Consider the following 71,052-nt stretch of genomic DNA (forward strand, 5'->3'; position numbering starts at 1 on the left):
TGTACACTTCTGACTTCAGCTACAACTATGAGTCACGTTACTTCCTGAGGAGGCTGCGGTCATTCAATGTCTGCAGTAAGCTCCTCTGAATATTTTACCAGTCTGTCATTGCCAGTGTCCTCTTTTATGCTGTGGTGTGCTGGGGAGGCAGCATTAAGAAGAGGGACGCTGGGCGATTGAACAGGCTGGTAAGGAAAGCTGGCTCTGTTGTTGGCATTGAGCTGGAGTCACTCACAACAACTGCAGAGAAACGGACCATGAGTTGAATGCTGGCGATCATAGACAATGACCGCCACCCACTACACAGCACGCTCAATAAACAGAGGAGCATGTTCAGTGGCAGGTTGAGGAGGTCCTTTGTCCCCAGGGCAATCCAACTTTTCAATGCCAGACAAAAGGGGAGGAGAGAAATAGACTTTTCAACATGAGCCTGTCTCTCTCTGCCCTACCATCATATCACTTGTCTGCTGTCCTTATAACTTATTCCCTGTTATATTGTTCTTAAAGTTTATTATTTTTTGTTTGTTAATCAATTATATTATATTTACATTCTTGTCTTTTCATAGTCATAGTTAATATTTAATAACAACTGTTCAATCACTGCACTGTTCACTTTTGCCCTATCACCATTGCACACACTCTACCATAGCACCTTATCATGGTCAATGCATCACATAGTCAGTCCATATCAGACCTTTGTAATCACTTCACATGCTCTTTAATTAACATTTATGTGAGTGATTTTTTATGCATATGAGATATATGTGTGTATGTGTTTGTTGTGTTATGGTATCTACTTATCTATCTATCTACTTATCTATCTTTCTATCTATCTATCTATCTATCAATGTATCTAAATATCACAAAACAGGCTAGAGGATAGCCTAGCTAAAGGTTATAGGACTATAGGGACTTTGATGTCCACAGTAGCCTAAATAGCTTAATGTTAATATGAGAAACTTGAGACCTTTGTTTTATCATACAGGACGTTCTGGAGCATTTAGTGCAGACATTGATGTAAGCTTTGAATGCCTAGGTAGTAGCCTATAAATAATGATCAGATAGACCATGATTTTTTTTTTCAAAGCGTGCTTTTTTTACATATAGGCCTACGGACAAAACTCGTTCAATGGGTGCTGGAGGCAACTTGTTGCTCTACACAAAAAATATACTCTTTCAGATGATTGACACACTTGATTTATTAAAAGAATGCCCTGTTTTACCGCATCCCTACACCAGGGGTCGCTTAAACACCAAATATATCAAGTCATTCCAATCGGAGTATAATGCCACAATGTTACCATATTTATAATACCTAAACTGATCGGGCTGTCTGGTGCATCGTTTATTCCAATTACGTAGCACCGAACTTTTTCATCCATGCATCTCTAGATATGTGGTGTTTTATCAGTTATGCCAAGGCGGAGAAATTCGCAACTCTTCAGTGATTTTACGCAGTGATTTTTAACCCCTCCCATCATTCCCATTATTAGCCATATCCACATTTTCCGCCATCTGACTCTAGAAAGTTAATCTGTGCTTTGTTTATAAAGCGATTCAAAGCAAGGAAAGGAACAGCGAAGATATCGCACTCAAAGGCGAGCACGACCAGTTTGAAAATACATTTCGTTTCAGATTGAGCTGTGATGAACGACGATGAATATTCAAGACAAATGTCCTTTGATTTTAAATTAAGCGATATAGCTAAACTAGTGCATCAGAGATGAGACGTTATAGCCTACGATTCTCTCTACGTGTCCATATTCTAAAGCATAGCCCAATTAATGTGTGTCCATAATACAAAGACCGCTTAAATTTTTGTGCTTGATAGAAGGAGGGGAAACGAGGAGGGAGCAACCACACGGAGGGGAAAAGAAGGAGGAGAATTGGAGACACTGTAGAGAGGAAATCGTGCTCCTTACTAGCCGACACACGCCGCCAGAACACATCGAACAGATTGGGGAGAAAGGAGGCGATAAGAAAGGAGAGAAGGTGAAATTCTAACGAGGGATTTACACAGGTTGGGATACAGACACTGATTATCACGAAGAAAGGACTAACGTCATTTTGTTATTCACGTGCATTTTAAAGACTAACGTTAGCCATTTTCTTCTGGACAAGGTATTGTAATATAACCCTTGTGAGGTAGCGGAATGTGTACGCTAGCGATAGCTAATTAGCTAGCTTAGAATTCAGGACTTTGTGCGGGTTTGTTATCTGGCTGAAACACGTTATATGCACTTACAATCTTGTTCTTCAGCATATGATAGCGCACGTAACGTCAGCTGTTGGTGGTGAGGTTTTTATAGGATGTTCCTGACCATGCTGCTCTTTCCATGATTAAACAATAACACTAGCTGAGCTAGCATAAATAATTATTTTATAGATCAAAGACTTAACGTTAACGTTACCCAAATGGATAGCTAGCTGAGGCAAAAGAAAGGTCAGTAACTTAATATCTCCCCACTTTTACTTGAGCTTTGGCTCAGAAAAACAGCGACGTTTGGACTACCCACGGACATAACGCTATTTAAGGTTACGTTCAGATTCCTTTAACAACGCCTTCAGACAATTGCAGCATTCCTTGCACGTTGTTTTTATTGCAAGTCCCACCTTGATTACGCCAGGGCCTAGCTAACTATATCGCTAATTTACCAGGCCTAAAACCAATCTGTGATACTGTCAACCATCAACATTAGTGCAATCTCTGACCCCCCCTCTATTATTTTTACCAGTTGGCTTATATATTTTTTTCTCGATTTTGTCCGTGTCTTGGTATTGTCAGGCGGCACAGATTTACCTTCTTAACCATCTAAAATGTACATTTATATGACATTATTGTTTGCCTGACAGTAAAGTGTAACCAATCTTTAGCTCCCTATTTAGCCAATAGTGCACGTTTGGGGAGCAGTCACTAAATTTAACCAGGCTCCGTAAAACAGGAGTTTTGATCTTTCTGAGCAGAGGAAACTAAGGTTACTCACATTCTAGGCATAGCGCGAGACCCTATCCTAGAACAGGGTACAACCAAGGGAAGGAGGCAAAGGTATAAATAGATAGCTAACGGAGACAGAGCTGTTCAATGTTAATGTCGACTGACGTAGCATCAATAATGTTACCCGTTAATCGGGGAATGATGGACCGAGAAAGGGACATTGACTCCACGACTGGACCCCTCGCAAACTCTGCCGGAGCTTCAGCAGTGGTCCGAGGAATGAAACGTGGAGATCCAGAGCCCGACGCACAGACAGCTGCAGCTTTGACCGAACTGGCCGGGGCGGAATGCAAGCGGCCGAGGATAGACGGGACCGGGGGTGTCGGTGACATTGGGCAGGTAAGGAATAAGACCTTCAGTATTGCACCTTCTTGCGCTAGAGGTATCTCATAAATGTGGGTTCTTTCAGCTCATTGCTTACTTCACATTAAACGTTGTTTGCGTTGGAACAAAGAATATTCATCATTAATATAGATAAAGATAAGTGAAACTATGCTACCACCGAGAGAATCTCTGCAGGTAGAAGTAGTTTTGTCTTTCTAAATTAATGTTGTTTGCGATGTTGTCATAGCCAGACAATGGTTATCATAAAGGCTCGGTGCAGTATGCTAACGGTAGCTGGAGGAGATATAACGAGGATGTCCTTTTCCTGCCTTCGTTAATAACATACATAGTAAGCATTTCGTTTTTGCATCGTTCTAGGGCTCCAGTTTAATTTGTGGATATCAATACACCTCTTTGGCAATTATGTTTGGTGCATAAACCCCGTCTGTTTTTTGGAGAATTGCGTGCGACACAGACCTTGTCAACAACGCCCGCATGCAAGCAGCATTGGTGTCGATGTTGTCGGTGGTGGAGTTCTGGGGTGTGCGAGCCTGGTAGCTGGCTAATTCATTTAAGGGGGGAGGGTCGTTACATAGACACAAAGAACAGGCCGTATAACACTCCTTCGGGGCCAAATTGGCCACGGGTCGGTTTGGCGTGTCCTTAGTACTCTCTTCACCATCCCCTGTCTTGGCTATAGCATTGTTTACCCACACCAAATTATTAGACGAGTAGCGAGATGCAAGCAATGGTTAAAACTGTAACGCATGCGGTAAATAAAACATAATTGTGTCACATACTACTGCTCATAACCAAATTCTGTCTCTGTTCGAACTAAACCAGTGAGGGAGGAGAGTAGGCATGGGGCGCGAGGTGTGATGGAGAAGGGTCACGGCTGGAGGTTACGCGCACACGAGGAGGTTCATATCAGAAGCTCTCTGCCAATCAGCATTATCGATCACCTCTCGCACAAGAGGTCACGCTGGAAATTCGCCTCGAGGCATGTGTGGGAGAGAACAAGAGGGAGGGGACTTGAGGACAGAGGAAAGGACACATGGGAGACAAATAGAGGGTGTTTGTGGGAAATGCTGTGGCCGCACTTTAGAGAGTCAATGTCACCCGGAAGGAACTCATATTTTCATTTTTTTTTTACCTTAATTCACCGTTACATTGGCAAAGACAAGGGCAAATCAACACAAATAATATTGTATAATGAAACAAACCAAAGCTAGCCAAAAGGCCTCATCAAAGAACCTCAGACAGTGATGCTAATGGATTGGAAAGAGATATTTGGTGACAGTTAAGGGGAGTGGGGACAGTCCCTATCCCTCTCCACACAGCCCCAATAGTCTTGTCCTTTGTTCTCTGCTTGCCTTTTCTATTGCCCCCCCCCGGGCCTACCTCCTTTGAATCTCCCCCTTCACTCCCCCTCTTGCCCAGGGGCACATATACTGATTGTTGATTGACTCCTGTATCACCAATTTTTTTTCATGTACAAGTGACAAATAGGACCCCCGCCCTTTCAGACCCCCGGTGACATCTCTCTTACACGCGCACACACACACACACACACACACACACACACATACATACACACACACACACACACACATACATACACACACATAGAGGCTTACAGTTTCTCTTAGCCCTTTCACTTTTTCACTGTGCTGTTGTATGTTGTTGATGCTCTGGGTGTGCATTGCTGTAAGGGCATTGGGAGTCACTGAAGTGCTGTTTGTGATATCGCTGTCCCTCTCAGTCCTGGAGAGCCGATTTGTCCTATCGTTGGCAGCAAAGAGGCTTTGTGTTGTGCTAACGAGATCAAAGCTCATTTAAAAGAGGGCATTAGGCTGACTGATCGCTTTAAGGCAGGAAAGTAGTTGTGTGTGTGTGTGTGTGGCTTAGAGTAAGTGGTGCCAATCAAATGGGCACTCTGGATTTTGACACGGGTAGGCCTACTATATAGCTTGCCGGGTTAACCTGCTCTTAGTACACGATAAACTCTGACTTTCAAACCATGACATTCTCTTGACAACAACTAGCTCTCTGTCTAGTATCTTGTTTAAACTCTGTCAGCTCTCTCTCTCTCTCTCTCGCTCTCGCTCTCGCTCTCTCTCTCTCTCTCTCTCTGGTTTAATGATTGTCACTGAACTTTGGAGTGCAAGGCAGCGCAGTCACCCTAGCCCTCAACTTGTCTTGATAAGATTGAGGTCCCCACCTAAGTGTTGCTCAATATTTGTTCTTGTCGCCCCTCTCCTCACACCAACATACAAATCTACACCATAGCGGTGTCACTGTCCAGCCCCACCCCCACTTTTAATCAAACACACACACACACATTCAAACACACACACACATTCATAAACATACAAACACACTCCCCTCTCTGCCCCCAAACTGTCATTTGCTCTCCCATCTCCTGCTCTGGATGTCCCTCCGAGTCAACTTCCGCTGGATCGTCCAGTCTAGTCTAGTCCCTCTGACTTTTGCTTCCCCTGCCCCCTCCCCCCTCCCACCCCCATCCTTACATCCGTCTGTACATCCATTCATTCTTGCCCTCTTTCCCATCCCCCCCTTTCACTCACCATCTGTTGACCTCATGTCATTTTTGCTTCCCTTCTGCCCCTATTTTATCTATCTCTCCCTCTCTCTTCTCCCTCCCCCCTCTCCCCCTCTCTCTCTCTCTCTCTCTCTGTCTCTCTCTCGCTCTCTCTCATTTCATTCATGTGTTCGTTCTGTGCTCACATTCTTCTTTACTTTTCCTGAAATAGAAAGTGGGGGAGAGGGGAAAAAAAATAAACAGAGCAACGCCCTTTTTTTGCCGAGCGCTCAGAGTAACCCTGTGTATGTTTGTAGTTGAGAGTCAGCCGCCTCTGCCCAGGGGCTGAGTTACTGCGTGTGGCCCTGATGGCAATAAGGTTGACACCCTGGCACGCGTGTGTGTGTGTGTGTGTGTGTGTGTGTGTGTGTGTTGTGTGTTTGTGTGTGTGTTTGCGCGTGTGTGTGTGCGCGCATGTGTAAGGAGAGAAGCCATGCTTTTTTCTGCTGTTGAAAATGAATTTGTGGGGGGAGGGACAGCAGGAGAACCCCAAGTAATGTATACCTGATCCAAGGGAGCCATATGGTCCGCAGCCGTGTGTGTGTGGAGGGAGGGAGGGAGGGAGGGGGGGCAGGGGTTATATCTGTCTGGATGTGTAAGTACATGTTAACTCTGTACTGTACTGGTGTGCTGTGTAAATGTCTGTAATGCTAATGTGTTTTTGTAACTGCATGCTTCAGAGTGTGCGTCTTCAAGGGGTTGGTGTGTCTTCTGTTTGTTGGAGGGGTTGCCTGTGTGCGCCTATGTGTTTGCAGACAGGGTGTCAGGTTCAGACCCCGATTAGCCCACCCCTTAAGGAAATATAAGTCACATGACATTCTTCGAGAGTGACTCATTGTCTCCATTTCTAAGTCTCGTTTTTTCTCTCTCTTCCTCCTCCTAAAACTGTAAGTTAACTTCTCTGCTTTGTCTTCTCTCTATCCTTTTCTCTCTCACCCTTCCCCTGTCACACCTCCTTTTTCTTTTCGTTGTCTCGCTCTGTTTTTCTTTCTTCTGCTTCCATCCCCCATTCCCTCACCCAACCCAACCCCCTCCCCTTGACAGATTGATTCCAGATGTTCCCAAATTCTTTCAGTTGGCCTCCTGGTCTCAGACGCACAGAATCCTCCACTCTCTTCCCGCTCTCCTCTTTGCCTGTTTTTTTTTTTTTTTTTTTTCTTCTTTGTCTGTACCTGTTTCTTAGTCTTTTCTCATTCTTTTTCGCCTTCTTCATTTATGCTTCTTCTCTTTCGTCTACAGCAGAGCGGACATTATTTTGTTCCCTGTGTGCTGCTGTATGTACTAGGCTTAGTTTAGAATGGTCCCACTCATGCAGCATTCATTGGAGAGGTTATTGATGTTCTGCTGCCATGCGATTTGGCCTTGAGGCTTTTTATGGAGTTACGGCCTCCTTTTCAGCATGGATACAGTGTGTCTCATCTCCTGCATAGGGCACCCATTAACTGGCCTGTGTGTGAGTGAAGGAGTGTAGCTTGTGTCCTGCTGGTTGCTGAATTTTTTTTCAGGGTCTACTCGCCGGCTTCGCTGCTTTTCATGGGGCGCTCCGAGGAGAGCGTTCCCCCCAGGGGACGAGGCACGAGGGGGAAATTGGTTCCAGATGAAACAGGAAGTGTGGAGGGGGAGACAAAGAGAGGGCTGTTTGGGACTGGAGGAGAGAGAGAGAGAGAGAGAAAGTGATTGAGAGAGAAGGAGAGGAGAGGAGAGCAGAGCAGAGTCGAGCAGAGGGAGCTGAGGGTAAGTAATGGATATAGAGTGGAGTGCAGTGTCTCTCCGTCTCTTTTCTCCTCTTGCGGTCATCACCCCCCACTCTCTGGGCTGATTTAAAACATGCGCCGGGCGTCCAAACGCCTCCACTGCCGTCCTCTCAGAGAGAGAGCGCGGACTCCTTCACCCTCAGAACCAGAACCAGTCCCAAACCTCAACGGGTCTCTGCAGCCATTGGGTTGAGGTGCAAGAGGGTTGTGAATTGGAAAGCAGCAAGCTTGTGTGTCTTAGTTGCACAACACTGGCCAGTAAAACGCTGAGCACATTGCCTGAGAATGATGAATGACGTTTTCCACACTCTTTAAGTCCTGGTGGTTGTTATTTCCAAGGACCAGTGTCTGAAACTGTGTTCCATAAAACCGATTTTAAAAGGACCTCGTTTGCAATTTTACCATCAGAGAGGCCCTTTTAATGTGGGCTGCAGTGTCACTTTGGAAAGTAATATCCGAAGGTCCTAGATGACTTAAGCTCATGTTCTGATAAGGCATGAATGCGCAACTTCTGTAGAGCCTGGGAGAGCCGGGTCAATTGAGCGCCATTGCAAGGCAGGTTCTGATGAAGCATAAACCCTCCATTACTCTTCTGATGCCTCCTGCTCTCAGTGATCTCATTCCCTCCCTCTCTCCTTCATCTCCCTTCTACTGAGCCTTGGAATCCATTTCTCTCTCTCTCTCTCTCGCGCGCGCGTCACCCCTCCCCCTTTAGGCTGTCTCTCTCTTCAGCTCTGGATCATGCGGTCGGTCAGTCCGGGGAGGATGCAGCGTGTCCATTTCATACGGTTAGTGCAGCAGTTTTGCCTCTCCGGCAGACTGCCTACAGCCGCTGCGGCTCTACCCTGCTTGTCGCCATGGCAGCCGTCTCATAGCTGTCATGATTGGCTGGTGGAAAAAAATATTGCGCGACTAGGCTGTTTGCCAGTCCAAATCAAATAAGTGGAGGGGACTGTGTCATATGGAATGTTCCTCTTACAGCAGCCATGTTGGTGGAGTCAAATCTCTTCAAGATTGAGATGAAAAGGCAGTTATGTTTTCACATGCATTCCAAATACATGTAATAAAGTGTTACATAGTCTGCATACCTTTTTCACTGTATTATTATAAAGCCTACCGGATACACAGAATTATGTTGGCTTTAGTAGTAATGTAAGCCTGAGGTATGATTAAGGGAAAGCGAGTAGTCGGGCAGCTTTTCTCTCCCGAGTTCTCCTGATGTTGTCCTAATGACAGCTCTGCTCATGAGCTGGAGACGGGTATGCTGCCAGAAGAAGAGGAAAAAAAGGGCTGTTGTAATCCCCTCCCAAATATGGCTGGTTCTTTTTCCGCTTTGACTTCTCCACCTAGTGAAGAGAGACGCAGAGGCAGTTGGGGAAGGGAGGGTGGGGGGATCTGGCTGCTCCGCAACATCTGTACATTTAATTTATTTTCCTGCATTGAGTTTGAAATGATTCTAGCAGAGTCTAGAATCATAGCATTCTAGCATTCTGCCTCTCTTTCTTTCTGCCTCTCTCTCTTTTCTTTCTTTCTTTCTTTTCTTTCTTTCTTTCTTTCTTTCTGCCTCTCTCTTTTTTTTTTCTTTCTTTCTTTCTTTCTTTCTTTTTTTCTCTCTCTCCATCTCTCTCTCTCTCTCTCTCTCTCTCTCTCTCTCTCTCTCTCTCTCACTCTCACTCTCACTCTCCCTCTCACTCTGTCTCCCTGTATCTATCCTTCTCTGTCTCTCATGCAGAAGTAAAATGGAGGCAAAGTTTAGCCGCCCTGCCTTGTAATCGCGCTGTCTCCTGAGCCTTAGGAAGTGCTGTTTTTCATTTTGATTGGAAAGGCCTGAGCTTCATTTGTGAGCCCAGTTTTAATTTTAAATTCTTTTTTGCCAGCAGACTCTACAAAGGGTCCATGTGTTGGCAGTGGATGGGTTGTGGATCGATTGCTTTCTTTGTATCATAACACCAGCGTTGTGGGGACAAATGTGTGCGTCACCCCCACGCTGCTTAATGTCTCCTCCGTGTTCTTTTTGCACCCAGCACAAAGCCTGGAGAAATGATAGGGGGTGATGATAATTTAATTTAAAGTAATTACAGACCAATTACCAACACAATTTCCCGGCCACAGAACAGCACCGTTTCCCTTTCACCTCAGCTGGTGGGCTTGAGAGAGCGGTTATCTTTTGCTCTGCCAATGACCTATTTTACCAGCTACTCGGTGTGCCTGAAACCAGAATGAGGGAGAGGGCACAGTTTTTGTTAACCCACACTTGGACTTGGTGGTGGAGGTGCTCGTGTGTATCACACACCAACTCCTGCTTGTGTGAAAGCCCCCTGTCTAGCTCACTGGGAGTCTCTGGGAGTGTTGGAAAGTTTTTGCTTCCCCTCATGGCCCAGTCCTTTGATGTGCTCTGATGCTCGCGCTGGGGCAAGGGGGGCCAGTTTTGTTTTTCTTCTTCTTCCCCAAGACATTTGAGGCGATGTCATTGTCAAGGGGGAGGGTTGAGGAGGTGGCAAGCGATTTCAAGGTGGTTGTCATCGGCAAAACAAACATAATTTATCACAAGCATCATTTAAACACACCAGACTACTCCCTATAACCCCACACACACACACACACACACCCCTGCTCTCTGTGAATAATGAGAATTTGACCTATGGTTTCCATGATTAAACCCCCTCTGGTCCAGGTAGGCTGACGTGCTTACCCATGCAGTGCGTGTGTTGTGTTACACACAGATCTCGTCGCTCGTACTCGGGGACAGCAGAGTGCTGACTAGGAGCTCTTTTCCACCAGAGGTGTTCTGTACCTCCTGATACCCCCGCTTCCGTCTTTATCCCTTTCCCTTCGCCTCTCCGCCAGTCCAAGCACTGAGCTTAAATCATAACTCTCCAGATCCCCAGACCCCCCTCTGCTTGCCTCTGCACCCTGCCCCCCAACCCAGACTCCTCTCCCTGCTTCTCCACAGAATGTCTTTTGTAATAAGCGCTCAGGGGATGAGAGAAGGCACAGCTACTGTCAGTCTTATCTCTAGCTCTGCACACACAAACACACACACACACTCTCTCTCTCTCTCTCTCTCTCTCTCTCTCTCTCTCTCTCTCTCTCTCTCTCTCTCTCTCCCTCTCTCTCCTCTCTCTCTCCCTCTCCCTCTCCCTCCTCTCTCCCTCCCTCCCTCCCTCTCTCTCTCTCTCTCTCTCTCTCTCTCTCTCTCTCTCCCTCCCTCCCTCTCCTGAAAGACACATATTCGCTTTCTCTCTCTCTCACAGACATACACATACATGCACACTGTGCGTGTGTGTGGTGTTATCTCCACGTGGAGGCTCGGAGTGTGCAGCAGTGCAGGAGTGCCACAGGAGGGGGGTGTTGGACCGCAGACGACCACTCACTCTTCGACATGATTGATTTCAAGAACTTTATCTCCGTCCTCAACCCCCCGCCTGCCTCCCCCAACCCCCCCCGTCTACCTCTCCCGCCCCTCCACTCTTCCATCTCCTTTCTTGGGAATGTAACTCGCTGCAGAGAAAGGGGGGAGAAGGGATGAGGCGAGAGGGGGAGGGGTGGGTGGGAGGATAAGAGGAAAGAGAAGCTGAGGAAGAGGGAAGGAAAAAGGGGAAAAAATCAGACGTGTCCGGTAGGGAAATGCTTCACAGAAAGTGTACATACTGTGGTTGTTTGCAAAAATACAATCTCTTACTAGTACCATGTATGACTCCGTGTTCATGCACAATCTCTTAACACATTATGCATCAAAAGCTTTTTTTTTTTTGTTGTTATGGGTGCTAGCAGTTTAATTCCAATATTTTAAGTGTGAGTGGAGTGTTACTCAGTGTTTTGCTGTAATGGGTGACCAATCACAATGGCTCATGTGGAGTCTGTGTGTTTGTCTAACTAACAGGGTCATCATTTGTGTGCGTGTTTCTCTGTGTGCGCGCGCGTGTGCTTGCCTGCCTGCACTTATCTGCACAGCGCTCGCAAGCCTTCGGGGCTAAAATATTCCAAGTTGCAGCTTGCTGCAGACACATTTCACCATAGATTTATTCCTCCAAAACCAAATAGATGTGTCTGTAGGTAAGTTAGAAATAAACTCTGTAGATTGACAATACAGCCTTCCTTTGCAATGTGTATGTACATATATCGTGTATATATATGTATCCCTCGCAAATGTCTACGTACGTATATCATATTGCATAGCTTGCAAAGTGAGAATAATATCTGTTTTTTTTTAGGGTTGATTTTTATCCAACTAGTTTAGTATTTCCCATTTTTGGACAGCTGCCACACATTCCTTATGTCTCACAGAAACCAGTTAATACAATTGCAAACTAGGTTGCGTTCAAAGGTATGTGAGGTGGACATGTGGGTGTGCGTCCCTGGGGCTGGTTGAGAGCGCCTAACCGTGCAAGTGGCTTGTGTTAATCAGTGCGACTGGGTAAAAAGCAGAGTTTAGAGTTTGACCCTTGTTTTTATCTGTGTGTGTGTCTGTGTGCGCACATGTGTCATCGCCAGAGGTGGTCTTTGTTTAGTATGAGCATATGTGTTTTAATGGCAGGACAGTAAATGTGTGTGTATCTATCTTCAGCTTGTGTTGATAATCCACAGATCATCCTCTATTCATCCACTCATCCCTCCTTGCTTACATACTAATCCCCCCCCACCCTTTATCCCTTTATCTCCATACCCGTTATCTCTGGGCTGCATCCATGCTGGGGGTTGACTGGCCAGTTCATCCCTCTGCCGTTGTAGAGGGGGGCTCTTAGTTACCACTGTGGGTGAAACATAGGGCTGGGTAAAGCAGGGCTGCAGTCCTAATCTCCTCTTCTCTCTGCATAACGTTGGGCCTTTGGCTCTCTCTCTCTCTCTCTCTCTCTGTCTGTCTGTGCACACCGCCCCAACTCTGTCACAATATCTCATCTCTCTCTCTCTCTCTATCCTACCTCGCGCCTGTCACATCCTGATGTGATGGCTTTTCATATTCTTGCCTGTCTTTGCCACTCATACTCACCTCTATCTATCTCTCTCTCTCTTTCCCCATTGGCTCTGGTTTATTACAGAGAGTTTTGAAGGTGCATTGCAAAGCAGCAAGCATGTAAAGTTGCACCTTTTGGAAGAGGACCTGACTGTGTGACGGTGGGAAAGATGTGAAGCATAAGAACAGAGAAGATGCAGAGATGGTTTGTGAGGGGGAGTGATAAGTGTGAGAGAGAGAGATGAGGAGCGAGCGAGAGATGGAGGGAGAGAGAATAAAAATGGGAGGAGAGAGAAAGATGGTGAAAGTGTGTGTGTGGTGGGGAGCTGAGGGGCTTCCAGAGTGAGCAGGGCCCCGATGAGCTGCTGCCATCCAATAAATAAATGATCAAAAAAAGCTGCAATGCAGAGGGTTGTGTTACCGCCAGCAGCGAGCCAAGCATCCTCTCTCCCAAGACTACTGCACAGCCCCTCAATCCTCTTTCTCTCCCTCACACACATGCAGAGCGAGAGAGAGAGTGTTATGGAGAGAGGTATGCAGAGAGAATATGTTGTGAAGAGAGAGGAAAGGAGAGAGTGATCGAAATGGGGAGAAACTGTGTTTAGTACAGCAAATCAAGAAGTTGTTCTGTTGAGAGAGAGAGAAAGAGAGGCGGAGAGAGGGAAGACAAGAAAAGGGGAGAGAGAAGGGTAGACCATGGCGGCTCACTGAGGGAGGAAGAGAGGTGTGGTGAAGCGGAGGGAGGAAGGATTAAAGGTGGGCCGGCAAATTTGGAGGTGGGTAGAGAAACGTAGAGCAAAGGGGGGAAAAAAGGCAGCAGGACTGGAGTTGTACAGAAACCGAGGAGTTGACTGAGTCTGGAAGAAAGAGGGACAAGGACACAGAATGTGGAAGGGAGGGAGGGGAAGTCTATGGTGACTGCCATCTAAACAAGTGTACTCTCTGAGGGAAATGAGGGGAACCCCAGCTTGACAGGGCAAATTTGAGGGAAGGAGAGTGAAAGAAGGAGCTTGAATTTGAATTTGCCACCACTAGAAGGTGGACTCCATTGAACACAAGCACATCCAACTTGCAGGGGAGAAGACAAGGGCAATATTGTGTGGACCTCTGGCTTATGGTAGACAATGATGGGACTGTACTATCCTTCACTGTTGTCGGTGAGTTTGAATCTTTTTCCCATGTGAGCACAACGCTTAGGTTTCCATCTCAATTTGATGATGACCAATGACAGGAGCCATTTTTGTTGTCAGAGAGTTAAACTGCTTCCAGACCACAAGTTTTTCCATAATTTGACATTGTCTATTTTTAGGTTTATTTGAGACCACCATATATCTGCCACCTCACTATTAGGCTGGATTATTATTGTGAGTCTGGAAGACATGCTATCATTAGCAAAAATGATCAATTGCACCAAAAATAGTTTTTCAAGATTGCACAATCTAGCTTTGATGTAGAGATGGTAGTGTTGAGTTGTATGCAAATTAAGCTGTTCAAGACACAAGCCAGCTGCATTTCGTGCACCAGGCCTTTAGCTCTGAAGCTGTGTTTCAGTTGGCCTTGATTGCTTTCTTCTTATGAAAACATGAACATAGCCTCATTGGTCTTTTGCGTCTGAAACCCTGCTTTAATCATTACGCTATCTACTTGTGCACTATTTGTTTTACTTTAGCTGCAGCTTGTGGAGTGTAGAAGCTAAATGCGTGCACCTCCAGCGATGGGGAGACGATGGTCTGTAATAACCATCCATGTCCTGACTTGTTCTGAAGGCCACAAAAAGCTTTTGGAGCCCTGAAGGGCCCACCATTGCCCTTGATTTCTTCTATCCTTTTCCCTCCCTTTGTATTCTCTGAAAGTGCTGTTGGCCCCCACGTAGACAGTCTGTGCTGGCTGCAGTGTGTGTGTGTGTGTGTGTGTGGTGGGGGTGGCTGGTACGTAAAGATATTCTTTGTTGTTGCCCCAGCTGTCTTTTAGCAGTCTGTTGCCCCTCCTTTCTGCCCCTGAATGAGAGGGACAGGTGCCCAGAAACAGTTGTTCATCTTTTCCCCCCCACCTCACACATTGGTGAATTGACCCATGGGAAATGGTGGGTGGGCGGGTTTGTAAGGGTGAGGAGGACAAGTCAATAATGTGATTTCAGACGTTCAGCCTATTTTATTTTTGCAGTCTGCAATATTTTTGCCGTTGAATGTCAGTACTGTTGTTTTTTTCTTCAGCTTTTATTTGTATTCTCTTCTGAGGAGATGGGGCGCTCTGACTATGAAGCCTTCCTGCTCTGTCTGTGCCCCTGCGCCAGTTGCCTCTCCACTCTCCCCTTCCTCAAGCAGCTGTTATCTAAACGAGTGTGTGTGTGTTTGTCTCTGTAAGCCCCCTCTTTTTTTAAGTGCAGCAGCAAATGGCTGTGGGGGTTGAAAAGAGAGGAGAGATTGGAAAGCGTGAATGTATTTTAAAGGTGACCCCTCCCCATCACCCCACCCATACATACTCACTGCCACACACACACACACACACACACACACACACACACACACACACACACACACACACATACCCCATTACCTGAGTGTGAGATAGAAAGTGCAAAGGGGGAAGGGTTCAGGGAGGGTCAAGAAGGGCCCTCCTTATCTGTGTGTGTGTGGAGGGGTTTAAGGGTTGCAAGATACGTATATGTATTTAGCGGTCAAAAGAAGACTCTCTAGGGGGGAAAACAATGTTGTATCATAACAGTTGTTAATAATCAACCACAAGATGAGATGAATTTTCCATACTTGTCCTCTTAAAGAAACCCAAGTAGAGGCTTAACTGAGCTCTGGTCGTACATTCGTGGCACAGCCCCACCCAAGTGCATGCCTTCAGGTGTGGGAGCGACTACTAGCTGCATGGTCTTCTTTTCAGCAGGCCAGAACACACACACACACAAAGAGATAGAAGAGTTTGTCTGCTGTAGGCTCAGGTGGGGCTGCCTGTGCGTGTTTTCTGAGCCAGTGTGCACTTATTCAGATTTTCCCCTCTACCCACAAAGTTAAAATGCACAGATCACTGGTCAGTGTGATGCATTAACGTGCACAACGAGATGAACTTTCATTTGAGTTTGTTGGCCTGAATGCATCTGTATCTGTGCCCATTTCAATATCTCGGTCAACATTTTCCCTTTTTCTTTTTGAATTATTCATAATGCAATTCTGTCTACCATTGCCTGTGGGGTGAGTAGTTGTATTGGACACTTGTGTTTGTTGCTGATGTTAAAAACTCTATTTACAGTTAACACTCTTGAATACAGAAAATGTCCTAAGAATAACAAACTCTTGTATGCAGCTGTTTGAAGAGGGGCAATGCAAGCTTGTTTCAAATAGCAATGACAGAGCATGCCTTTTGAGAATTAACCAATTCCCGTAGTTCTTTACTCTGATGTACGGGGTTAAGAGTATCCTGTCGAGAGTCTGATTGGTTGGTTGTCTTAAGAGGAGTGGCGTGGAATCGGTGCTGGAGCTCCTGGGAGACCTTACAAGGGGATGGGAGGCGGATATCATTACGCTTGACTGGCAGTTAGGGTTCACGTTTCCTAGCGGCGGCCACTTTGATTGGCGTAGGGGGCGGGGTAAATGTGAATATTCGTCTGGATTCTATCAAGCAACAAGGCGAGGAAGGAAGGGAGAAAAGGGGGAGGGCGGAGAATTGTAAGGAACACAGGACGTCCACAAGAAGAGGAAAGCAAACGAGTGCACTATACAACTGCACGAGAGAACGAGCCGAAAAGGTTTGGCCATTCCTGTATAATTATTAGCGCAGTTGTAACCAGACCTTATAAAACGAAATTATGTTTTTGTCATGATAGTGTGAAGTCGGCAGATAATTTACTGTAGCCTCCAGTATCGGTGACTGAGGCTTCATCAGCCGGTGAAGTGCGCACAACGTGCAAGCGTCATCTCCGGATGCAAACAAAAACAAAGCTTGTTCATCTAGTGAACGCTACACGTGCGGGGCTTCTCGGCACGCGGGCGTTGGAGGAAAGCTTGCAGCGGGTTGTGACGGTCCCGCATATATTTTCTTCACTCTCCTGGTGCATGGAAAAACATATGGTGTCCCAGGTAATTGTCCTAATTTCTTGCGTCTGTTTTTTTTTTGTTTTTTTTCGTGTGTAGAATTAGAAGAACGTTGTCAGGTCATTATGTACCCTCCATATGTGGGCATGGAGGTGATACAGTTGCAGGTGTAACTGTTGACGGCTAGCTTTACATGTATTAGGTTTCTATAATGCTGACTGAAACTAAAATACCACTATGCTGCCTGTATTTAGTTTAAGATATCCTTTTGTTAGTGTGAACATGAAATTTGACACTACACTGAGCATACTGCACTTCTGAGTGTTGGTGTCATGTGGCCTGTGTTTGTCACTTGAGGTGGGATGTGGGCCTACATACCATGATTAATGTTTAAATTAGAAGAGCCTCTCTGATGGCTTTTGTCTTCTTTTTTTCTTTCAGTAATTTTGCTATGATTCATTTTTATGTATATTAAAAATGTGCAGTGTGAATAGCACAAATTACATCATAATGATGTTGCGCATAGAGATGTGCTGTTTATGCAAACTCATTGCTTTGGGTTGTTTAAATGCCCCTTACCCTCTCGCATGCACACCCACGCTCTCACACACACACACACACACACACACACACACACACACACACACACACACACACACACACACACTCCGCTTGCCTCTGTGACTGAGATACTACCATTTTAGGACTCTTTCCCCACTCAGTCACTGTGTGAGGCATGCCTGGCAGCTGACTGCTTCCCTCTAGTTTCTTGCGTACACAAACACACACACACAGCACCTGAACCCGCTCTGTCCCCTCATTGGAATGGCAGATGGGTACAGCTAGATCATGTCCAACTCATGAGCTGTGAAGATCGTTAGCTGTCCCATCCCCCCTCCATTTATTTCTCTCTGTCTCTCTCTCTCACACACACACACACACACACACACACACACACACACACACACACACACACACACACACGCTGGTACACACACATTTTATGAGTCAGAGTGACTCACTGGACATGGGATGCACCCTTTAGTAGCTGGCCACATGTGATCGTGTGTGTGTGTGTGTGTGTGTGTGTGTGTGTGTGGTGTTCCCCTCTGCGTTTAGTGGGTGTCAGGATGCAAAAAAACCTCCCGGAGCCACAGAAATCGCCGCAACTGCCAGAGTCCATCGCTCAGTGCAAGCATCTCCCTCACACTAGGCTGTTGCGTGATGATTGTGATGAGGATGATGTATTTTGGGTGTTGCGTTGCTAAGTGTGTGCTAGGGCTGTCATAGCCTGCATGTCTCATTATATAACGGGACTCATTTTTCCATGGGACGTCACCAGAGCCCTCCCAAGTGAGCCGTTAAGAGTTACCCTGTTTTCATTTTTTATTTATTTTTCCTTTAGCTTTTTTTTTTTTTTTACCGCACACTAGTCCCCCAGTGGTTCTGCTGTCACTGAATACTGATCAGTGTAGTTATGTTTAGTGTGAGCTCTCCCCAAATTGCAGGTTTGCTCTGAGTTGGAGGTTGCCCTACCGTGTCTTGAAATCTGCGTCGGGGCAACAATTAAAATCTCAGCGTGGAGACGTCCAGACGCCACGTTCGCTGCTGCCTGCCCACTTGCCTGCACTGCATGGCATTGTGGGTACTGCCACCCCTCCTTGAACCTCCTTGAAAATGGCGTGCCACTCTACCCACAGTGTGCTGTGTTTTTTTTTTTTTTTTTTTTTTGGTGTTTAATTTAACAAACAGCGGTGCCCATCCTCCCTGTTTCAGTGTCTTACCAGATAATTCTGCGTTTTAAGCTAGGAAGAAGATGGCCAACTCCTACTGGCGTCCCCTGTGCAGGGAGATGAGACCAGGGTGTGCGGTGACACCTTTTAAAAATGTAATTAGGTGGCACTACGCTCCATCTTCCTTATCGTGAAGGGGGCAAAGAGTTCAAACCCAAGGGTTCGCTTGCTTCTCGCTCGGGCTGTGCCTGCAGCTCCTCACAACGACTGGTCTTGTCATACTGTCCTCTGAGAGAGTGGACCGGTGATTAAAGTGGATTTGGAAGCAGCCAGACGGCAGTGCTGCGACGGTGTTAAATGTTTACGTGCCAGTGCCGCAGTCTCTGCAGGTGGAGTGCATCGTTGTGTAGCCGTGTGTGTGTGTATCAAATTTTCAGACCCTCAATAATAGATGTGGTGGCAGTGAATATTTCATGGTAGACTGACTGAAACCCACTGGCAGTGTGTGCCGTGGTGAGCGAAGGATGGAAGAAAAGAAAGAGAGCATTGGGGAGGAGGGAGAGTGAAATTGAATAGCTATGTGTTTTAACCCCCTGTCAGCTTGGTAGCCTATATGTGAATCATATTAACCCATCTCCCTCCCTCTTTATCTCTTTCTCTCTCTTTTTTCTGTTCCTTCCACAGGGAGCTCCAGAGTCTACAGTAGGCCAGGAGGGTCTTGTGCCCCCACCCTTCACTGCCTTCCCCCCACCGCCCCCGCCTCAGAATGGCCTGGCCCCAGAGTTCGGAGGGGCCCTGTACACCGCCGGACCCTCCGAGCCCGTAGCCGGCACCAACGGCCCTGCCTCGGCACCCAACAATGTGAGCGCTCCAGTGAGTATTGACTGGTGCCTTAAACTAGTGGTGCAGTGGGCTAAGCTCATCTTTTATGGAGTATCCCATCCTCACACTTTGTCTTCACTTTCTTTTTTTGTCTGTATTCCTCCATCTGTCTTTGGAATTTTGTTTTGAGGATTTAATACATGTGAATGTTTGTGGTAATATAAAGATTTGAATACTGGTTCAATGAGAGTGTTGAACCTTATTCTCTCTCTCTCACGCGCGCGCACGCTCTTGCTCTTTGCAGCAGACAGAGGGCTCTTCTCAGGTAGAGGGGGTGGGCCAGTGTGGAGCGGCGAGTGGACCTGGTGTGGTGGCCGGCGTGTCAGGGGCCGACTCATCCGAGGCCAAGGGAACCCCGAAGCGCCTCCACGTCTCCAACATCCCCTTCCGCTTCCGCGACCCCGACCTCAGGCAGATGTTTGGGGTGAGAACAGACCCTCTCTTCTTTCTGCTCATATCTCCCTTTATCTGTCTCCGAGTACCTTGACTGCCCTTACGTTCTCTCTTGGGCCCCTCACTCTCTCTCTTTCTCTTTTAGTAGGCAGCAGCACACCCAGGGCCTGTCCCTTTATCTTATCTGTGTTGCATGATTTAACTAAGAGGCAATAGTCTGTAAGGCAGGGGAAGAAAGGAAAGAGAGAGAGACAGGCCTAGTAGCACAAAGCCAAGCAATATATGGGGGAATGTTCACTTGGCAAACACTGCCCCCTTGTGTGCGATTCTAGTACATGTTGAGGGTTTTATATAACGCTCACACGTGTGCTGTGCTGTGCTGTGCTAAGGATTTCATCATTTTTTTTTTTTTTTTTTCCATGCAGCAATTTGGGAAGATCCTTGACGTTGAGATCATTTTCAACGAGAGAGGCTCAAAGGTAAGTGCTGTTACTGTACCCTCGATTAATTTCAAATTTGTGTTATGGAAGTGTTCTTGACATGGACCTCTACAAAGTTTGCATCTGATGAAACAAACGGTCCAACACACATGTAATGGCTTGATGCATGCTTTTGTAAATAAACACTTGCTTAAATCAACACTTGCTTTTGTAAATCAACACTTGCTTTTGTAAATCAATATATTGTGTTTTGTCATCTGAATCCAGACATCTCTCTTATTGACTCATACATACATACATACATACATACATACATACATACATACATACATACATACATGCATACACAAACACACAAATTCAGGAATTGTCATTGGGTGATACACACTCCCTCTTGTTAAATAATTATGATCTGTCCTACCCATTTAATTATGCACGGTCTTACATTTTGACATTTTTCATCTCTTTCTTTCTCTCTTTCTTTCTCTCTTGCTTTCTCTCTTGCTTTCTTTCTTTCTCTCTTGCTCTCAGGGCTTTGGGTTTGTGACATTCGAGACGAGCGCAGATGCTGAAAAGGCTCGTGAAAAGCTTCATGGCACACTAGTGGAAGGCCGCAAGATCGAGGTAAATTTTACTCCCACAATTTTTTTTTTTTTTTTTTTATTTCTGTATTTCTCCTTTTTTTCATTTCTGTTTTGCGCCAGTTCCTCTCTGCTGCCATGGCTCCTCTGCTTGTCCACTGATTTTTGATATGTCCCCTGCCACCATCCCCTTTTACACACTGACATGTCCCCTGTAAGTGCCTTTGCTGGTGTACCAGTTGGTCTGCGGCCATTTTTGTTTTCCTTTTGTGTTTGTTTGTGTTTGTTAGGTCTGTTCCCTTTTTTTCAGTTGGTCTTGGATTCTTGTTTCCTATCCAGGGGCAGAAAATTTGGGTGCAAAGACAAAAAAAAATGGCATGACTACCTTTAGCAAATTTTTGTTTTCTTTTCTCCTTCTTGCATTGGTTGTTTACATTTCTGAAATGTCTTTAAAACACACACAAATCCACCCTATGTGTTTCCTTTGTATTCCTGGTAATTACATCTAGTCTGGAGCATGACCACTGAAACAATGACACAGCGATGCATGGCCAAATTCCATTCAAATTTCCTGATTTTTATTTTATTTTCCTTTTTCTTGATCTTTTTGTGTTTTGTAGAGCCAAACTCTTTTGGCCGTCGTCTTTTGACCTATGGCTGAATGGTGGATATGCTTGTAGTCTTGTGGCCACAGCATGCTTCAACAGATCTGCAATATGCATGGGGTCAGTCAGTCCTACTCTTAACACACCCACCCCCTCTGAGCTTCAGCTCGTGACTGGCTAGCTCCTGACTAGATTCTGGACGGGTGGAAGAGACTGGGAAGCATGCATGCTCATCAGAATGTTGTTGGTTTTGTTAGTCTCTCGGGGGGTTTAGTGAAGCCCAGTAAAGCATTGGGTTTAGACCTGGCCCATCTCATTTCAAATCAAGATGCATTGCAAATGACAGTTGTGCATGGGCTTACCAATATTGATTTTTATCATGGTGAATATGATGCACGTGTGTGTGAGAGAGAGAGGGGGAGAGAGAGAGTGTGAGTGAGTGTGAGACAGAGAGAAAGAGAGCGAGAGACCCTGTTGTTGCATGGATGTGGCTACTGCTGTATGTTTCTTTTATGTGATTTTATTTTGTCTTATTTCCTGCTTTTATGTCCTTTAACACTGTTCAGTCAATCAGCAAGTGGAATGGATACTGACGAAGCATGAGTTAGAGGCCAACAGAACCTGGCTGTAGTTGAATGGCATTCTCATAGGACTGGCATTACAATCCGGCAACCTGTACTGCCCTAAAGGGTTCTGTCATTTGTGTCTCTGTAGCCCCCTGTCTTTAATTTCAGATGTTTGATTTCTTTGACTTTTTTTTTTTTTTTGCATGGTTGTACCACTTGGAGGCCCCTCCTCCATTCCATACTAACTCTGTAGCCCTGCCGCATGTGAGACTTCAGTAGCTCTAGCACTGTACATGTGCTGTGTATCTGTATTGCATGGGTAGGAACGTCAGGGCTTTGTGGTCAGTTGTGCATGGGTTACGAATGGACTCTTGGGAAGGTCCATGTCTTTTCGAGAAGTTAAGTTGTCTGTCGTTTTTAATTTAGCCGTGTTGTGGTTCTGCTATTTCAGAGTTTTGTGAATCATGCCCCATCACGTTATAAAAAGGTTTATGGTCCATTTAATATTTGCATGGTTCAAGTGAGCCTAATTGTTGAAAGCCATTTGTTTCAGTTGATGGTCATACTCTACATTTTGTAGAGGTTTTGCTGTGTAGTTCCCCAAGTCACATCTTTCACAAACTCTGAAAATAGAGATATTTTCCATTCTTAACAACGTTGTCATTCTTTGACAGCCATGAATTAGTACTGCTGGTGCTGGGAGTGATATTTATGATTTATTAATGGCCCCATAAATAGTGCCTTGTTGCACACAGATTTGATCCCAAAAGCACATATTTCTTAAAGCTTTGCTGTCCTTTTGCATGGAGTTAGAGTTCTGTCACTGATAATGCATGCGATTGTGGCACTCCGGTGCAAGCAGTGTTAAGTAGTGTGGCTAGTGTTTCGAAAATGCATGTGTTACTTTTATGTCCTATATACATTATGAGTAGAAGAAAATGAAGTAAGGATATATTGATATATTTATATGTACATAAAGAGAATATTCATACATTTAGATATTTTAGTAAAAATGTAATTCTAGACAACTATTTCTTGTCGTAATTATGAATTATTTGTTGATTTTTAAATTGCTTGCAGTTAGTTTTTACAAAACTATTGTGACCTTCATTAGATTATGCAGTTGTTTTGCAAATGTAACTGGTCCAATGCTTACAAATAATCTTTATTGATATTATTCGCTGTTCTCTTCACTTTTGACATAGGTGAAAAATTTGCATGTCGATGTTCATTTATCTAGATTTATCTCTGTGCCCTTGTAATCTTCCAGACAGCGAATGCATGGGGACATTTATGTTGTTAATGTTGGTGTGTGTGTGTGTGTGTGTGTGCTGCGCGTGTGTGTGTGTGTGTGTGTGTGTGTGTGTGTATGCATAGAATAGAGATACTCCATAGTATGTGACCTATTCTGTTACATCTAAGCTGAGTCCTTAATGTCTGGGAGCCAAAAAAACTCTGCGTTGTGAAGAGGTCAGTTTCCTGTGCGCCTCAAATGTGTTCATGTAAGTGGTCAACTTCGTTAGTCCTCTTGATCCTCCTCCTCCTCCTTGTGACCCCGCCCCCCTCACTGTATGTGTTTGATGCGTTTGCAGCCAGTTTGCATCATATACTTTCAGGCCTTTAGGTGTTTGGTGTGTGGGTGCATGTTCCTCTGTCACCCAAGGGGTATTCCACTGTAAAAACCTGTGCCACCCTGTTCCCCTTCCTCCCTGCCCTCGTCTGCCACCACAAACACAACAAACTCCCAAAATCCATAGTTCTGAATGTCCACCTCCATGCCCCAATCTGTCACTGCCTAGGTGCAACGCTCTGTGGAATACCCTGTATAAACTCTATATGACATGCGTAAAGCTATGAGTCCAGAAGTGTCATCAACACCCTCCCACCCCCCACCCTCCCAACCATCATATTCCATAGCAACTCCCCTTCATCATCCCACAGTCTCAAGTCTGGTGTGTGTTCCTGCGTGCGTTGTTATTGTTGTTCTTGTTGTTGTTTATTGTTGACGTTTGTCATTTGAAGGCATGCACGCTCTACGTGGTGGGAAGTGATGGCTCCATGGCGCAGAGTTTTAGCCAGGACAGGGGCGGGGGTGAGCTGGATGAGGCTGAGCCGGCAGGCATTGTCTGACAGGCTGGCGGGGGGGGCTCAGCATGTGCCCCAGTGGTGTCTTCCTTTGTTTTGAGATGTTTACTTTGGGGTGGTTGGCGGGAGGAGGAGGGGAGACTCTGGCAAGGAACACCCCTAGTGTAGACCTCTCACTGCATGGCTGTCTCTCCAGTCCTGTTGTTTATTTATTTCTACAAAGAGCTGCGGTGTTCTGCGACACTGACCTCCTCGTTCTTGTATGTCTCTGGTTTTGTGCATGGCTGATCAGTGTGGCAGAGGTTTGAGAACCATTCTGCCTGTGTTCCAAGGTAGGTCCAGCAGCCTTTATTTCTAATGCATTTAACCATAGACGTCATTCACGCTGATCACAAAAGGACACTATTTTGGTCCAGATTTGGTTATTAGACCTCAGTGAAAAATGTAGTAAAATAAAATGATGGGCCGTGGAATGATGAAAGGCTGTGAAATGAAGGCTGCATGTTCCTATTACCTTATGGGCACAGTTTCTCACTTCCTGGGCTGTTGGTACTAATCTGGGCTTAGCTTTAGAATTGGCTTTGTCTTTGGTCAGAGTGTTGTCAAAAAGCCAGTTTGCATGCCCAATGGTGAGGGGGTTGAAATATGTGGTTGGCTTTGGTGGATGTGGACGTGGGAAGGTGTGTGTGTGTGTGTGTGCGCGTGTTCCTGTGTGTTGACTGTCTGTGTACTGTTCCTTTCCATTCTCTCTCTCTCTCTCTCTCTCTCTCTCTCTCTCTCTCTCTCTCTCTCTCTCTCTCTCTTCTCCATTCTCTTTTGTCTTGTTTTCTCTTTCTGTCTCTCTACTCTGGCACTCGTCCCTTCTTCCCTCCTCAGTCGAGTGTTTCATCTCTCTTCCTCTCCCCATGTGTCCCGTCTGGTGGATGGGTATCTCTGGTTGACCCCCACCCCCTCACCATGACTGTTTCTGTGTGTCTTTTTTTGCTGTCCTGTTATTTAATCAGATTTTCTTTATTTGTTTCACTAGAAAAAAAGGTCTGTTAGTAGTCCATTAGTTATTATTTTGTTTTAAATGACCAAATTGATAATGAAAGAAAAAAGACACTCCAATGAATTCCCATTTATGTCTCATAATTTGCCATTAAGAAACCAATCAACCAGCCATCACCGATCAGTACTATTTTTTTATGCTTAAAATCTCCTGCCATGCTGGTTAAAGCCTCCCACAGTAAGAGGCCAGCAAGGGTCTCATTGAGTTTGTGTGATGAGAGGGAGGTCTGCTTATAGTCATAAGGCACCTGTATAGCTGCTAATTCAGTTAGCTACTGTTTGAGCTGTACGAGTGGCCATCTCAATGTAGGGTCAGCATCACTCTCTGCCTGTCTATCTATATATCTATATATCACTCCTCTCCATCTATATTTATCTCCTCTCCCCCTTCTCCTGTATGTCTGAGTCTCCTCCCTTTTTTGTGTCCTCCTACTATCTGTTGTGAAAAGGAGGACCTTTTTTAACATGTATTCAGACTTTAAGCCTCATTTTATTTTATTTTGGGGGGTGGTTTTGATTTTCCTTTGTCGACTGTTTGTTGGTTTATTTGTTTATTATATTTTTCTGTTTCCCTGATGACTTCTATGTGTGTTGTTGTCAGTCTCCACGGTAACCACTCGCGTGTCCTCACGCTGTTTCTTCGGCAACGGTAAGTTGTGTACATATGACATCATCACTGACTGACCCCTCCCCACCCTCCTAAAATAAGATGAAACGCTTTAACAGATTAAAATTGTAATATACATAAGTAAACCGTTAATTTTGTAATTCACTAATTTGCTCTCATTTGGATTAATCTAAAGGAAATGATTATTGTACTCACAAAAATAAAAAAAAATTAAAAAAACAAACAAATATTTGTAATCGTTCGATCACTGAATGCCAAATCCTTTGTCATTTTTGAGAGAGCGTACAGCGAATGTGCAGCATTTGCTGGCTGTTATACAGTACTTACAGATCAATAATTAACAATCTAACGATGGACAGCATGATATGTTTGTTTGTGTGTATGCTAGCCTCAACGTCCTAGTCTTTTTCCTCATAGAGAAGTCGGCTCAGGGTGGGGAGATGGGTTGGGAGTAGTGGCAGCAGCAGCCGCCTCAGCTGTAATGTGAGATGGAGACAGGAACATGCACTAGTTTAACTGAGGGCATCAGTGTGGTGCTAATGGTTACTGCACCCCTCCATTCACCTCTCCACCCACCGTTCACGACCTCCTCCCTCCCTCCACCCACTCTCCTTCTTATTTATTTCCTCTTGCAGAATGTCTGTAATCACTCAATCCTCCCCAGAAATTACATAGCTGAGCTGACCCAAAGCCATTCAATTAATTCCTCATTGTCTTCATTTAATTTCATCCTCCCCTCACTCAATTAATTGTTACTATAAATTGAGAAAATTACTAAAGAATGTATAAAGAAAGAATATATATTTTTGTAAACAAAAAAAATTGCATTTATGAATGCAAGCTAACAAATTGAGAGGGGAAATTGGTGGTGGGGGACTTTTTTGGTTGTTTTGTGACTCATGCCGGATGAGTGGAATGGGATTAACTGAGGCCCCTCCACCCACCTCCCATGATATCTAGTCTATTCTGTATGTGGGTTTTGGTGCAATAGAGAGCCGACCTCATGGCTGGCTTCCCACTGGTCCAGAGAGAGACCTGACCCAGGCCCAAAACACAAGAGTCTTCAGAGAGGAAAGGGGAGGAAAGAAAAGGTTCCTTTATCGGAGGTTCAGAGATTCATTTAAAATCCCTTTATCTGAGGTTGAGATTAATTTAAGAGTCCTTTATCTGAGGTTAATTTAATCTAGTCGGCAGTATATTTTGCTCTGTTAAGACTGCACAGCCATAACATACGAGAGCTAGCTAATCAGTAAAAAACGGAAAAACTTTCCTGTTTTTCAAAACAATTTTAGATGTTGACATTAGTGGTCACAACACCACCAACAAAATACAGTGTTTTTTTTAAGTAGATTTGATTTCCCAGACTTCCCATTGGATTTTGGAATTCTTGTGACTGGTTGGACTGTTTTTTGGGGGGATTTTTCCCCCTATCTTCTCTTTGATATTTCCTTTGGTCTATCTCGATCTCTCTTTATTTCTTTTCTAGTGTGTGTGTAGTGTGTTTCTGGTTTCAGTTTCAGTTTGTGACACAGAGCAGTATTGCCTGGCAGTGTTTTTAGCATATATCATATATAGTTTGGTTGCTGTTGTTTCTCTTTTGTTTTGGAAATGAAGATTGCTCTCTTTTCTTCCTCCATGCTCTGGTACCCTGTCTCTCTGTTCCCCACATGTAGTGAAATCTGTAGGCGAATGGTCACTGATTCTTTGAATGATGCACCATGGTATAATTTTTTATTTTATTTCATTTTATTTAGTTTTTGAAAAATAAAAAAACTTTTTTTGTTGTTGTTTTCTTTGATTTTTGGTGTTGCTTCTAGAGAAGGTGTTCCTGTTTCTGTCTCATCCAATCATCATCTTTTGTGTTCTCCTTCCTGTTCTTTCTGTGGACTGGCTCTGAATCCTCCTATTTCTGTCCTCCTCCCTCCCCCCACCTGCATCCCTCTCTCTCTGCCTTTGACATCACTCTTCTCGGTCTGTCACTGTCTGTTTCCTGTCTTCCTTACGATCACACCTCCTGTCTCTGTCTCTTTCTGTCTGTATGTGTTGATATGGGAGTGCTGCGATTGTTTTGATTGGTCTCTATGCTGCATCCAAAGCTTGCTGATTGGCTGAGTATTTATTTATTTTTTTCTTTCATATCCTCTTTTTTTGTTGGTCCTGTACTGGCACTGTTGGTCATGTGATGCGCCCATATTTGGCTGCGTGTAATTTTATGTTATTAAACTTGTTAATTTTGTTGAAACAAATGTTTTTGCACCCCTCTTTCTCTCCCCTCTACTGTATTCAATGGTTTATTTGTTAACATGACAGAGCCTAACAGGATGGTGTGTTTTTTTTTTTTTTTTTTTTTTCTTTCTTTGCTTCCCTGATCTGTATGGGTAGGCAGTCTCACTGCTGGGAGAAGGTCGGGTGGGAGAGCAGAACTTGTTCATTTCCCTTAAACTGTCCACAGACTTTTATTTTATTTTTCCTCCCTTATTTAAACCCCCCACCCCCAACAGACACACACACACACACTCTTTTTTTGCTCTTGTCTGATCTTCTGATTTGCATGTCCTCTCCCTCAGAGCTATCGACCCAATCACATTAAAACCAGTCCCAGACCCCTGGCACCCACACACACACCACACACACACACACACACTCCTAGCCAAGTCTCAGCTGAGACGGGCCGCTTCTTATAAAGGGTAGCAGAGAGCCACAGGAAGCCGGCCATTAAGCGGCTGAGACCGGCCTGTGGAGACGCGGCAACATGCAAACGAGGATAGCTAGGGGATATAAAAAGGACATGGGGATTGATCCCGTCCATTAGGCCCAATTTATTTAAACTCCTCTTTTTATGCTTTACAGCCCCTTCACCCCCTCCTCTATCCTCTCCAACGCACTCAGCAGGACGATGGCATCAGCTAATTGAATCATGCGGGGCTAACCTTGTCATAAGCAATCTTATTGGCGAGGTGGGGTGGTGTGTGTGTATGGCGGGGGTTGGAGCTCATTTAGCTTCTCATGCAAGTGCGATGACGTCTGCGAAGCTCTGGCTGACGTTACCCCAGGGAGTTGTGTGGCACAGCCGTAATGAATGCCATCCCTCTAAAGTAGCAGCTGATATGGAGGCCCACTCTCAGATTTAAATGAGCATTCTGTTTGATTATCAAGCTTGCGCAATGACATAGCCATGTCAACCCAGGCATGCATGATGCCTTCTCTTCCAGTTTAGATTGGCTTGCTCTTACGCCTGCTTTGCCTCAATGTTAATATCAAAGCCCCCCCCCCCCTTCTATTTCTCTCACGCATTTCCCCTGTCCGACCCCTTTGTCTGCAAGGCACACACAGTGGCATGAAGAGTAGTCATCTTGGATATATTAATCATCAATCCTTTCAAGTGGCCATCTCTGTTCAAGTTGCATGACTAAGATGCCCCACTAACGGTCCACACACACACACACAACTCCATGGTCAGGGAGAGCAGTGTGTCGTCCCTATGCAGCTCTGAGGGCTGGACTATAGAGGAATGCAGTGGTAGTGGATGGGCTGCATCTAAACACCCACTGGCGCGATCTGATGGATCGAGCCTGACAAAAGAATGAATAAGAGCAGTTTTTAGTGCTCCCCCCACTCGCTGTGCTTAATCTCCCTGACTCCCGTGTCCAGCAGCAGGTTATCCATCTCTGGGCTTCGCTCTCAGTGGCTCTGCAGGGTGGGCTTGGAGCCCAGAGACCAGCAGCACACACTACCGCACCATCCCCCATTTTGAAACGGCAGAGATCTAAGAATGACTTTTCTGGCGTGTGTGTATATATATATATATATATATATATATATATATATATATATATATATATATATATATATATAATGGTCTGATTGTTGCCTGTTGTTTTTTTTTTTGTCCCCCGTGGTCTTGGCCTAGCACCCTTGGTGTTCTCACTCTCTTCTCTCCCCTTTCTCCACACAGGTTAACAATGCCACAGCCAGGGTGATGACCAACAAAAAGGTTGTCACCCCTTACCCCAACGGAGAGGCACTCGCAACGCTGCCCTATGGTAACCACCCAAGCCAATGGCAACTCCACCACCCCAAACACTCTCACTCACACTTACATTCATTTAACCCCTTTCTGTCTGCACGCACTTCAGTTACCAAAGATATTTGTAAATAGGACTTTTGTTGTGCTTGGACATAAGACATTGTGAGTAGTACTTATTGCTCCATCAACATGTCCACATGTAACAAGGTAGTTGCACTGTACCTTGATTGTTCCCTTTTTTTGTAAGTTGCTTTGGATGAAAGCATTAGCTAAATGACTAGATGTAAGTGTAAAGACTACACGGTGCCATTTGTACACATTGCAACCTTTGAAGACAACACTAGCACTCTCACTGCTTCCACCATGCATCTTGACACAAGTGATGCCTCACTCCTCCCAGCTTATTTCTCAAAGCCCTAATTTGCCTCGCTAGAGACAGGCCCCTTGCAAGCTACAGTATGACACCAGCAGCCTAATACCACACAGCGCCCTGCCATCATCAGCACCACCCACACAACACGCACATATACTGCCCTCCGAGTAGCGTGCCCCCGCTGCCTGTGCCTGGATACCTCCAAGCCCAGCGTGTTCTTTCCTGGTGTGACATGAACATGGTGCAGGCTGACTGACGCTGAGGTTGGGGGACTGGCGTGAAGGTCACAAGTGCTGGCGTGAAGGTCACGTGTGCCTGTTTTGTTTCTCTTCTCTAGCTGCTGGCTGGAAGCTGAGCCCCATGGTGGCAGGGGGGATCTACGGACCAGAGCTCTATGCAGGTACCTATCATCCCTGATGCTGCTTCTTTTCTTTTTAATGACTATGATGGTGGTGATGAAAATAAAGATGATTATTATAATAATAATAATAATAATAATAATAATAATAATAATAATAAAGTGTGCGTCTGATCTCTGGATGCTCCAGTTTTGGTTGTGATGTCCTAATTGTCCGCATCCCCACTGTTGTTCTTGTCCTGTTATTTACCCTGACTCTTTGTCCCCCCCCCCACTGGCTCCATCTCGATGCCTGGTTTCCCATACTCCTCAGCAGCTGCGGCCGCCACCACGGCCGCAGCGTTCCGGGGAGCTCACCTGAGGGGACGTGGTCGACCGGTCTATAGTGCCGTCCGTGCCGCTGTCCCCCAGCCAGCCATCCCCGCCTACCCTGGGTAAGCCCCTGCACCACCCACAACACCGGTCACAGTCATTTATATGCGCACGGCGAGGTGCTTTGCGGTCTGTATAATAACTGAAACTTCTGCTAGTCTACACGGCTGATTCTGTCTTAGTTTAAAGTTCTTACTTTGTGCAGCAGGCGCTTTAACCTTTAAGACTTGGATAAATTGTTCATCATTGGCTCGTTCACCATGTATAGACACACACACACACACACACACACACACACACACACACTGTTAACTGTACTGAGTGTACCAGCCTTAAGGCAACCTTAAAACACTCCCATTGAACTCTGTAATAGTCCCTAAAAGTGCTCAGGTGTGGGCATTAGCATGCAGACACAACTGGAGCGCTTGAACACGAGCAGGTGGCCACCTAAGCCGGGCCGAGTGCGAGTGCTCCAGCTACGCACCATTAGCTCTAATGGAGATCAGGACGTGTGTTTTTGTTGTGCGCATTACTGTTGCTGTGTGTGAGGTTGGCACTGGGTTGCTGTGGTGTTAATACTGAATGGAAACGGAAATGGTGACCGCAATAATGCGTCTTCCATACCTGTGTGCCGCTGCGGGAGAGCGGGGAACAAAAAGCCCTCTGTGTGTGTCAGACGGCCCTCCTGCTGTAGTAATGCCCATTCAGTGCTCTCCATCTCTCTCTCTCTCTCTCTCTCTCTCTCTCTCTCTCTCTCTCTCTCTCTCTCTCTCTCTCTCTCTCTCTCCCCATCATCTCTTTCTCCCTCCCTCTCTTTCTCTCCCTCCCTCCATCTCTTTCTCCCTCCCTCTCTTTCTCTCTCTCTCTCTCTCTCTCAACTTCTCAAAGTATATCTCTCTCTTCAGCAACTTCCCAAAATCTCGTTCTGTTTCTCTCTGTCTCCCTCCATCAAGTTCTCAATCTTTCTTTCTTTTGGAGTGCTAAGTCTGATATGCTACGGAGGGCATGTTGCACCCAGAGCAGCGTAACAGCCCACAGGGATGGAATCCGTATTAGTGCCGCATGCTGCATGCGTGTGAAATAACTTGTCTATCTCTCTCTCTCTGGTGCGTTCACACTCCCCACCCCTTCACACCCCCTCCTTGTCACTGTCGTCTACTCCTTCCCTGCCTCTCGCTGTGTGACCCCCTACCCCACCCTCCTCTCTCTCTCTCTCTCTCCTCTTCTCCCATGTCTGTGCATCTCTCCTACTCCTCCCTTTCTTCCATCCCCTCTTCCTCCGATGGTTCCTGGACACGGCTTTCACTCCTCCACCCACACCCACCCCTCTTGTCTCCTCATCCACCTCCTGCTGCTGTCCTGCCGTCTCTTCTTAGTGTGGTGTATCAGGATGGGTTTTATGGAGCTGCTGACTTATACGTAAGTAACCTGTCCCTCCTCCACCCCCCCCCCCCTCCCCACCCCTCACTTCTACATCCATTGCCTTTTCTTTTGGCTCGTTCTTTCTCTTTTTCCTCTGCGTCCCTGCATGGGTGTGTGTTGGTGCTTGCAGAGTGCTGCCCAAATCTGAAGGGGGGAAAAAAAAAAAAAAAAAAAACAACAACAATTGCACACAAAGACACGCAATGAAAATCACAAAATTGTGTTGCATGTTAAATGTTTCCACACACTAAAAAACCATGCCACCAAAAGGGCAAAGCCTTCTCAAATACCTTGAGTCTTGCCTGGCTGTTGCAGCACATTGTGTAATGCTCAGATACGGGCCGCTCTGTATCCATACGTGTGTGTGTGTGTGTGTGTGTATGTGTGTGTGTATATATGAGTTGGTCAGGATGTGTGAATGTGTGTGTCAAGGTTGACACCAGCTGTCTTTTGTTGTTGTTCTCTCTATAGAATAGTGTTTCAGGACTCAGTCATTAGTAGCAGATTGCCTCAGGTAGGGTCAAAACAAACCCAAGTGTGCATTTCTCTCCTCTTAGCTGATCTTTGCTGTGAAATTTGTTTTTTTAGTCTTTGTTTTTCTTTGTTCTCTGTTTGCTCTTGCCTTTTAACAAACTCACTTGAATCTCCTCACTCTGATCAGGGGGAAGGGCTGTACTAATCAGCATTTACCTTCACGTTTGTGTTTGGCATGCAGTGTTAAGGGCACCTTTAATATAGTAGAACTGATCTTGAACGATGTATCTTATAACTTGTTGGTGTTCAGTAATACACTGTTGAGGTAAAGGCTCTGATGTCCAGTCTCAAATAGAGTTAGTTACTTGCTATTTTATACATGGGCCAAGTCTTTAGCAACCTACATTCACTTACTACGCTCCATCTAGTTCTTGTTCACTCCCTTATCTGCCACGATGGCCTTGTCTGTTACTGGAGGGGCCTAGAGGCTTGTCTCCCTAATGTCTAATGCACTCTCCTTTAAGCCTCCATTTCAAATATTACACCTCAATTCTATGTTAAGTAAATAGCAATAAGGAGTAGAAAAAACTAAAGCTGGACTTTTAAATTAATAACATTTCATACAAACCTTTTTAAAGCAACGATGAGGTTAACCCCGGGTGTCCTCATACCTCTAGTTATCCAGTCATATGCTTTGAAAGATGCAGCCAGAGAAGGACAATAGTGGACCCATCCCCCAGCCTCTCCTCACTCTGTATGCAATCCTCTTACAGCATGCCAATCAATACATGCATGCACTTAAAACACCCTGCTCTGATGATCAGCCTCTTTCCCTCTCTCTCACTCTCCCTCTCCCACTCTCTTCCGTCTTTGTTTCTGTATCTCTCCACCAATCTGGCCTTCATTTCCCATATCTGCTGTTGTTACCGAAACCCTTTACTGACTCGTTCAGTCCACTTTACATGCACACTAGTGTCTTTCTTTTTCTCCTCTTCATGGTTAGAACTGAATGATGGGAGATGTAGTTTATCAGGGCACTAAATGAAACTGGGTGCTGGGGTCAGCGATGCATTTAAAAAGGGGATGCATGCAATGTATTTAATCAAGGCAGTTTTTTGTATGTGTGTGTATGTGCGCGTGTGTGTGTGTGTGTGTGTGTGTGCTGGCGCGTGTGAGCCTCTGTGTGTGAACGCTTGTCACCTTCCTCTGTTCTTTACACCTCACTCTATATAATGTATATCTGTACTATAGTCTGTCCTATTGTGGGTTTATGCCCTTGTTTTGTCTCTGAGGTCAAACCATGTCCAGGCCGTTAAACACATTATTCCCTACAAAAAGAACAGGTTTGGAAAAGTCTGCTTAGATTAATGACTGCAATTTAGTAGTATACTTAGTTAGAAATCGGGGACCGCTACCTAATCCATTCATACTATGGACAAACCGTCATTTTTCATTAAGATGTAATGCTGTACACTACATATTTATATTTTTTTTATATATATATATATAAATTAGATCCTATTTGCCTGTGAATTTTGTCATCTTAACGATGCATACTAGCTTAATTTTTCAAGCAGATCTATTCCCCTCTAAAATGGACTGCTTCAGACAGCTAAACACTTTCAAATACTTTAACATATTGCCTCTTTTTGGTCATTTTTATGTGACGTGGATTGGCCTCAAAAATATTTGTCTCATTTCCTTCTCTCTCTCTCTCTCTTTCTTTCTCTCTCTCTTTCTTTCTTTCTTTCTTTCTTTCTTTCTTTCTTTCTTTCTTTCCTCTCTCTCTCCTCTTGTTCTTCACTCTTTCTCTTTCTCTCTCTTGCTCCCTCTCTCTCCCTCTCCCCTCCTCTCTGTAATCCCCTTAGTCATGCTGTTTCTGACCTCCCTCTTTCTACGCGTCTCTCCAACAGGGAGGCTATGCAGCCTATCGCTACGCTCAGCCTGCTGCTGTAACCGGGGCAACTGCTGCTGCGGCTGCAGCTGCCTACAGTGACAGGTGAGGTTCAGGTGGTGACGCTGCGTGACAACTGACTCAGAAACACTTCTTTTTTCTTGTGTCTAGACGAGTTGGAATCACTTCTGTTGACCAAGGGTCAGGTCTTTAGCTGTGGAACACAAAGAACTAGTTCTACATAAGGCACTGTAATCTCTGAACCAGCGACAGAACTGCCTCGGTGGCTGCTTTGGGTATGATGCCCCATTTGATTAGTGCCTAATCTCAAACCAGTTCTTTGCATTTCGACAGCCAAAGAAATGTCTCTTGGCCATGGAAACTGGTTCAAGAGTGGCACCAGCACTTTACTTTTGTTGAGACCAACCATCCTAAAATGCTGTCTTGCCATTTTTTCAGCTGTTTAGCAAACTACTAATTTCTCACTTCAATGACGACTGGCTAGCTAGAGGTGAAACATTTCTAGATATTTCTGCTATTGTTGTGCTTAGTAAGCAGAGACGTATACATACATACGGTACATAGTTGCGCAATGTTGCATTCTAGCCTGTGAAAAGTAAACTGGTTCATAGAAAATTAGAAAGTTGAATCAAACCAGCGCTATTACCATTCCAGAAGTACCGTCTAGTTGACGTTTGTGGAAAGGGGATATAAGGCCAGCCCGCTGGTCCAGAGAAGATTAATGACCCCTAGAGATGCACATTAAACAGCAACCACTTAAAATCAGCCAATCAGAGTGGATGTTCAAGCTGACATCTCAAGAATATCTGAAGCACAGGCTGCTTTTTCTTTCTATTAAAGCATTACTGCCTGTGTGTGCTTTCATGAGTATTTGGGTGCAGTTTATATTTGGGTGGGATATTTACCTCCGTTCATGCTGTTGACAGACGATTGTGTTTGTTTTTTTTCTCCATAGTTATGGTCGGGTATATACCACAGACCCCTACCACGCCTTGGCCCCTGCTGCTGCTGCCTATGGAGTCGGTGCCATGGTAAGACTCTACACCTCACCACACTTCAGCCCAAACAAATCACACCCAGAGGGCCGGCTGCTGTCGTCCTCCCTGGGCTTAGCTGACCATTAAATTAATGTCCCAGTGCACGTCTAGATTTCAGATCCAGATAGGTAGACACTAGCTACTGTATTTCAGTGGTAATCACAGAACAGCTCTTTGTACTTTTCATGTTTGACCTTCATGTTTATACAGCACTGCTACTACTGAGTGTCTTTTTCATGTTTTTTCATTTCTTTTTTTTTGTCTTTCTCTCCCTGGTTTTTTCAGTCTCTTGCTCACGCGTCCTCTCTGTCTGCTGTCACACAGGCTAGTTTATACCGGGGTGGATACAGCAGGTTTGCGCCATACTAAGAAGATTGCCCCCACCCCACCCCACCCTTCTCCCCCTGGATTTCCCTCCACCCTTCCGTTTTCCAGAGCCCCCTTTTTCTTTTCTCTTTCTCTCGCTTCCCTCCTGTGTTGGGCTCCCAAAGGTCCGCAGCCGCTAAAAAGACATGTACAGAAGCCTCACAACACAACCACAGTTTGTCTGTCCACCCCGCAACACAACAGGAGACAACCAGGACCAGTGAGGGACAGTGGCCGCAACATTTGCAATGACTGTGGAGCACCAACGGACACAAAGACAGACAGACAGAGGGAGGACTGAGAAATCACTGCTTGATTATTGTTAGGTTTTTTTTTTTTACACTACAGCTTTGCAATCACTATTTTTATTTTGTCAAAACAGTCTGTGGTTACGCCCTCTATTATCATTTTTACAGGAGAACCTTTGTATTACAGCTGACACTAGTATTATGTTTAGTGAGTCATTGTGAACCTTGTCTTTATATTCTGTTCAGTACCCACACACAGAGTGTCAGCTCCACATACTATTTGGCTTTCAAGCGTGTACTATCAACTCACTATTTGTGATAAATGTTAAATACTATAAGGGAGCGCATCTCCCTCAACTACATTTAAAAGGGCACAGCCGTTTTGTAAAGAGGAGCGTTGTCGAGGATCAGCTCTCACAACAGAAATGAGAGCAGTGGGACATTTATAGCAAAAACGGCATCTTTACATAAACGTCATGGGCGAAACCAAATTACCCATCATTTCACAATCAACTCAAAAGCGGAGGAGAAAAAGAACTTTTAAGAATGACAAGGAAAGGAAAACAAAACCTCTTGTTTTTGTTCTGCATTACCTCATGTGTTTCCTTTGGTTCTGGAAAATGTTAATGATGATAATAATGATGGTGGTGGTGGTGATTTATAATCATGTAAGTGATGCTAAAGAACAGCAATTCAACTACTCAGCAACATTTATTGTTATTATTATCAATATTTTCTAGTTTTGATTTATTTCAGGTCTGCTAGTATTATAACTATTATAAAGTTGTCATTTCTGTGATTTATAGTCCTGCAAGCATTTCAGTCTGTATCATGTATCCATATTATCTCATCTATCTATAACGTCTGCAATATTTGCCGGAGGACTCGTGGAGCAAAAAAAAAAAAAAAAAAAGATGTAAAAGGAGAGGGCATGTAAGAGAGACGGTTTATTCTTCAGAAGCAAACTGACCAGTTCTGAGACTCATGTGAGACTACTAGACTACACAGCATTCCATAAGCGCCACCCTTTCACGTCTGGAGTCACTGGCCATCCAGAGTCCATTCAGTGTAGAGCCCATCCCAGTGAGTAGGAGCCGGACTGGTTCACGGACGAGAACGGAATTCTCAGGGCTTGGGAACAGGCGACACACCAGCGGAGCACGGCGGGAACACTTTGTGTGCCACCACAATTTTAAGCCAGTGGTGCTCTTCTGCTGACGAAAATTAGATTTTTTTTTTTTTATTATTATTATTATTATTCCACCCATCAGCTTTTACAAACTGCACCCCTTTTTGCTGAAGACTGGGACCGTGAGAATCATGTTCCTATGTTTCCTTTTTGGTGTGTTGGTCGGTTTGGGAATGCTGTAGTCCAGTCCAGTACGTACCAGAGCTACTGCCTCACCGCTCCCGAAAGCAGGATGGGACAAACCTGTATAAACGTTGTCTCGCTCCTGTTCTGTATATCTCCATATACTCAGACTATGTTATTATTGTTGCTACTATTATTGTTATTATATTATTGCTATTGATTCTTCTTTTTTTGGTTCCAAAGATTCTCTAAAAGCACATTTTTTTTTTTTTTTTTTTGTTGACTGTATACACGTATGATTATCCTTTTAATGGTTGATGTTGCAGTTATTTTAGCTTTTTTTAAGAGAAAAAAAAATGTCTTGCATGTCTATTAAAATGACATTGTTGCATCAGAGTGCTTCAGAAGCACCTTGTCTTGGAGGGAGACACCCAACAGCTTCAGAGAGAGAGAGAGAGAGAGAGAGAGAGAGAGAGAGCCGGAGGCTGAGACAGGGTGGTAATTTATTTAGACAGTTTTTAATCATTCGTAGCAACCACTCCCTCAAGGCCTGACCCCTCCCCCCCACACACACACACTACAGAACAAGTGTTAAAATGTTAAAGAAACAGACGAGGTCGTCCTTTTTGAGAAGCAAAATACCTCGCGGAGTCATTATGCGAAGTGACGAGGGTTGGCGAATTAGGAGGTGGTGAGCTGCAGTCTCGAGGGAAGGTGCAAGATCGATAGCAGCAGTTTTAATGTAAGATCTCCCCTCAGACACACAGAAGACCATATCGAAAAGGCCAGTGTGACGGGCCAAAGGAGCGTGATACCAGCGTGACATTTTTAAAGACCCCAACCTCGTAAATGTCACTGAGGCCGAGAGAGGGGAGGGAGAGCGAGAAGGGGGTAGACAGTCAGAGGAACGTGCAAAGCCGTACTCTTATGATTATAATCCAAGCTGTGGCTACAGCTGAGTACCCCATAGAGTTGGACAATTTTGCTCTAGCCATGATGAGCCCATTGTGGGGATGTAGTGGGGTGAGGGAACAGTCCACTCAGGAGGAGGAGGAGGACTGGAGATGTATGTCTATAGGCAGCTGGAGCTGAGGGGTTATGCTATGTTATTTGAACCCACTCAGACTCTATAGTGTTAAACAGCACCAGTGGGATTCGAGAGGGAGGTGGACCGAATTGGTGAACATTTCACACGTTCTCCTTTGGCCTGTGCAAGAGGAGGAGCAGAAAAAAAGGTCTACAAATTTCAAAATGATAAACACTTGTTCAAGCCAAACCTGTATATTATTTGGGGGGGGGGGTGTCCTTTTTTTACTAGTAATTGTCAATGCTGTCTCAGCTGTGTTACTCTGTCCTCTTGTGTTGTCATGGAATTCTCAGAATCCTTTTTTTTTTTTTTTTTTTTTTTTTTTTTTTTTTTTTTTTTAAGTGTAGTGGAATGCTTGGTCTGGGATGTTCATTTTTACTCCAAAGAGCCCCTGTGAGCCTGTGTCTGTCCAGTTCTGCTCTGTAGGCACATGGCACCAAATTGCTGAGAGCGAGGGTCGAAGGGTCAGATTTTCAATGCTGTGATGCCCCCTACTCCAAAGCACCCCTCTAGCAGACTCTTGTCACCATTCTCCCCCCTGAACCCAGATCCCCCTGAAGTAGAATCTGGAGAAACCCATCAGCCTCTGGGGCTGATGATGACATCATCTCAGCCAGAACCAGTGCTCTGACGCCTGCGCAGCACTGCTGTGGATGCACAGGAAATGACCCGTGGGGTTTCAACTTTGACCTTGCCCCATCCCCCATCCCTGCTTGCCTCCCTCCCTCCCTCCCTTAGCTTCCCCACCCTTCCCATGGTCCCTTTCAGTTTACGGTTAAAACAAGTGACTTGTGTATTTTTGTTTTTGTTTTTCAAGATTTACACCACGTTCATGCCTGCCTTTTTCTGTTATTGTTTTTGAATGTACATATAAACAGTTTGTTTGGTTTTTATAATGGTGTCATGTCCTCTTATTCACTCTAAATATTTTGCAGTATGATTTTAAACAACAAAAAAGCTAAACTATATATATATATATAGCTAGCCTACATTCCTCATTACAGAATAGCATGCTATTACATACTGCATTGTTTAATCGTCTTGAGGTACTCCGCTGATGATTAACAGATCTGGGTTCCTGGAAGATTATTACATAAAATGATCAGTATTAGTGTAAACAGAACAGTTTCTCCGTGTTCATAATTCTAGGAAAGAACTTGTAAAATGAATAGGCCTCCAAAACAAACACCTTCACCCGAATGTGTTTCTGACAGATGGCCTGTCTAGTTTTCAGCCCTTTGCAGAAACCTCTATCTATTCTAAACTGTTAAAGCTCATGTCCTATATCAGATCATTTTCATATGGTTCTACATTTTCTTCAAGAGGGTTCAATTGATGAATGTAATTTGTAATAATGGTCTTTAATTAGTTGAATTCTGTTGGAACCAAACTGCATGGCTGACTTTCCAAAAGCCACAAGGTTAACTGCCTCTCTGGTGTGGTGTCCTATCATATTGAAATTGAAGTGGAGCTTAATTGAAGAAGTCAAATTCAGGGCGGTTTAATGATGGAGACTAATTAAAAATGATGGATTTTGAGCATGCAAGTATGAAGATGGTGGGAGGCAAATATCCGAATGGATAGCAGTGAGGCCAAGAGGAACACCTGGCCTTTATAGAACATGAAGTGTCAACGGAGAAGTATTCCATTTGCAGGTCAACTGTGAGAAACAGATAGGTCAAGGCATTATTGCCCCGGATGATTCATAGGCCTACATGAATAGGCCACAATGCTTGCCAATTTGTATGACTAGTGCCCCCCACAGTTCAGTTCTTAGGCATGTCTGGGACTGCATGAGATAAAACACACAAGATATTTACAAAGGACACATATTTCTGAGTCACGTCTTATGGGCAAATTTAGAACACTTAGTCAGAAACCTTTGAAGTCAGTATGAATCATGACACTGCCTGGCCTACTCCATGTCACACATGGTCATGTTTAATTGTGTGAAATATGAGCTTAATTTCTCAATCTCAATACTATGAAGGAATGACATCCAGAATCCACTTGCAGGAGTGCTCTACGGATAATACGTGCTGTCAACTTTACTTCAGCGATTTTGGACGAATAATCACTATAGCCTATAGCAGTGGTTTTTAAAGTGGGGGCCGCGAGGGGGTGCCAGGGTGGCCGCAGCAGGTTGGAAGGAAAAATAAAAGCAAAATATACCTACTATGAGGGTTGTTCTACAATACCATTATAATAATTTGTTGCATATCTGGACTTTATATTTTCCATAATGACAGGGAATAATAGTAGTGATAGCTCTCATATAGCAGAAAGCGTGTGCAATTTTTACACACTGTATGCTCCATTGCGAAGTGATTGTGGCTAAAATAATTATTAGGATTAGCTTAATGTATTTTTACATTTACCGTAGTATTGTCGATGGGTATAATAACACATCAAGGGGGTCCTTGGCCAGAACCTAGTGGTATTTGGGGGGCCTTGTCGTGGAAAAGTTTGGGAACCCCTGGCCTAGGCTACAATAACATTTGTATAGCCTAGTATTTCTATGGTAGTGTAGGCATATAGCCTAGTAGTTCTATGGTAGTGTATAGCCTAATACTCCTATGATGTTCTGTAATAGCTACCTCTAATATCCAGGTTACTCTCTATAGTGTAGGCCTACAGCACAGTAGGCTATGTCCAAGAATACTAGCCTATTGATTCCTATAGCCTAATAATATTGTCTGATTAAATTTCCTTTAACATTATCCCTTAGACACAGGAGACATGTTTAGAGTGTTTCTTCGATGCGGTAAATTATTCGAATTCTGACAATAATACGTCGTATGTTCTCTTGCCCTTAATGTAGCCTACTATGTTCATGCGCTGGACGCAATGTTGTAGGCTAATGGTTTTAACAGAGCTCACAGTATATGGTTCTATGTACACTTACCACAGTGCCACCTCGTGGGCTAATTTCAGAACACAAGCCGTATTTAGCCTTCCACAGCCACAATGCCATTGACGTTACAAAGACTCACTCACATATGGCCTAGAGGCGGTTTTATAAGATACAATTTATAAGATACAATTTTAATTTCGAACAAAGTGCAAACTGTACAAAATAATAATCAACAGAGATCAAGTCTATACAAACAGATCTGGTCACGAACATGTCATGGTTTTCCTGGGGAAAGACTCCTGTATTCCATTAAACAGAAAAGTATAGCCTAGACCTACAGACATCTGCTACATAAACGTGTAATTAAACAGAACTACATCATCCTCAGAGTTCGTGTTCAGTCCGAGCGAATCTTTGGAGAAAGTGTCCATAGGCTATTTATTTGAGTTTTCAAGGCTATCAGGGTGTCAATACGTTAGGTTGCTGCTGAGCAGGTGTCTCTGTCGGTCCGTCGTGTCTGTTCGGTATGTAGGCTATTTAGGCTACACAGAGAAATGTGTGTAAGAAAATCAGAAGTGTATGATGAGTCATAAAATCCTTCCTGTAATGAAGTGATGAACTTGATGGTAGACTGATAGTGCAGAAGTCGCAGTCTGACTGAATGACTGACTGACTCTATTTGTGTAGGATGGGACTAATGTATGCATGTCAATTAGACGTAAGCATGTCAATTAAGACTGCCTGGGTCCATAGTATTCATCGTAGGGTTCATTTATGTTTGTGGTCTGAGGCCTAGGAATGGAATAGTCTTTATCTGGGTCAATTTCCTGGAAGTAAGAGCAGAAAGGTCAGCTGCTGTGATGGTTTGCTTTATATAATCGTAACAAAATGTTATTGCATAAACCGGCTATTGATTTTGCTACTGAGCTCACTATTGAATTTCTTTTTCACATCTTTTTAAACATTGCTCAGTAGGTTGTCTCAATGAATTTATCAAAGTGCACTTACTGTCATGGAAAATCCTGATTCATATGGAGATCTCAACACTGGTTCACTTCTCTTACCTGAAAAGGCACCAGTAATGTGCAAGGTCAAACCACAGTCAAACAGAAATGAGTTATAAATTATAGAATGGTTTGCTAGCTTCACCCTTTCCATTTTGATTTAGTAATCAAATACAACTTGTGTTATTGCTTGACCATTTGCAACATAAGCTTGAGTTCATAACTTTTTAAGCCTAATGCTCCTCTCTTATAAGTTTAGATTTTCCGCGTCATTCCATGCCACACCATTCCATCTACCTTGTCTTTGTACTGTATGTCTATCTCCATCATTCTTTATTTTTCTTTATGTGCCCCTCACCTCTCCTGTCATCAGCGTCATTCTCAAAACTTCCGTTGTCCCTCCCGCCCTTCGGGCTCGCCAGGCTGCCAATCCCGGGCGAGGGGCTGGTCCAGCTGGTGAAGTCCAGCGGGCTGCCTTTGGTCCGGGCCTCGCCGCGGCACAGGAAGACCAGCTGGCAGAGCCCGTGGCCGAGCAGCAGCACCCAGCCACTGGACACCAGCGCCACACTCAGCACCGGGTCGTCCCAGCTTGGCCGCCGGTTCATCTCGGGGTTGCCGCGAGTCAGCAAGGCAATCCACACCACCCAGATGGCCACGGCCAGGAGCACGGTGAGGAGCAGCAGTACTGCCTGCGTGTGACCGGCGCGGCTCCAGGTGGTCGTGTGCCGGTAGCTGTAGCCGTAGGTGCGGCGTGTGCGCCACACCAGTCGGCCGGCGACCACGATCGCCGCCGCCAGCAGACACAGAACGTAGATGACCAGCATGGCGAAGTCGTCCTGCTCGTAGCTGCACGGCAGATCGTGGCGCACCAACACCATCAGCAGCCACTCAGCAGCGATGATCACCTGGACGGTGGTCAGCACCAGGACAACCACGGGCTCGGCCCAGCCGCGCGCCACCCCGAAGCCCAGCAGCGCCAGGCCGCGTGCCAGCAGTGCCGAGAAGCACAGCGCCGACAGCACGCCGAACAGGAAGAGGCGCGTCGGGCATGTCTGTGGCGTCAGGCGCACCACGAAGGCAAAGGTCAGTATGAAGAGCCCTGCCGTGCCCAGCAGGAAAAGCAGCAGGGAGACCACGCTGCCACCCGAACCCCCGCAGCGAGAGCTCTGCCGCCGGCAGCACCCTCCTCCACCACAGCAGCAGCAGCGCCACAGACTCCAGAGCAGCAGTCCCAGCAGCAGGCCGGCGCTCAGCACAAAGCCCAGCGAGGCCAGGCTCTCCACCACGATGCCCCATGCCGCCTGCATGTCGCACAGGTATGAGTAGATGGGGTCCAGGCCCGGCCCGCAGCCCGGTGCCGGGGCCGTCAGCGCAGGGGTTGTTGGGGCCAGGGTGCTGCCTGAGCCCAGGCTGGAGTTAGAGGGGGAGGTGGACGAGGTCTGCAGTGGAGGGGCTGTTAAGGTGACGGCTCTGGTTGGGGTGGTTGGGCCAGGGAGGGTGGTTGTGAAGGTGGCAGTGATGGTTGGGGTTGGAGAACTTAGGGGGGTGGAGCTGGTGCTTACCACATCAGTAGTGTTGGAGGCTACGGTGGAGGTTTGGCATGGTGCGAACGGTAGGGAAGTGAGAAACAGCAGGAGGAGAAATGGGAGGTGTGGGGATATGGCACCCATTGTCTGAACCAGTAAAGTCATGTTGTTGGCTTTTACGTAGTGCTGGCTCTTTTTTCCAGACTTTTCTCTTGTGCTGTTTATGGTTCCGCTGTGGGAGCTGGGTATAAGTTACCTAAAAAGGAGACAATATAGATAAAAGAAGACCTGAGTGATCTATCCCCTCACAGTTATCTATGAAAGAAGACCTAAATGATTTATCTCCCCACACAGTGATCCATTAAAGTAGACCTTAATGATCTATCCCCACTCACAGTGATCTATGAAAATAGACCTGAGTGATCTATCCCCACACAAACCTGTAGTAAATGCTAAAGCTGCATTAAGTCAAATGGTGTCACATCAGTTTGATTCATTTCATATTCATCTGAATGTATGTTAATGTAGTGACATGAATCTCCTTTTTATATCAGTCGCTATATCACAAGGGAAGTTTTATCGGCAGGAAGTGGACTTTTAAAAGAGGACAAAAATACCTGTAAATTAAAAGGACTAGAGGAAAAAAAACGTAGTTCATTAAACTAGAGGCTGACTGGAAGAATGAGATGATGTGGAGCAAACAAGTCAAAACATGGTGGTTGTGGAGCAGCCAAGTCAGGTCAGGGCAGAGGAGGGAGAAGTGAAAGACCTTTACATCAGATCACTCTCCACAGTGGAGAGGAAGAGCAGAGAGATGATCAAAACCAAAACCAACTGAAACAAGGAAAGAGAGTGGCAGAGAGAGAGAGAGAGAGAGTTGATTGGGGGAAGCTTTTTGAAACAACAGAGATTGTGCGGACGCGAGAGAGCGTCCAGAGATATACAGTCCTGATAGAGGCCCGGTCACTTCCTGCAGCTCATAAAAGAGCCCTTGTTGGAGTGTCACTGATTCAAAGATGACATTTACTGAGCTTATCGCCATAGGGGGGTAAAAAGCGGCCCTCCATCTTTGCCTGCCACTGGACTAGATTAAGCTGCACAGCCAGATAGATAGAGAGCCCCAGCCCTTTCGAAAGTCACACTGACTCATACGGCTAAACACCTTATCTCAACATTTACCCACTTCAGATTGTTTTAGATTATTTAAGATGGGGCTGCTTGGGCCATTGTGGATGCATAGATGGGCTTTGGCTGACATGAAGTAGGCCTTAGGAGATAAAATTATGATCTGTCAGATATGTCAAAGGAACTCATAGGATGGTCCAACAAACTGTTGAGATGAAACCAAATTAAAAAATCAACTACCTCTTTAAAATGTGAGAAAGAAAGAGAGAAATGTAAGAAAATTATAGCAAAAGATAGCAAGAGGTCAAATAAGAAAAGCATAGAAAGTGACAAACTACTTGCATGTTGGTTCTTGGTCCATTGTCCATTTCGACTATTTAAAAACATCTCAAAACATTCTAACCTTGAAACAGTGCATAATATAAAAATCTAAAATAATTTTCCTACATGGTTTGTTCTGAACAGAAGTCAGAGTGTTTGTACATACCTAAAATCCAGTGTTTATTAGCGTCATTAAATCCAGTTGGGAAGATTTAGGTTGTTGTTCGTGTTGAGTGTACAAGGGCGATTATCTTCATAGCAGTAGTTGTTCCATAGTGTCTTTCAAGAGTCCATGTCTGTTGGTTTCGGGAGAAGCTTTTCTCACAGCTCAGGGTGAGGTGGTGAACGACAGGAAGCGAGGGAGTAGAGGAACAAGGGAGAGAAGAGAGACAGAGGGGTGTGGGGGAAGGAGTGCATGGGGTGTCAAAAGGAAAGAAGTGGATTGTTTTCACTCTTACAGAATTTACATTGACAGCATGCTAGGTGGAAGGGGAGTAACCTATGCACACCTGCACAGCACACACACTCTTTCTCTCTCTATCTCTCTCTCTCTCACACACACACACACACATACACATACACACACTCTTCCCTGTCTTTGATTCAATCTCTCTTTGCCTGAGAACGCTTGGTGGGTAGGTGGGGCATGAAAATAGCTAAGGGCTATGGAACAGATTCAAAAAACCCACATACATACACACACACACACACACACACACACACACACACACACACACACACTCACACACATATATATTCATACCTTAATGAAAATGTATTTAGACAACCATTTGTGTAGCTGAAGTTTAGTCATCTCTATATGTATCTTGGTATCATGGTATATTTGTTATTGTTAGTATAATGGTTTAATATTGCATGATTGTTGGGCATCACACACATGGTTGCTAGGGTGGATTGTTATGAGTAATTTGGTTGACTCATTTGCACTTGGATTTATTGTAACCAATACAACACATTCAGTTTATGTGCTTGACAACAGGAGGATCAGTGTCTGTGTGTGTGTGTGAGTGTGAGTGTATGTGTGTGTGTGTGTGTGTGTGTGTGTGTGTGTGTGTGTGTGTGTGTGTGTGTGTGTGTGTAAGTGAGCTTTTAAGCCTGCTTCATACATTCTTTGCACAAGTTCCTACAGGTCTAGGTTTGCATGCACTTAGCAAGGAGGGAGAAGTGAAATCCATTACATTACATTACATTACATTTGGCTGACGCATTTTTAGCCAAAGCGACTAACAACATGGTAAACAGTTTTAAAGCAATTCTCAACAATTTTTGGACAATTTAAAAAAATGCTAGAGTACAAATCCATAAAACATATCCCCATGTTTTCCTCCACAGCCATGAAAAACATTCCTGTGCTTGGCAAAAAGCAACAATTACCAGACAGTGGTCATATATCTGAACAATAAATGTTAGAAGATTCAACACGGTATGTAATGTAGTAACACTTCTTCACAATCCTCCTAATGGTGTGTAATGGGGAAAAATGGGATGTTGCGAAACCAAGTGATGCATCACACTGGTGTCATGCTGTGACGGAAAGTTTTCTACACATCAGGAAACATAACAGATCCATTACACTATCAGAGGATCATTGGCTCTGTTGTGATTAGAACACTATGGTAACAGTGGTTTAGAGCGCAATGCTAAAATGGAGAAAAGAGGCTTAGAGGAGACAGGTGAACTACTTAGTTAGAGTAGGGGAGCCAAAACATATTTATGAATGTAAGAATGTAGATTCAAGAGCACCTGATACTAAACTCATAAACTCACAATGTAGAGTTCTAAGGGGCTGTGATTTTTGTTTTATTTTAGCTAGGGCTGGGACAACGCGTCGACGTAATCGATGACGTCGACGCAAAAAAAACGTCGACGCAAAATATGAGCGTCGATTCGTCAAGCATAACGTGTGCTGCCATATATTTTTAATTTTACACCTTCAGTGTTTTCCATACGTTGACTAATCTGTGGCTGGACACCACGAAATCAAAACCGGCCACCACACATTGATGTTCTATGTTGTAGGCCTAGGCATACTATTTAAATTAAAGATAAGATAAAATAATTTCATTGAGCTGCACTTTTTACTCACACAGCCTTTCCTCGCCACGCCTGCTTTCTCTCGTAACGAGCCCGCTGCTCCTCCTCTGCATGTGCATTTAACAAAATATTCACGATTGTTAAAGGATTGTTGTTGCCACATAGAAGCACTGCATAGAACACAGTGGGCTAAATTGCTATTAAATCCGCTTAGCATCGTGACCATGCTGCGCAAATTTGATCAAAACTGCTGCATTAAAGTTAAAGTAAACTCTGCTAAGGTCTTATCACAACATAGTACATTGAGGAGACTAAACTAAGTTAAATTACAGTATGCAATCAAGCAGTATCTCAAAGCTAACGTTAGAATACTGTTTGGATGTGAAGTTTAGCATGCTTACTTGCAGCTGCTTGTATTCGTTACTCATGCAGGGCTCATTTTATTGACTCTAAATGTTTGCAAAATCCCGATGTAAATGGTTTTCCAAAACTCAAAAGTGCTTGTCCAAAGGAGAAGTACGAACCGTTATTTGAACTAACTACGTTATGAATTGCATCCACACATCAGCAGCCTTTTAACTGTGTTAATGTTAATTGCAAGGATTCCCACACGAATGTAAAATGACAGGCACTCAATTAGACATACATAACTTTATTGAATGCTACCTCTGACTAAGAATGCATTACTTTGCACTTGTATAGTCTTTTATTTTGGAATCTTAAGTCAAAGTCAAAGTCAGCTTTATTGTCAATTTCTTCACATGTTCCAGACATACAAAGAGATCGAAATTACGTTTCTCACTATCCCACGGTGAAGACAAGACATATTTTGCCAATTTAGGTCCACAGACAAACATAACATTCAAGTAAACAAAAAAGTAAGTAAATAAGTAAATAAGAGGGCACATATAATAATGAAAAAATAGTCGTTTATCCCAGCCCTAATTTTAGCCCTTTTTTGGCAATTTGATGGTGTTGGAACTTCACTTTGAATAATGCAATCTTGCCATAAGTAGTTGTCATTGAAGTGTTGAGAGGCATTAGTGAAGGTGTGTATCTGATGTGATATATCCCATTGGTCAGGTGCCCCCAGTGATTCTAAATGACCAAGCAAAGACAGGGTGTACTGAAAATATAAAGTTTTAATGATTCTAACCGCATATACAATGGACCTTCACATTTAACAAAACAAATGTGTCGCATTTTATTGCCAGCTGAGTAGGATGAACGACTGACGGGAGGGGGAGGCAGGACAGGTGCTGGGCGGCCGGGCAGTTGGGTGGTTGGGCGGGCGGTGAGCAAACAAAAAAACTGCAAAGGGTTCTGCTGCTGCATTGTAGTTTTCTTTCCCAAAGCATTGCAGACCCTCGTTGTAAAAACACCACTTATGTTCAAAACACAATGCAAAAGCTACAAGATAATGAAGTATGAAAAGAGCAGGACCACAGAGGGAGGAGAGGGAAGGGGTAGAGGTGAGTGAGGGAGAGAAGGAGAGAGGGAAGGAGGGAAGGAGAGAGGGAAGTAGGGAGGGAAGGACATATTGCCTTTTGGTATAAGGGTCACACTTATGGGTTACATCCTCCTACTCCTAGAAGCACATACATCCCAGTTATGAGATATTTGTTTTAGACTTGACTAATATATTTATATACATCGCTTTGTGTCTAGAGAGAGTGGAGGGTGGAAGTCGAGGTAGACTATCTTATGGAGTGCTGATTTCAGAGAGAGGGGGTGATCACATAGTCATTATGTCTCAAGTCCATCAAATATAAAGTATTATTATATAATAATAATAAAAAAAATAATGCCATTTATATGTGTGTGCTCTTAAAAAGCCACTGCTCAGCAGGCCCGGGTCTTCAGGCTGGGAGGCATGACTGCGGCAGCAGCACACATGATGCAAAGATCGCGAGAGAGGAGGGTGTGGGGAGGTGGAGGGGAGGGGAAGGGGAGGTGGAGGGGAGGGCAGAGGACCAAGCTATACATGGGGGTGTGGTCAAAGGCGGAGAGCGGGTGGAAGGCGGGGCAGGCAGGTTTAGATGATGCCGTATTTGGCCAAGTCGCTGAGCTCCATGTCCCCGAAAGCCTCCCATGGGCAGACCACTGTGAAGTCTGTACAAAAAGAGAGAGAAAGAAGGGGCAAGAGTGAGATGTGCATTAGTCATTGGTGTACCGCTAACGCTACTTCAGGCTACTGTGTGTGTATCGTTGATTGATGTCAACTCTGTTTATGCAGGTCTGTGTGTGCATGCAAGGGTGAGTGGCTACACAGTGCTTTCACTACATTCTCAATGGTTCAGGGAGCTTTAAGGGAGTACATACCTGTGCCAAGACCCTCCATTCCGGGGATGTCATCACCAAATCTGTTAAAGAGGAGACAACAACATGATTTCCATGCCTTCTGTGAGTGTAGCATTGTCTGTTACTATTTATCTGTGCTGTTACTGTTTATCTCTTGGAGTGACTGAAGGATGTGTGTTTGTGTGTGTGTGTGTGTGTGTGTGTGTCAGGGTGTGTTGAGTGTCTGTGTGTGTGTGTAAGTGTGTGTTGTGTATGTGTGTGTGTGTCAGTGTGTGTCTGAGAGCCGTACCCCTTCTGTCCAGGCTTGGGGGCCTTGCTCTTGAAGGTACGGGTTGCCCTCTGCTTGAACTTGGGTGGTCCCTTCTTGGGTGTTGTGGGGCCGTTGGCTCCAGCAGGGGTGGACAGGGCGCTTCCTGCAGGTGCACTCATCTCTGCTGTTGTTTTCTGGGACAGACAAAAGGCACACCACTGAATACACTGATACACAAACTCCTGCTACAGTCTCTGGTGCTTTATTGGGATCTCCTCTCCTCTCCCCCTCTCTTATCCTTTTAGCTGAATAGCCACTCCTCTGATCATTCCCTCACTGTCCACCTATTTCTTTGATCCTTCCATCCGGTGTCTCCTTCTCTCTGTCCTCTCGGCGTTGTCCTCTTTGTGTTAATCCCAAGCCAGGCTTTCTTTCCTCTCTGCTAATCAGGATTAAGGCAGCTTTGGCTAATCACAGAGATTAGTGCTGATTTCACCCAGTAGCCGCTTTGATTAATTGCCCTTTCGAATTCCAAAGATTGACAGTGTGTCAGCAGGGATTGCACGGACAGGACTGGCCAGTGCACCACTTCTATGTCCTTCCTGAGGGACACTGTTGTCCTTGTGTATTTTCTCTTTTGAGTTTTTTTCTCCAGGCTTATGTCAAATGGAGAAACAGTCCTCAGAGAAATGTTCCCCTTATTCCATCCATCCACCTCCATATCATTTCTCTCAGAAACTGCCATTCACCTAATAAGTCTTTTAGACCTTGGCTGAAATAGCAAATTGACCACACCTTAATCGTCAAGCCCTTCATACGTTTTAGATTATTCCACAAAGTTCTAAAAAGGGGTACAGTAAGAGGATTGTTTACAGCATGGCATTGTCGAGTGTTGGCAAGCACAAATCAAAGACCTCTGGCACGGTTCAGGGATTGAGGCAGATGTCAATTAGCGTATTGAGAACAGCAGGGGCACGCCTCTTAATGCGATTAGTCTCTTCCCAGACTTCCAAACAAGCGCCTGTACTCACTGTCTCTGTCTTCCTCTATTTCCCTGAGACGTTGATGTCTTCTAATCCTCTCCCCCCACCCACTTCCCTGAAATATGTCATCTCATTAAAGTAATGGTGCATCAGAGAAAGCAGGCCTGTTATGCAACCTCACACTCAAACTTGTTTTTGCTTCCTTCCCTAGCACAGGCCTACATGTCAGTTGACTGCATTGCATTCTAGAAGGTGTTGGAGACATGCATGAACAGCATAAACAGGGTGATCTGTCTAGTATAAAGCTAGACTGGCTAAAGCTGGCTTGGCTGCTTGACATCTGTTGCCTGCAGTGATCCTAGAGGAGAGCGCTGTACTGCCCTGTAAGTGACCTGATTGGAACATATGCCGTGGTTGCACTTTGACATCTGACCACTTGAGGCTTACTCACACTGTGAATGTTTGTCCTGCACAGTAGTTTGGCTTGATTGATTGATCTGAACCTCATTGCTGTTTGCTGTCTGTTTTATGCCAGGCTACACTGGCATTTTCTATTACTTTCAGGTGCTTTCTAGGCCATTTAGCTCAGATGCTGATAGACTATGCTTGCACAGTTTGAAAGGTTTACATTGCTCCTACCTGTTATTCCACCAGTTTTTATCACTTATTTTACTATTTCACTATTCAATGCAACTAGCAATGTTCTCAAGCTTAACAGTCAGTTCACAGGTGCACAAGTCTTTCTCAAGTGCAAATTGAAGTGCAATTGCAATGTTTTACAAACTCAGATTAAACCATTTTCTAATTCTACAGCTCTTCTGTCTACATTCCACTTCTATGTGATCGTAGAGAAATGAAGGAGAGAATTGGGGCTCACCTGTGTCTGCTAGCGTCAGCAGCGACTTCTCTGTGTGTGTGTGTCTCTCTCACTCTCCCTCTGTCTCTTGGGAGCTGGTGGCTGTGGTGATATCCGAGTGCTGAAGGATCCTCTGCCCTCCTCTTTTATACTCAACGTTCTAATCCCTCAATCTCCTCTTTTCTAAGTATGTGACGGCTGAAGGTAAGTCAGCACCATCCCCTACCTGGACGCTTTGCCTGGCATCCTCCATTGATGGGATGGGGTGGGGTGGGGGGTTGGAAGGCAGAGAAAAGTACAGACACATGAAGATGTCCCTGGAGTCTGTCTTTAATTGACTTAAGGCTGCTTTAGTTGTTAGTGAGGCTGTGTTAGCCGCAGGTTGCTGGCCCGAGGTTGATGGGGGTGCCGCGCGTGTGCCTGCAGGGTCTAATTTCCCATCCATGTGAGCTGTCTCCCTGTCTGCCTTTCCACTGTATACGTGCTCGTGTTTTCACCTCTGCCTGTTGTTTCCGTCTTTCTCTGCTGACAGATATACAGTATGCGACTTTTTAGATGCATTTTCCAATGAGCCATTACATGTTGAAGGTTCTAGATTGTTAATGCCTAATTTAAAAGGACCAGGCCTTGAACATGTTGTGGAATGGGTATCTCTTGCGCTCTAGCCCCTCAGTGCTCATGGAACAGGTCCACAGAATCAGCAGCAGGTCCTGGCGCACACAAATAACTTTTTTAAGACTTTGATAGATGCAAATGACTAATGTTTTGACTAATGTTTTGACATCTTCCTCAGAGTCAAAGAACATGTTAAGCATGTTGTCTTGAATTTCTCTGTCTCCTTTAGGATTAAGGTATGAGGGAGGTTGCTGCAGGAACACTTTAATAAAGGCATATGGTGCAAGAACACCTATTCTATTAATAAATTAATTGTGATTTATGAATGTCTATTTGCCTACTAGTTAACTGCTTTCATTTTCCTTAGCTTGCTAAAGTGAATAGCCTGGGTGGAACAGTTCTCTTTAAAAAGGGCTAACAAGTGAGTTTCGCCCACTGCGGTCTTCTGATGAGCGTCTGCTGTGTCGACCATCCATTCCTCGTTGGTGGAATGAGTTGCCTATAGTGTTCTGCATTCTTGTGAGAGTTTTGGGGATTTCAAGAAAGACTCACTTTGCACCTAATTAATTTATTCTCTTGCAGAGTTGTGGTTTGTATGTTTATGGTTTACATTTTGTTTGCATTATTGATATTTGATATTCTTACTGATATTTTCATTATTATTATTACTATTATCTTTATTGTAGGCCTATCAACTTTATTTGAAACTATTATTTATAACTAATCTATTGGTCATATGCTGTAAGCTGCTTTGGACAAAAGTGTCAAATACCAACCATAAAAATTACCTATTATTGCTTTAGACATCTTTCAATTACCAATGTGTACAGAGATTTTAACAGTTTGTCTACATTTGCATTGTGGTTGTACATTGTGTTTGTATGTGCTTATACAGTCACAGTTTTCAGTACTTTTAAACTTTATTTTATGTTTTTGCTGCTTTGTCAATATGAAATCAAGAACAGTGTTGTAAAGATAAGAACATAGTTGGTTTATGTTAGTTTTGCCACAAACTCTTTAGTTCTGTTTTCTATTCTATTCTATTCTATTCTATTCTATTCTATTCTATTATTGTGTGTTCCTGTTAAGCACGGACCAGGCAGGGATGAGGTGACCCAAATCAACAGATCAGAAATGGACATTAAGGGAGCTGGCCTGGATTAGGAACCCAGGATGTATTTAGGACATTTTACACTAGTGAATTCTAAGCTAGTTCAGCAATGCATTTCAAGTGAATTACTGCCCAGTACTAGGAAATTTAACTGATAAACAGAATTACGATTTCCATAACTCATAAACCAGTGCTTCTTTCTTGCAAGCAGAATACATTTTAACTTGTTGTAATAAGTCAAACAATGGAAAAATAAGGCTATTAATTGATTACCAATGTGTCTATTCCAGAACAAAAAAACCCCATAACATTTCTGGTTTCATTTTCTAGTAAATCTCTGGTTTCATGTTCCTAGAAAAACACTGACTCCTGGTTTTTGTTTCTTGAACTGGTTCAAAGACTTGGCAGCAAGCATGCTATAAGGAATGCCATAGAAAGACATTATTAAAAATGGAGTTGTGATTTCCTATCTATTTAGGATAAAAAAAAACATCTTACAATTTATTTATTTTAATTTATAGCATGTCCACTGTGGTGGACAAAGGGACCGTTTTAGTATGAAAAGGTAACTACAAAAATAGACAAAAATAAACAATTTATGCTTGTAGTGGTATTAAATGTTAAGGGTAAACTTAACCAAATCCTAGGGAAAAGGTTATTTATTCTTCTAGATAATTTTATTTGGCTTTTTAACCGTTTTATTTATTTTTTCTGGATTGTTTGTTTCATTTTCATGTTTTTCTTTCATCTGTGATAATTCTTTTTTTTAGTCCTACTGTTCTTCCCCATCTTCTTGAGGCACAGGTTCATAGTCCTCATCTCTGTTTCAGTCACTCATCACCTGAGAGCTCCAAATCTGCCCCCCCCCCCAATCCATCCCATACAGAATTATCTCCTAAATTTCCCAAAAAAACATAGTATTTTGGTCCTATTATAATGGACGTTCTTAAAGGCACTATTATTTTAAAATGTAAATAACTTCACTTCTTTCAAAGAAATGAAATATGATTCCTAACATTTTCATTAACAAGAACTTATATCACCATCATGTCTTATATCACAACAAGAGGAGGTTCCCAGCAACCCAGCCAATCACATGATATATCATTAGAAAGGATGTCCTCTTTAAAACACCACAATAATTAAAAGAATACCTGAAAGGGGTAAAGGGGTATGCATCTACAACCTATGTCCACTACAGGGGATACGAGTCTATGGGTTGGGTCTCAGGAGGATAAAGAAGTAAACCAGACTCAAAATGCAAACAAAAAGATAATGATGATGATCATGTTCCTCTCCAAGCAAGTTCTCACTTTATTTTGCTGCTTTAATGTACATGACTGGGATGATTACATAATAATGTCTTTCTGTTTACCGCAGGTACTGGGGAAATGTTGAAATGTTGTCATCCAATGATGTCACCTCATAGCAAAAGAGGTCAGAGTGGAGTTAACGTGTCAGGCACCTGAACACCACCGACCCCTCCCCTTCCTCCGCTCTACCTGCCCCTCTGTGTCTGCGTGGTTGTGGACATAAGTCCCAAATTGGATTACACATGGAGTGAAGAATGAGGTCCTCGCTCTGAAACAACAGCTTACTGGTTTGTCTAAGAAACATTCGTCTGGCCACTGTCTGACATTTTTTTTCTTATTGTGCAATATGGTGGAGGCCAGGCCACTTTGGAACGACTTGCAAATAGATTTTTCTAGAACATTAGAGCTGTTTTAATGTAAGATACATGTTCTTACAAAATAGTGTTGTAAGAAATAAAGAAAAAATAAAGAAAGAATGTGTTTATTTGTATGTCAGTTTAAAAAGGGTTGTCTTTAATTGGCTTTCCTATTCTCAATATGAGTTGTTTTGAACCTGCAGTTTATGTAGTGATGCAAGCAAGGGGGCATGCGACAGTGTTTGGCTAGTAACCATGAATTAAGTGTTTGGCTAGTAACCATGAATTCAGTCAATTTTCAGGTCTGGCCATTTTACAGCCATGGCTGGTAACAGAGCATGCAGTTGCTCTCTTTACTTTGATCTAAATTATACCATAAAATAGGATGCTTGAACGTTTACACTGAACTTCTCTGTATTTTTCTTTCTCAATATAGTGAGAGGATGGCACCTCCTGTGCCCATGCCTGGCCTGAACATAAAGCATGTATACATTCAGACATGTTTATGTGCTCCATATATGTTTCTCTTCCCCTAAAATGTAGACCTCAAAGAGACAGTGGTTGCACTCCTAAGCCAACAAGCATGTGAAGGAGATGCATTCATAAAGTTGTCAGTGATTTGGTCTAGACAGGGTCTACAACGATATGTAAACACTCCTTGTGTTAGGAAGCACCCTGTTAATTTTAGGTATGGCTTCCACCATCAGACAGCATCAAATGGTTGTTTTATTAGATCTGCCGAAGGCAGCACTGGTCAGTTTTAAAAAGTGAAAGAAATTGCTGAGTTGCTTAGATCTGTTGAGCAGTATGGATTAACTGCTCAAACATCTCTATCATCCAATTTACATAGAAGAATTAAAGAAAATTTATGATGCAGCTTTATTTTAATAGATCTCCAAAAATGATTACTGGCACTGGAAAAGGAGGATTACAAGTTGGCTTTACATTTCTATGGAAATGTTGCTAATGGGCTACCCTAAACTTTGAAAACAGATGGTAAGGGGTAAATACCAATTACTATACCATGTTACTTTAATTGCCTCAAAATGCTGTGTTGCAATAGTGTTTCCGGAAATACAAGCAGAGGCTCAGTACTGTAAGTGAAGTCACCGTTCCATTTAAGGAATGAAAATAAGAGACAAATTGGATGACTTCAAACGGAGCATAATATGTGTTGTTTCATGTACATGCTGCGGTCACCTACATAAAACATCCTCCTCCGGCGACTCACCTAGTGCCAGCTGATCTATAACTGAGCAACCTAAATACACTGCAGTGGGAGGTGAGCCTATTCAGTTCACTGAATGTGGACTTAAGGATTTAGAGCGAGATTTATGATGTCTTGTTCATCTTAAAACTGGGTTTGTAGTGCCAAGCTAAGCCACAGCTCTTGGGCCGATCTCAGCAACTAGGCCTAAACCCGGACAAGCCCTTTCTGGGTCTCCAGGTTACTCTCATTGCTGGTACAATCCGGCAGTACTCGAAAGGCCCAGCATGGCACACATTGCTTTGCAAGAATCCGCTTCAGCTAATCCACAGTCATGGAGCCTTTAAATCTCCAAGATTGACCTGTCACTTAAGGTCTTGACTGACTGAGTTGATGCCTCCATGATCTAGGTTAAGACTCTCACTCTACATTCTTCATGAACTCATCATATCTGCGTGGTCCAATCAGAAGTAAATGGAGAGGGAGAACATGAATCAAAGGGAGGTGTAGATGGTTTGCTTTTTACATGCACTACTATACTTACTGTATTTGTTTGTGTGGCATTTGGACAATCGTTTGAAAGGGCTTAGGGGCTTATGACTAAAAACATTTCAGACAGATTGTGTCAAAAGGTGATGATGTCATCAAACTCCAGAGGGAAAATATAAGAAATTCTTTGGTGTCAACTTGCTTACCTTATACTGACATAAACTCTTCATTGCTACACTGATCCTGCAGTTTTGTTTCTTAAGTCAGGGCTGTGGAATGCCAACCTAATGGCAGTGGCCATTCAGGTACAAATATTATAATTATGCGATCTGAGGCTTTAAACGTCTGAATCGTTAAAAGATTTGCATCTTTTGTTTGCCAAGACAGATAAATATTTCTCAAACAGATGTCAGATTTGTTTAACTACTCATTTTCTCTTTTGGCATTAGGTTTTTGTGTATTTTCACTCTGTTTTGTGGCTGTGCTGTGGGGTTTTCCCAACACTCCGCCAGGAGAGAAAGTGTAGGGTAGAAGTGCTTACCTTAAAACGCGACCACAAGGCAGCCAGAGGGCAGTTGGAGTGGTTTTCCACAAAAATAGCCAAAACACACCGCAGCAGCTGCAGACACTGTTTTTATTTTACCACTGAGAAATCATATGTTTTGTGATAAGACATTTTGTAAAAATCATTAATGACACCTAGATTCATGACCACTCAAAAGTCCTAAGTAGAATAGTGATTTGACAATGTTAAGAACAGCTTTTTAAAAGAGAGGCCCACTGGTGAAATGAACCATCTCAAAATCCATTTTTGCTAGATGTAGTGTAGTTGTGTTCATGTACAGTAAGAATCAGTATAAAAATCAGAGCTTGTTCAGAATAACCCTTCACCTGCTGAGTAGACCACATCCAAAGTGTTGGGCACTTGAGGCAGTATGCAATGTGAAACCCTTATATCTCATATCTGCAGTTACAGTAGCTTCTGTTTCTGTTGGTGTCATGTGATAGAGCATATGGGTGCTCTACCACTTATTTCTGTGGATCCTTGATGCGGAAATGCAGTAGTGCTCCCTAGATTTAGCATCTGCAGCCTATTCAACAAAGACAAGGATCTAAAACTCAAATCTGCAAGGTTCCATGAAGATTTCTGGCCTTTAGTCTTATACACATGACATATTTTAACTTTGGGGCCACGCCCCTGCATCAGGACAGTGTGTATTCACATGATGACTTAAATGTACAAACAAGAAAATTATTGAAGTTTCTAAATGTTACACAAGCACTATACTATAGTTATTTTTCTAATACAGACGGTTGCAAACTCATTTTCATGGTACAATGACTTACACTGGTTCAATGAATCATACAGTATGTCATTGCCATTGTGCCGGAATGCCTGGAACTAAGCAATGTGTCTTTAGTGTACCTTGCAAGAACAAGGCCTTTTTTGTCACTTTTGGCTTGCTGGGTGTCCCTTTGGGATAATTTTCCATTGTGCTGCGTAGTCCAATCGACTGTCATGAAGCCTAGCATTTTGGAAAGTGATGCTGAGGGTAAAAATGAAAGTAAAAATTAAGATTGAAAATTTAGCTGTGCAAATGAAAGTAGAAAGCATTATGCATTGCACATTGCCACTCAGAAGATAAGTCTCCTCTCCGAGCCCTCCGAGCTCTCCTTTGTATGGATATCATGCATATGCTAATCAGACAATATAATTTCTGTGTTTAGTTTAGTTTTGTCAAATCCTGCCATGATGTCCACTGCTATATATATATATTTATCAGATTTCATTTGTTTCCATGGTAACAGTACTTTCAGGGTTATTTAAAATACATATTTTGGCTCATATTTCTGGGATGACCATGACTTCCACTATGAAATGGCTAATGAGAAGGCTGAAATCTAAGCGCATGGATGGTTTCATGTAAGCTGTAAGCGCAATAAAAACTGCCCTCTAAAATGGCTCCCAGTCTGGTACAGCACATCACCTACATGTCCCCCTTTTACCTACGCTTGTCCTTTTGACCATGATGATCTCCTGGAGGGAGCACAGACATCAAACCCCCCTTTAGGCTCATGACAAATACTTCAAGGCTTTAATTCCTGGACTCTGCATTCTGCAGCAACGTGTCAAAAGCCCCAGGAGACTTTGTGGTTCTGGTGGTGGCAGCAATCTGCATGCAGCCGAAGTTTTCAAGGTCATTCCAGTTCAGCCCGATTCAGTGGAGGCTGTGTAAAGCACTGACAGCGCTGCAGTCGGAGACAATTCAAGATGAAATTGAGGTTGTCATTCCCTGGGAGGCTGCCTGAACTTGACCTTGGATTCACAGTTAAAAATACACTGGAAATGATAGGGAGAATGAGGGAAGACAGGCCAGGCAGACAGAAGAGACAGCAAGGAGGAGAAGAGGAGACAGTGAGAAGGATTCAGAGAGACATTCACTCCTGTGTGTGGTGCTTGCACAGTGGCTTTTTGATGTGAACAGAAGAGCACCCCAGAAGAGTATAAGAATGAGTATGAGGTCTGTATAGACCCTTTCAACAAGGTAAACAAAAACAATGCTTGAACGTTCTATTTAGGCCCCAATCTACTTCCTCTGCATTAAGATAACATATGGAATGTTAAAAAGGAAGTCTTGTGGGGCCAACTATGATGCTGATAATGGAACTCTCTTGAAAGGGTCTATATGATGAGCTTTAGCTGTGAGTGCAATCACAAATCCTCTGAAACTGTCACTGTAAAGACTGCATGGGGAAAATTGCTCAGCCAATGCTACAGAGAGAGAGAGAGGGGGGGGGAGGGAGGGAGGTGTGAGGTCATCAGGATGGAAAGAGCGAGAAGCAAAAAGGTAGAGCAACCCTGAGCAGGTAATCTTGTCAGTCAATTAGATGGAGTTTCCCTGCTGGGTGCATATGTTAATAGGATCAGCCCAATCGAAGGCCTTGAGACAGGGGCCATGCAAGTGTGACGTGCTCCAAACAATGCACAGGGATTTAACACGCAGAAAGACGGAAGCGAGGTCCTGACGTCAGGGAAGCATGTACGTCAAAGGACAGGAGAGGAGTACACCGGATGCTCCTGGTGTCATGTTTGTGTTTGTGTGTGAGTTTAAAAATGGCCACTCATTCAGTAAGAGTAATTGTGTATGCGACTGTGCAGGGGTGTAAATCCATTTAGTTGTTGATAATGTCTACTATTTATGCAATCCTGGGCACTTTCAATGCTGCAGAAATGTTCTTGTTTCCTTCTCCTTTACACAACCCTGTCTCGCAGGTATACAGATAATTCTTTTGACCTGGTTTTCACTCTGACATACATCATCAACTGTGAGACTTTATATAAAGAGATGTGTGCCTCTCCTAATAATGTCCAGTGAATTAATTTAGGCACAGGTGGACTTCAATCAAGTTGTAGAAGCATCTGAAGGACCAAATGGTGTAAAAAGGGTCTAAATACTTATGTAAATGGAATATTAAAGGGTCTAAATACTTATGTAAATGGAATGTTTCAGTCTTTTATTTTTTATACATTTACAAAACACTCCAAACACCTGAGTATTGTGTGTTGATGAGAAAAAATAAATAATTGAATCCATTTTAAGATGAGTCTGAAACATAACAAAATGTGGAACACATTTCACACACAGAGAATGGGTGACAGAGAATAAGTCACCCTAATATCAGCTTTTGGCTGATATTATTAACATGCTATAGTTGACATTCAAGTAAACAGCGAATAAACACAATTGTAAACAAATAACCTCATGTGCACGGTCACATTATGGTCCTATCACGTCAGTACATGAACAGCCAAACATGACTCGACTGGTACATTAGTGTTAAAATATCGTTCTTTTTCACACAACAAAAACAACAACCACAATTGATTTTTAACGCTTATCATTAATACAACAATGACTACTATTACTACTACCTCTTCTAATTCACTACCTGTGTCATAATAAGGATTGTTGTTCTGATGAATTGTATTTATTTATTCACATTCCCACTATTTCCACCTTTAATCTAAAGAAACATCTCAAATCCATTAAAAGTAATTACAAACAGTCTTGAAAAGATGTGAAGCAGAAAGGTCTATTTTAAGTCTACAGACTTGTTGTTTACGTCAAATCAGATGCAAACAGACCCAACAAACCAATAAAACCAAGCCCGCAGTAATTCCAAAGCAGAGAAATAATGGCTAATATTATATTTATTGTTCCGTTTAATCTTTGATGAATGAAACTATGGCAATGTTCCATACATTCAGCTCATTACTGCACAAACATATGACATGTCCTTTCATGGAGCCATTCAGATGTAGAATCTAATTGTTTGCAGACTTCATGTGCTGATTGATACACAGAGAGTGCAGCCTTTGCTGCTGTGTAAAACTGGAGTACATTTTGTCCCCTTAGACATATTCTTATTCTGTGACAACTTTATACGGTAAAGTGAAGTGTTTTTTGAAGTTGTATGCATTTTTTCACATTATATCTAAAGAGGTGTGTTCCACCTATCAATATAACTCTATGGAATTCTAAAAATTTGAAGCTCAATAGCTCAGAACTACTAAGCAGACAGAACCTTATAATTCCAAGGGGACAATTTGTGCAACATATGCATTATTCGTTATTTACACAAGAATTTTATCCAGTGATGTACAGTGAACTAACTACAGGGACAGTGCCCTGGGAACAACACAGGGTTGAGTGGCTTGTTCAGGGGCACAATGGTGGCACAACTAATAATGGTTAAGTATGGAGGTGGCACTCAACTAATATGGGTAAGTATGGAAGTGGCGCTCAACTCAGAGCCAGACTTGCTATTGTCTGCATTTGCCTTTCTATCTCACGGACTCAGTGCCCATCTGTCTCCTTGTCCTCCTCCCACTCCTCTGTCTCTGTCTGGAGAAGAGCCAGCGCTTTAACCTCTGTGGCTTCTGTGACACACCGGCAGGCTGCTGTAGGTGACTCACATGTTGGGTTTAAAAGAAGGCAAGCAGTGAAAGTGCCGCCAGGACTAAGTTAGACTCCATGGTGAGATCCTATTAGGGGGTTGCAGGCATGGGTAGCTCCATGCATGCAGATGCCAGGCTACATCAACCTCCATATAAAACATAAACTACGTTTTTGTGCTAAAGTGCACTTAAAATGTTAATTGTCTAGTCTGTGAAGAAGCATTCATCAAGTAAGAATTTCATCATACTTACAGTATATAATGAAATATATATAAATAAAGATGGATCTAATTGATTTGGTACTGTTTACCTTATTATGATAATATTGTAAATTGTAAATACTGTATACCTACATATTGCATCTCTATGGTGACAGACAAATAGACCAAGAAAGACAGATAAGTGGATGGGATCTTTTTCAGGGTTCATTAACCTCAAATTCACACTGACATTGACTCTGAAATTCAAATTTTTTTTTAATAAAATAACTTCTCAAACTGATTTCATTCAAAACTAGACACCTTTTTTTGAAATCCATCTTAAAACAATATAAAATCTGCATACAATATTATAATTCAAAACCAGTTCAATACAAACTCCACTTGACCACAGACACCATTTGCACAATTGCACATTCTAACATACAGTAGAGGGAGCCATGCCTTAAGTTCTGGAGAATCTTATCCTGATACCTTTACTCTGCTTGTGTCTTGAGGAAATGGTCTTAATTGTGAGGTTCACACCCATGTTTCATAGCTAATAGTTGTGCTTTCCTATGTAGTAAACATCAGTGTGTGGGTTCTAATTAAGGTGTTTATGAATAATGCATATGTTTTCATCACTCCAGGGCCAGTGGACCTCTTGTGGGCTAATAAGGAACCTACAGGCTGTGAGAGTTAAGCAAGACCAGCTTTATATACAGCTTTGCCTCATATTTATTTCTGTTGAGTTTCTCTCTCTCCCTCTCCCTTTCTCCCTCTTTCTTTCCTCTTCCTTGGGTCACCCACACACTTGGCATGGCAGCGTGCTGTCGCCGTGGCACGGGCGGAGAAGTGGGCATGAGCTGGCTCGTGCCAAGCCCTCAGGCCAGACTTCCTGTGAGAGGCGGGTGGCGGAGGGTGCGCGGCGGACAGGAAATGAGGCCACAACCAATGCATTATAGGATTGGCACGGGCGCTGAAAGCCACAGCAAACAGGGGGAGTGTGAGTGCGAGGGCGAGGGTGTGGAGAAAGAGGAGGAGGGAGAGGGAGAATGAGAGAAGCTGACACTTTCACAGTCTGACTTGTCAAGTTCATGCTAGATGCACAAATTGGGTTCAAGTGTTCAAAAAGATTATGTTGAGTGTTATGTTCCCTTCACTATACATTCACTGGTAGGCCTACACTGAAAGATTCCAATAAGTTTGTTATTCTTCTGGGTTAGTTATCTTCAGTTGTCATCAGTGGTGCACCTCCACCATACATTCATTTGTGTGTATAGAACGGTGGAGCATGCATCAGTGGCACACAAAACAGTGAGGCATTACATCTGACCTGAAAAGATGTTGTCAAGGGCTACGGTTTTCTATAGGGATAAGCAGGTGAAGCAGAGCGTTTTAGCTTGTGTGTAGTTCAGGACATCTTGTCCTCTGCCTGATTTTGATAAAGAATTCCGTCCTTATACAACACTCTTCTCTGGAGCACATTCTTGGGAAAAGGGTGGTGCTTTAAGATTACAAGAGAAGGCAATACTCTGGACTAAATAAGGTCCTATGGCCTATCAATTACCACAAAACACTACTGCAACAACCAACTTCAATTGCACTAAATACTACAATAATGCACAAAAATGTGATATATAACTGTTTTAAGTTGGTATTTTAAATTTGGTGTAAGCATGGTGTACAGAAAAAACAACAATGTGCCATGTACATTTTAAACACATCACCTAGTCATTTGATTAGTTCTTCACTGCCACCATGTGTTGCTCTTTTTTTTCTTGTTAAAATTTGGAATTTGGGAACTTCCAGTTTTGGCTGCTTCTGCTGTGACTGCAATAGGCAAACATGCACTGATGTGATATGCATGCTAGTTGACTAATACCCACTATACCCAGCTATTCATTACCCATCGTAATTCCTGTTACCATTAACACAACTTGTTCAGGAAAACAACATGCTGTTGACCTCTCACTTATGTAGTTTTTGCCAGGTTGTAAGCTATGTATTGCCATTGTAGTGGTCAAAGAGCATCCTGAACACTTGCCAAAAAGGCGCAACTATTGGACCCAGTAAAGGAAAATAAAATGTTTTGGTAACACTTTATAATAACTACTTGTTCATACATAATTTATCATCAGTAAAGCATTTGTTCACACAGTTATAAATGGTTTGTTCATAGAAAATAAGCCCATCCAAAAAATATGTTTGTAAGTACATGATTTATACTTAATAAATAATGAAACAACCACTTATAAATGAAATCATTTTCCCATTATAAACCAGTTGCAAACTATTACAAAATGCTTTGTTCATCATTTGTAAATCATTGCTCCTATGTTAATTCTCATAAATAAAATATTTGTACACACAGTTATAAATAGTTTGTTCATAGCAAATAAGCCTATATCTAAAATGTGTTTATAACATATTGTTAATACTTAATAAATGATGCAATAATATTGTGTTGATGAAGTAATATTTGCATTATTTAACAGTTGTTACATACAGGTGCACTAATGATTAGTTAGGGTGAGGATACATATTTTATAAACCACTTCCTAATACTATAATTCATGATTAACTCAGGAGTTACAAGTGGTTAAATAATGATATTTTGTGAGCTTATCTAAAGTGAGGACTTTCTATGCCTTGCAACACATTTTCAAATGGGTTGTAAAGCTTACATTCACATTCATTCATTTAGCAGACAAGCGACGTACACATGTCAATTAAACATGAATGTAGTTGTAGGCCATTGACATAACAGTGAAAGCCGGGAATCAAACCCCCAGCTTTTCAGGCTACTGCATGCTAGTCCAGCACCTTATACACTACACTACCTTGGCCCAGATAGAAACCCCTACAACTATGCAAGAGTTTCTGTTTTCTTCTACTACACACTGTTATTAAACATCTGTAAACTATTATTAAATGCTGTATTCTTCATTTGTAAAGCATTATTCCTACATTAATTCTCATCTGTAAATCATGTTTACACACAGTTAAAATGGTTTGTTCATAGTAAACACGCATATCTATATTATATTTTTGAATTGACTGTTGTAATACCACTGGGCAGAGGTAGTGTAGTGGATAGGGAGCCGGGTTAACATGCAGTAACCCATAAAGTTGGGGGTTCAAACCCCAGCATCCACCAATGTAAAGTTTATAAGTTGCAAGGCATAAAACGTCCTCACTTTAGATGAGCTCACAAAATATCATTAACTAACCACTTGTAACTCCTGAGTTAAGTATTAATTATAGTATTAGGAAGTGGTTTATAAAATATGTATCCTCACCCTAACAAATCATTAGTGCATGTGTATGAAACAACTGTCAAATTATGGAAATATTACTTAATCAAAAACATATTATTGCATCATTTATTAAGTATTAACAATAATGTATAAACATATTTAAGATATAGGCTTATTTATGAACAAACTATTTATAACTGTGTGAACAAATGCTTTACTGATGATAAATTAGAAATTACTAATGATGAACAAACCATTAACTAGTAACAAAGGCTTAATAAATGATGAATTGTGTGTAGTTATTATAAAGTGTTACCAATGTTTTTATTTTACATAAGGGACTTTGAGGATCCACAATAGGGACCATCTTGATGTCCTCTACACTACACCACTTGTTTCTCCCTATACTGACCAATCCACACATGCATTTCTCAAATTTCTCGGAGGATTATAGTTCATTTTGGAAGATACAAAGTAAGAATATGAGACACTAACCACTCTCAGACAAACACAAAATCACAGCAAGTTACATTTCAGGGCAGTCAATTTCAAGTATAGACAGATAATCAAGAACTGTGAACTGTCCCACTCAGAACTATAGCAATGTCTGAATGAATGGTATAAAAACCAAAGGCATCCAGAGGGCATGTGCTGTGTGTAAATTTAAACATGCAGTCAAAGCTGGTCTGTTTTTGCAGGAATTCAAGACAATGCTCAGGGCAAGACAAAAGGAAACAATAATTAACAACAATCAGACAGAACAAAAGACAGCTCATCCAAGACCAAGCAAGGTACAAGGCCAAGTAATAACTGATGAATGAGAAGAAAAAAGAGGAAGGGTGTTAGAACTCTTGTTTTTTTAAATTGCACTCTCTTCTCTTTTTGTCCACTTCCAAATCAGACAAGATCCAGACAGATGTTATCGCATCAGTCACAGTGAAAAACAGGAAGGACACACATTTTTGGCAACAATGAATACCACCAGTTTTAGGCAAAGTCTATTCCCTCAACAAGGCATAGACAATGTTGTAGAGTAATGCACTACAATAACTACAAAATCTTCTGTAAGTGAAGAAAGCAAATACCCTCTGGTGCCTATATATTGTCAGAATGTAATTTGATCGATGTTGTGGTATAAATATGGTATATGTGGATGGTTCATGTGTGTGTGTGTGTATGGTCGATCTGTGGGTCGGAGGCTTACTGCATGTCACTTGGTGGGCAGGCACATGTGTCCGTGTGTTATGTTAGTGGTAGAACAGATGTGATTATCCAGACCACAGCTGTCTGCCGTCGAGAGCGTTGGAAAGAGAGAGAAAAGAGAAGGAGAGAAAGGGACAGATGGTGCAGAGTCAGAGAGACAGACCAAAAGACAAAGAGAAACAGAAAGTAAAAGCAAAATGCAAATGCACACAGAGTGCAAGAAGAGAGAAGACTAGTGCTGAACTCTCTGAAGTCAAGCAAAGTAGGGCTTTTTGAAGGCAAGTGCGTTATCTGTGAATCATCAGTCATATATGACTGGCTTTATACTGGCTTTCTGTAAGACTACAGGTAAAGTAGTACTCCACCAAGTCAAAAGGTTACAAAAACAATCAAAAAATCATGTTTTTTATTCCTTCGAAACAGAAATGTGGTCACAAATCTTAGGTTGTTTTCCTGAATCCAACTTTGTATTACAATCTGTGAATGTGAAACAGCACTACCTTCACCCGTGGTGAAACAGAGAATTAGGTGAAGCAGATTGTCTCACCGCCATAAATATTATTTTCCATTGCTTTCAATGCAGATCTAGGTTAGACCCTGGTGGCCAAAGTTAAAAAAAAAAGTAAAGGGGAATTCCAGCTGTTTTTAACTTCGGGCCCTGTTGGAAGTGACTGCCTAGGATAACTCGAGATAACTCGAGCTACGTAGCACCGATTTTTTATTGCAAAACGCAACTGTCAATAATGGATATTGATGAGTGAGTTGGATGCAGATCAGTATACTATTTGAGAATTTGGCATTGCTTAGAGCATTTACGGGGCATAATCCGTAGCTTAGAATGTCAAGAGAAGGTTGTCATGGCAAGATGTGGTGGGATTTGGCATACGAAGAAATCTGCTGCATATGGTATTACAATTTTACCTTTTGGGGGCATAGGCCTAAGTGAAATTTGTGTGGTGGTGATCTCTTGTGTAGGTTCCACAGTGATTAATGTCACAGTGTCCGTTTCGGGGCCCGGGCCATGGGGGTTACTTCACCCAAAACAATTGGTCACCAACTCCTAATGCTTTGTACATTTACGGTAAGTTTTCCATCCAATCACAGTTACTGGTTGGACATTATAAATGTAATTTTGAAATGACAATAAATCTGCCGTGTAATCATGCAGTTCGTAAGAAATGCCAAAAAAATCTAAGAAAATGAGGAGAAAAATACCTTCAGTACTGTAGGCAATAGGGAGGGACAAATCTGTTCTGCATTAATGCCTGTAGCCTATGTGCTTAATCAAATGCTGTTTTGAAGGTAATCCAAGTTGGACAAAATATCATTTTAAAGACAAAAGAATTAAGAAACCGCATTAAGAAACTAAACAATACGCCCACATTCTGATGTCAGGCCCCATAATAACAAACTAAACACACACACACACACACACACACACACACACACACACACACACACAAAAGGTTCCCATGTGTGCTTTGTTCCTACAGAGACAGAAAGAGGAAAGGCAAATCAAGACATAAGTTAAAATGCATGCAATGAAGTGTGCACTTAGTTTCCTAAAAAGAGTGAGGTGAGACGCCAAAACTGGCGAAGCATAATTAGTAGGATCCCGGAGCCAAAATGAAGCATACCTCAAAACAGAGAGTGAGAAAAGAGGCCTTTCGGGCAGGACGGCTGGGGAGACGACAACAAGAAAAGAATGAAAAAAAGAGTGGATTATTTATAGATGAACATACTGTTGCAGTTAGGCTGTGTGTTTGTGGCCCTCCTTAACAATCACAATGCGGAATTGGGTTTTAGGGGAAAAAATGCTTAGAGATTTCTATAGGGCTGGCTTGGTCTCTTTGATTGCAGTTAAAATGGAATACAAAGCTCTGTTGTGGAAAAAACATCACAACTCTTAAAAAGGACTCATCAAGAAATAGTAGGGCATATGACAATTAGTTCCTGTGTGTGTCTTGGAGTAATTTGTGTGTGTGTGTACGTATGTATGTATGTGTATGTGTACAGTAAGTGTGTGAGTTGTGAGCACAGTGCATATGTGTGAAACAGCATATGAGCCCAAGTGCACACATGCATGTGACATTCAGACTGTGTGAGTCTGTTTGTGGATAGTGCATGTGTGTGTATATCGAACTGCTGACCAGCGAGAAGAGTTTTTGGCAATTCTTGGTCCAGTTTGTTAGCATTGGCACCAAACAGGTGTAGAGAAGCCCCGGTGCATCATGGGAAAGGGATGACTTCAGTTGGAGAGCTGGCGGCAGCACCCAGACATTAAAACAGGACACACAAATCTCAGGAATGCAGACGAAACGATAATCTCCATCTCCATACACACACAAATACTTGCACTGGTGCACACGCCCACACACACACACACACAAACACACACACACACACACACACACACACACACACACACACACATAGAAATGATGAACACACACTTTAGCAATTTCATACAAGATCATGCAAAATAAAACCCACATAATCCTTCTCTGTTTGATTTGAGATTTGTGTATATCAGTTATGCTGTCTTAAAACACACTCATATTGAAAATCTATTCCTGTTTACAGAGTGAGATCAAGAACAGGATAACAGATCAGCATCTGGCTGGATGCGTTTGTTTTTTCTGTTTGTTAGATGGAAAACTTCATGTCTGGAGGACAAATACAAGAAAGAACAGCCCTTCCGAACTTGACACAACACGCCGGGCCAGTGTCACGACACAGAAGAATTTCTGATCAGGGGCGATGGACTCAAATGACCTTACAGTAAATCAAAGAACAAGGAGGAGTGGGGGCAAGGATAGGTTATGCAAGCCCAGAGTGTTCTTCCCTCCCTGCCTGTTTCATGGTTTTCTAGCAACAGCTGCATCAGAAGCCATGTAAAATGCACCAATACAGACTAATCCCAGACTGCGGTAAAAGGCAAAGTTAAGCACCTCATCAAAAGGAACTTGCTGCGCATGGATGCCTTGTGTGAAGGTCTAACGCCTTCCTTAGTCTACATACAGAAAAACAGCTTTCCACCTTTCTTAGTCTCCATACAGAAAATAGCTTTTCTGGCAGGGTGAACAATATGGGTTGAATTATGCAGTCTGATATAAATGGATGCCTGGGTTAGCGAACCCTAAATATATAGTGATGGTCAGAGCTTCCATCACAAAGGGACTTACCCAACCAAAAGAGTCGTTGGCTCTGACAAAGGAGGATCATGGGTAATGTCTGCTGTTTGTGCTGGTTTGTAAAAATGTCCCCTTGACTCAGGATATGTCCCTGTGGCATTAGCTAAGGCCGCTCACTGACTCATCCCCTTAATGGTGTCCACTGCTGGGTGTTCTCCTGCCTGAACGCCCGCTTTAGCCTCCGTAGGAAGGCAAAATGCAATAAAAAAGCTGCGTCTAATGAAAGGCTTGTGGTATCTCACAATCAAAAAGCAAAATCATAAAAGTACAATGAAAATTCTGTGAAAAACATTACTCCTTGCCAAAGCCAGGGACGCAGTGAATTGAGTTTGGGCGCTGGCAAATGGGCTCATTTTGGGGTTCGGTGCTTATGGAGGGTTCTCGCCCATTTAAAGAGCAGAAGTGAATGAAGAGTGCCCGTAGTAACATCAGCGTGGCATCTGTCTGAGGCAACATCATAGAAGACGTCCCGAGAAGAGAGGACAACACGAGAGAAGTGAAAAAGATAAGTGGAAGAAGAGAAGCAAAAACACCAGAAGAGAGGTCAAGAAAGAAGAAGAGAAGACTAAGTCATTCTGAAACACGCTGGCCTTATTTTAGGTATGTATGACATCCACATGGCTCATAGTGGTGTATTTTGAGAGATGTGTGTGGATACGTAAGGCAGGGCACAGGACAAAAACAGAGGGCTACCAGAACAGAGTTGGAAAAAGTGAGGGGTGATGATGAGTGAAGTTATGGATGTGTGGACAGAGTGGGCAGCGATGGTCGAAAAGAAAAAAGGGGGGGTATGAGACATCTCTATCCGCTATACCTCTGTGTTCTCTCCATTCCTATTTTTCTTTTTGTCTCTTCCTATGACTCAGAGAGTCCTCTGCTACTCTGTTTTGGTCTCTGAAGCCAAACATACAGGTGTTTCTCTTAGTCACTACCAGGCCATGACTTTTTTACATCTTGTTTTTCATTCTTGTTCTTCATGTCTGGCACCGGCCACTTTGTTAAAATACACTCCTGCCTTTCGCAATGCGGTTCAGATTTTTCCCTCTTAATTTTTAAATATTTGTTGAAGTGGGAGAGAGGTGGTAACTGGCAGACAAGAAGCAAATTGCATAACACAGAACTAAGATGGGGGAGAAGAAGAGAGCAGGAAGAGAGGAGTTTGGGAGTATCAACAGTAAACACGAGTGTACTTTGAACAGTTTGCATAAATGTGAGTTACTTCCAAGGATAGGAAAGGCATAGAGAGAGA

The 71,052-nt window shown here is 43.4% G+C and overlaps 3 protein-coding genes and 1 long non-coding RNA gene across 9 annotated transcripts; 2 read left to right on the forward strand and 2 right to left on the reverse strand.

Moving 5' to 3' along the window:
• The first annotated feature begins 1,481 nt into the window (after positions 1 to 1,481).
• On the forward strand, positions 1,482 to 35,992 carry LOC125296284 (RNA binding protein fox-1 homolog 2-like). Of its 6 annotated transcripts, none has more exons than XM_048246106.1 (12): positions 1,482 to 3,334; positions 19,087 to 19,275; positions 19,529 to 19,708; positions 20,103 to 20,156; positions 20,649 to 20,741; positions 29,588 to 29,675; positions 30,370 to 30,432; positions 30,668 to 30,824; positions 32,139 to 32,181; positions 34,572 to 34,657; positions 35,529 to 35,604; positions 35,935 to 35,992. In XM_048246106.1, the coding sequence occupies exons 1-12, from the start codon at positions 3,083 to 3,085 to the stop codon at positions 35,977 to 35,979; spliced, it is 1,326 nt and encodes a 441-aa protein (XP_048102063.1). In that variant the 5' UTR covers positions 1,482 to 3,082; the 3' UTR covers positions 35,980 to 35,992. The 6 variants fall into 6 exon arrangements, with proteins under 6 accessions (XP_048102063.1, XP_048102064.1, XP_048102060.1 ...); XM_048246107.1 differs by lacking the exon at positions 32,139 to 32,181 and adding an exon at positions 32,656 to 32,698; XM_048246103.1 differs by having other exon boundaries at positions 35,896 to 35,990.
• Positions 35,993 to 41,637: 5,645 nt separating this feature from the next.
• Positions 41,638 to 45,991, reverse strand: LOC125296285 (G-protein coupled receptor family C group 5 member D). Its single transcript, XM_048246109.1, has 4 exons — positions 45,620 to 45,991; positions 42,840 to 44,263; positions 42,486 to 42,541; positions 41,638 to 42,304 (listed from the first exon to the last, which is right to left on the reverse strand). The coding sequence occupies exons 2-4, from the start codon at positions 44,170 to 44,172 to the stop codon at positions 42,209 to 42,211; spliced, it is 1,485 nt and encodes a 494-aa protein (XP_048102066.1). The 5' UTR covers positions 44,173 to 44,263; positions 45,620 to 45,991; the 3' UTR covers positions 41,638 to 42,208.
• Positions 45,992 to 48,632: 2,641 nt separating this feature from the next.
• Positions 48,633 to 52,050, reverse strand: LOC125296286 (retinal cone rhodopsin-sensitive cGMP 3',5'-cyclic phosphodiesterase subunit gamma-like). Its single transcript, XM_048246111.1, has 4 exons — positions 51,920 to 52,050; positions 50,099 to 50,253; positions 49,831 to 49,871; positions 48,633 to 49,620 (listed from the first exon to the last, which is right to left on the reverse strand). The coding sequence occupies exons 2-4, from the start codon at positions 50,236 to 50,238 to the stop codon at positions 49,544 to 49,546; spliced, it is 258 nt and encodes an 85-aa protein (XP_048102068.1). The 5' UTR covers positions 50,239 to 50,253; positions 51,920 to 52,050; the 3' UTR covers positions 48,633 to 49,543.
• On the forward strand, positions 51,400 to 55,413 carry LOC125296287. Its single transcript, XR_007193730.1, has 3 exons — positions 51,400 to 51,425; positions 51,856 to 52,343; positions 55,005 to 55,413. It is a non-coding gene; the product is annotated as an uncharacterized LOC125296287 (long non-coding RNA).
• Positions 55,414 to 71,052: the final 15,639 nt, after the last annotated feature.

Source organism: Alosa alosa, chromosome 6 (genome assembly GCF_017589495.1).
Source record: "Alosa alosa isolate M-15738 ecotype Scorff River chromosome 6, AALO_Geno_1.1, whole genome shotgun sequence".
NCBI classification, from domain to species: Eukaryota; Metazoa; Chordata; class Actinopteri; order Clupeiformes; family Clupeidae; genus Alosa; species Alosa alosa.

Excerpts from the sequence above, each read along its gene's own strand:
- LOC125296286 (XM_048246111.1), bottom strand. The coding sequence starts at position 50,238 with ATGAGTGCACCTGCAGGAAGCGCCCTGTCCACCCCTGCTGGAGCCAAC. Across the intron at positions 49,872-50,098 it reads CCCAAGCCTGGACAGAAGGG|ATTTGGTGATGACATCCCCG; the intron begins GTACGGCTCTCA and ends CCTCTTTAACAG. Across the intron at positions 49,621-49,830 it reads AATGGAGGGTCTTGGCACAG|ACTTCACAGTGGTCTGCCCA; the intron begins GTATGTACTCCC and ends CTTTTTGTACAG.
- LOC125296284 (XM_048246103.1), top strand. The coding sequence starts at position 3,083 with ATGTTAATGTCGACTGACGTAGCATCAATAATGTTACCCGTTAATCGG. Across the intron at positions 32,182-34,571 it reads ATGGAGCTGCTGACTTATAC|GGAGGCTATGCAGCCTATCG; the intron begins GTAAGTAACCTG and ends TCTCTCCAACAG. Across the intron at positions 35,605-35,895 it reads CCTATGGAGTCGGTGCCATG|TCTCTTGCTCACGCGTCCTC; the intron begins GTAAGACTCTAC and ends TGGTTTTTTCAG.
- LOC125296285 (XM_048246109.1), bottom strand. The coding sequence starts at position 44,172 with ATGACTTTACTGGTTCAGACAATGGGTGCCATATCCCCACACCTCCCA. Across the intron at positions 42,542-42,839 it reads TGACGCTGATGACAGGAGAG|GTAAGAGAAGTGAACCAGTG; the intron begins GTGAGGGGCACA and ends GTGCCTTTTCAG. Across the intron at positions 42,305-42,485 it reads AATCAGGATTTTCCATGACA|GAAATTGACCCAGATAAAGA; the intron begins GTAAGTGCACTT and ends TCTTACTTCCAG.